Below are 72,089 nucleotides of genomic sequence, written 5' to 3' on the forward strand. Positions count from 1 at the left end.
ACAGTCTGAATTGCTTCCTTGATGACTTGTGGATTAATAATCGGTCGCGGTAGAGGAGCACCTTTGGCGTAACCTCCAGGCTGCCCCGGTCCTGGCTGGACGCGAGGAAAGTATTGTTAATGGCCTTGTGGAGGGTAAGCTTGAGGTGGACGTCTTAGATTCCCCTCGACTGATACTCGCGGAGGTGCTTCCGGTGGAAGGACAAAATTTCCGAAATTGATCGGGGGATCCTGCTGTGCAGGTCCGTACCATTGTTGTGCGGCTGGTCCAACAGAAGGAGATTTCTAGTATGCTGCTTGCCCCTTCGGGGGGAGGCTGCAAGGTCGGAGCTGGTCTATCCGATCCCCAAGCCACTGCTACAACCGACGGAGCTAATTTCCATGGACCAGGAGGAGCAGAAGCTGCCCTCCAAGGAAGATTCGGGGGTAGGGCAGATGCCCCCCAAGTCATCCCCGGAGCCAGAGGAGTGGCCGGAGGCATTGAGGCCATGGTCGTGCCCCCTAAGGGTCAGCCGTTTCTCCTCCGGCAGGGACATTTCCTTTACCGTTCACCCCCGCGGGCGATGTGGGCGCCCTCATGCCACCAAAAAGAGATTGTTTTGCCGTTGGGCGGCTGGTGGCATGTACCCGTTGTTCCCCGGATGTCCCTATTGTGACGGCGGCCTTAAGATGGCCTGCCCCGAGGACTGCCAAGGTCCTTTAGCCACTGTCTCATCCGGGGGATGTTTTTGTTTTCTTTGCTCAATATGGTTATGTTACTATACTGTAATATTTTCGGAGGGTGTCCGAATATGCCCCCCTGTGTTATCTTCGTCGGAGGTGCATTTTCGTCATCTCTGGGACCGACCGCCGGTGTTTTCCCTTTGCGCAGCTCCTCCTCTCTCGCCCATGCGATCTCATTTTGGATAGTTGGTTTGAGGACGTCTTCGAGATATTGAGAGAGGGTCAAGGCCGATTCATGGAAGGTTGTTTCAATTTCCTCGCTGATCTGAGTTTGGAGGGTGTTGGCCAAGATGGTGATCAAGCTGCCCGCGCCTCCTGGCGGTGCGGATGATTCATCATGGGTAACTTCTCCGGAGATGCCTGGGGCTGAAGTTTTACCGGCGATTTCTTTTTCCTTTGACATCTTGATTTTTTCCGGCGATGCTAGCTTGCGACTCCTTAATCACATAAAAGGTGGGAGACTCGTCGAAGTCCCATGGGCGTGCAAATATGTTTTCGCTGAAACTCATCAATGACTGACCAATAAAATTAGGCCTATCAAAGTCGACAAGAATCGGGTATCCTGGCCTACTCAAGAAAGTATCTGGGCTAAGTCTCGCGATCAAAATGAATCGATAGACAAATAATATAGGCATTGCTATGCTGAAGTATGAAGAAGACAAATAAGAAAAACCGTAGAAGAAAAAAAAATAATTAAGGAAGAACTTGAATTAAATTGGACAAATAAGGCTAACAAGAAAATAGGAAAATAATGCAGGAATAGAGAGTGCAAAGAGGGGAATTGTATTTTTTGTTGGTGTGTTGATCGGATGTATTGAGTTTTTTCTTTATCTCTCTTCCTTTTTGCCTTTATATAGGCATTTCCCAAGATTTTCTTTACCTTTCCTCATTTTCAGAAACAACTTCTTTCCCACTCCTCCACTTTCTTTTATCCATAGCTGCAAGACTCCTTCTCCGGGCTTGGTCTTACTAGAGTTATTGGATCTGTTTTAGGGCTTTTGGTTGGACCGAACAACTTGGTTTTTGGGCCTGTCTGCTTGGCCTGGCAATTGAGCTCTCATCCGGACTGAGTTGCTTATCTTCCGCACCGATTTTGTGGAGCTTTGGGCCTCTTTAAAAAATTGTTTATACATTTTTTAAAATTGTTCATCCAGATTGGACTTAAAATTGTTTGTGTAGGATAACAATTTATTATGAATTATATAAAATTGTAAAGGTAATGATGCATGTAATAATGCTATAACGGGTGTTAAACGAAGTAATTTGAATATTGACGTAGATATGATGTGAATGTGAGATAAAAAAAGATAACCCCGTAGAGACACCGACTATATACATCTTATAAATATAACATTATTATTAATAATCTATATTTATGAACATTTAATACAAAATTATTTTATTAATTGTAGTATACTTATGAAAAATGACAAATTTATAATACAAATTAATTTGTATTATTTTATTTATTAATTTGTATTATTTTATTAATACAAATTTATTATATTAAAAATAAAAAAATGACAAATTAATAATATTCATAACTTCTGTAAATTTTAAATTTTCATGAATATATATATTAGTTATGATTTTTTAGTTATTATATAAATTATAACTATATAATGTTAATTGTAATTTATTAACTATTAACTATAATAATTAATGTAATTATTTTAATTAAAAAAATAAGAAAAATAAGCAAAAAAATTGGTTATAGCTGAAATATATAATATAATATAATAATAATAATAATAATAATTCATCTTTATAGCAACCACTAGTTTTTTTTTATCTCTTCGGCAATCATATATATAGGGTATGGTTTCTTCATTATGTTAATGTGGAAAAGTAGTTTTATTTCTAATGAGAGAATATTTGTTTTCTCTATTTTTTTTCAATACTGCTTTTGTTCAAGACGATTTAAAACATTCATGGAGACTTGAAGTTTATCTAAACAAAAATGATTGGTTTTCTGGTAAGAGAAGAAGATCAACACATATGCACCTATACACTACATGTAGGTGGTATATCAAATTGAGTCATCAAACTCCGTTATTGAACACATCGGCCGGTTCACAGTTCAGTATGGAGGAGAGTTCGGGACGAACGATTGGTTCAAACTCCAACTATTCTCGTTGTCCCTCACAGGGCCGACATTTACGTGGTATGCATCTCTGCCACCAAATTTGTGTAACTCAGGGGCGGATCTCGAAAGGGCGTTTCAAAAACGCTTTTATAGCCCGCTGCCTGATGTGGCGGTCTCGGACCTCATCAAACTCCACCATTGAACACATCGGCCGATTCACAACTCAGTGTGGAGGAGAGTTTAGGATCAACGATAGGTTCAAACTCCAACTATTCTCGTTGTCCCTCACAAGGCCGGCATTAACGTGGTATGCATCTCTGCTGCCAAATTCGTGTAACCCGTGGGTGGATCTCAAAAGGGCGTTCCACAAACACTTTTATAGCCCGTTGCCGGATGTGGTGGTCTTGCCTTGACCAGCCTACGGAAAAAGCGCGATGAACCAGTGGAGCAGTTTTTGGAGAGGTTCCGCAGGGCCGAGCGGCGGTGACAGGTCTGAATACCTGAAAATCAAGTGGTTAATATGGCTATAAAAAATCTGACACACCAACTCAAGGAAAAACTAGTCCTGAAGGAATACAATGACCGCCAACAACTTGTGGGAAGAGTGGTTAAGACAGGACAACTCCTCCAAGCAGCTAGGCGAAAATTCAGAAGTGGGGCATATCTTGTCCAAGCCCAAGAGGACAACAGACTGTCCAAAGGAGCCAGAAGAGCCGTTTTTGACGGAATATTGCAAGGAAAGGCATATAGTTGTCCGGCGCTCAAAGTACCTCGACGGAAGGATGCCAATCCCAAGGTACAATATGCTTTCGATATATCTAACACCGAGCAAATATTCGAGTTTTTGTTGAAGGATAATCAGCTCCGGTTTAAAGAAGACCATAAAATATCGTTCGACGAGGAATTGGGTGGAAAAGCCTATTGCAAATGGCATGGATTGTTTGGACATCATGTAGGGAGTTGATCGCTTTCAGAAACGTGGTACAAAAGTCTATTAAAGAAGGCCACCTACGGTTGGCCGATAAGAAGGAGATGAAAGTTAACACAGAGCTGTTCCCGGCTCAAATAATGCCGTTGGTGTCTGACACAGTAGGAGGAACTAGTCAGCCTTGAGTAGCAGGCCAAATTACAGGTAAGTCGCACCAAGAAGAAACATATTTGAATGATTGGGGAGGTCTATAAAATCCCCACGGAGGAATTGGGTTTGGGATCATCTTTCACTGCATAATACCATTTCCGATGTTAGGTTCGAGAAAAACGATGAAGTGTGGCGGGTTACTTCAGTCGACCAAGTGGTGATAAATTCTCATGCTATGCGATTACCAGAAAAACCGACAAGCAATGAGAAGTGGATGGATAATTGACAAAGGGTCCCACCATTGACTAGGACCCAACAACGGAGATGGAAATGTCAAATCTTGACCACACACCTCGTTGAACAGGGACAACAACATGAGCAGCCCTCCAGAGAGCATGAGAAATTTATAGGGGCTGAGGAAACACCTCAAGCAGAGAAATTACCTCACCGGAGGAGGAGACTACGAGAATGGAGGTCGAAACAAATTATCCCGAAGGACTGCGCCCCATCAGAACAACAGGTTCATCTGAAGGAGCCGGCGGTATCTGTCCCGGAGGACAAACCAGTTATCGGGGCCTTGAAGGACGACAAGACGTCGATTGCGAGTTTGGACATCATCGAGAATGACCAAGATCTGGAACATGCACTGCGTTATGAGAATGACTTTTAGGTGAACACTATTGGTTTTTTGCCAAGGGAGTTCGTGGCTCCGGAACTTCAGCATTTTATTTCCAAGGGGATGTGTTAGTGGAGGAAACTGGTCTTTTGTCATGGGGCAGATCTGGAACAGAAGGTGCTGAAGGAGAAATCAGAGCTGTTCATTTTTCAGAAATTGGCCGAAGAACAGACACAACACCTTAAACCGTTGTTACTAATCATCTATCTTAGTGGTCAGACGATTAGCAAGGTTTTTGTCAATAGAGGGGCATCCGTCAACGTGATGGCCTTGTTTACACTCCACAAAATTGGAAAGAACCATGGGAATCTAATTGCTACTACCATGCGAACCACGAACTTTACGGGAAATGCACATTCGGCCACCGGTGTGTTAGTGGCTGATGTAATAAGGAGTCGCACTAATTGGATGGTCTTCTTTGTGATCAAAGGAAAACTGACGTACTCGGCCATCTTAGGCAGGACTGGATTCACACTACCCAGTGTGTGCCGTCCACCCTACACCAAAAGGTGGATTTTGGAATGGTAATGGCAAAGAATCGGTCGAAGCCGAAACCGATCCAGCCATGGAGTTTAACGCAGCTGAGGTGGTTTATTATTCACCTACTGTGTACCCACTTTCAATGATATTGAAGGATGTAGATACATGGACATAATGTAACCTCACGATGAAGGAATTTGAAATCCACACGGAGGCCGACACACGGCCCCTTTGCCAAAACGTTTGTAATGAATAATGACCATAAGGTGGTAAAGGACGTGGAAGGATGGATTGTCGAGACGTTTAATGGTACCTGGAGTACGTGATCCTTCCCAGTTCAGATTCTTGAAAGACAGACATATCCTCAAGATCCGCCTCTCCCGGAGTATCAGAACGAAGATGAATGTCCATCGCCTATCCAGAGGGCTACCCCATCCTTCGAAGCACAAGATCCTATTGAGGGAATCAATCTCAGGGACAACACAGTACCCCCGATGACCAGGATCAGCTCTCTACAGCCCCCGGACCGGAAACAATGGCTTATGGATTTAATACGAGAATACCGTGACTATTTCGCATGGGACTACCACGAGATGTTGGGTCTACCCAGAAACTTGGTAGAACATCGGTGATGACTCCAAATATGAGCATATTCTTAGCTTGACAAAACAGTGTATTACTTGAATTTTTGTATAAAAACCATCATAATAACTTGTTAATGGCATGCATTATTGATCTATATCGCTTGACATGTCAAGAGTTCGTGGTTGAGATTATTGACAATTTTTCCCCTTTTTAAGCGGTATTCTGGTGCCAGAAAAGCTAAGGCAGACGCCACAAACGGTAGCCACCTCCGCTCGCAAGCGACCCTGCAACACCTAAAAATGACTAAGGCAAGAGAGACAAGCGGTAGCTTCCACCGCTCGCAAGCGATAGTCTCTCCCGCTTGCAAGCGACGGCCCAGACGCCCACCACAGCAGAATGACAACAATTATTGACTAAGTGTTCCAACTGCAACGGTACAACTATTCCATTTCCAGCCAGCACAAGCAAGCCTAGCTGCGTTGATGCCCTCCAACCCTCTGGCAAGCGAGGAAGATCTGAGACCCTACTATCCTATGCAAGTGAAGCGGGCACCCTAGGAGTTATGGCCAGCAACTGCTTCAAAAGAATAACTGCCATCAACCGCCTAACTGCCAAGCGGTTGGAACTGCCTTGCAACTGCTTGCAACCGTTCCTTTTCACCTACTATAAATATGGCCAGATATCTCTATGCACATATACTTTGATCTGGAGTATTTTAGCAATTAATTTCTGTGCAATCTAGTTGTATTCCTGTTCTTCGAGAGCTCCAACCTTGTAAGGGAGTTCTCCACAGGAATGGCCAAAGAAGTAGGGATTTCCCTTCTCCCTTGGCCAAGACTTTACCGCTTTCTTAGAATAGCTTATTGCTTTCAATTACAACTTTGTAGTTTTAGCATTTTCAGCTTTATTAGTAAGTAATGAAATATCATTCAGTTCTCCATCTATATTTTTTCCACATTCTCTTCATACTTATAAAAACTTTGAATTGAAAGAATCTCATTTCACTGGTTTACCAAAAGCGTTTTCAAGGTAGTTCAATGTAGTTAAGTATGCGGGAGCCTTGTCGACCTGCTTTACTACTGTTCCGAATTCAATTTTGATTAAAAAGAAGTAAGAAAAGGGTAAAGTCACTAATGAGGTAGAATTTGGGATAATTCATAGGGCATAAACGGTGGTCTATTAGGTCACAGGAATTCGTAGTGACAGTAGGGTATCTTTCTTATAATATTCCAATTTTGGGTATCATTGAAGTCTTGTTGTAAATCCCTTAAGGTGAAATTCCAGTGTTAAGAATTCTTTACAATTCAGTTTATATATTTACATTATCCCCTTCCACCGATTTCGTATTATACATATACCTCCGTTAACACACTTACACCGCTCGCTCATTACATCCAGGAAAACCTATCCATTAAGTAACGCACAAGTCAGACACAACATCTCTCCCTCACTCTCCACCGCTTACATATATACATATATACACATTGTGCCATCTGCTCATGTCCCGTTCACTCGGTAATCGCCATCCGCTCATGTCCCATTCACTCAATAATCGCACCCGCTCATGTCCTGTTCACTCGGTTACCGCTAGCACTTCACCGCTCACCTCCGCCCTGCTCGCCTCCGCTCACTCTTTACCGCTTTCACTTATCGTTTTTCTTATACTAGAAATTTGGATCCGCTGCAGAGCGGGTCCTTTACTGCATTTTTCACCGCTTTTTAAAGATCTATACTTGTTTTCAAATTCATGACTTAAAATCCCTGTGTTCGACCTGAAAACTCACCAGTAAAAATAGTATAAATAATTGTGATAACTACTCAAAGTCTACAACCACAATTTTTACTATATCTGACCACCTTCTATAAACAGTCACTCATTGATTTTCGAATATAAATTCCCTGTGAAAATGTACAAATTACGTTTCAACAAATTTTAGTTATCAATCAGCTACCTACCAAGTCATCGTTCAAGCCCCACAAACAACCCTCACGGCGGTTCAACCCGGATTTAATGCTGAAGGTCAAAGATGAGGTGGAGAAGTTGCTTAAAGCCAATTTTATTCGTACTTGCCGATACCCGGAATGGATATCCAAATCATACCCATAATAAAGAAAATTGGGAAGATCCGAGTATGTATCAACTTTCACAACCTTAACTTGGCAATGCCCAAAGACGAGTACGTCATGCCGATCGCCAACATGCTTGTCGACTCAACGATGGGATACAAGATCTTGTCTTTTATGGATGGATACTTGGGGTACAATCATATTTACTTAGCCGACGAGGATACCACAAAACAACGTTTGGATGCCCGGAGGAGATTGTCATATTCAAGTGGATTGTAATGCCCTTCAGGTTGAAGAACGCCAGAGCAACGTATGAAAGGGCAATGAACACGATCTTCCACAATTTAATCAACGAATATATAGAGGTGTACGTTGACGATGTCGTTGTAAACTCCAGAGCATTCGACCACCATCTCAATGACCTCCTGAGGTCCTTCACCTGGATGAGGCAACACGACCTTAAAATGAACCGGCAAAGTGTGCATTCGGCGTCCAAGCAGGAAATTTTCTAGGCTTTCTCGTCCATCAGAGGAGGACCAAAATCGAAAAAAATAAGGTGAAGTGATCCAGGATTGGGACCCCCATGCAACCTTAAAGAATTGCAAAGCTTGATGGGCAAAATTAATTTTTTGCGACAATTCATCTCCAATACCGCCGGAAGAATGAAAGCATTCTTCCTATTGCTACGCGGGAGTTGAGAAATTTTTGAGTTGAGAGTAACACAACTGACGACTTTGGAGCAAATCAAGCATGCCCTTATATCGCCACTGGTGCTAATGCCACCAATCCCGGGGAAGGAGTTGATACTTTACATTTCAGCGACGAAGGACACTATCGGCTGCCTTCTTGCACAAGATGACGAATCAGGCCAATAAAAGGCTATTTATTACCTCAATAAGAATTTAAATGATGCGGATATTTGTTATGCATGTATCGAAAAGCTGTGTTTGTCTTTATATTATGCATGTATGAAGTTGGAGTATTATTTGATGCATGTCGAAACTATAATATTATGCAAAGTCGACTTGTTGAGATACTTACTGAGTAGGCCGGTCCTTCGAGGCCACCTAGTCAAATGGGAGATGAAACTAGCGTCATTCGCCTTAAGATATCAACCCCTAAAAGCGGTGAAGGGGCAGGCCATTGCCGATTTTTCGGCCGAACACCTTGGAATAATTGAGGCTGCCTCCACGGGATACATCGGACTGGAACCATAGTAAGTTACATTTGATGGTTCGAGATTTTCTGTGACAATAATTCAGCCGTTGAGTACCCCAATAACAATGGGAGCTCCTCCAGGTCAAAGAATATTGATATTAAGTTCCTAGTTGTGAAGGAGAGGGTGAAAGATCATCATATTTTGATCAAGCACTCAGGGGAAAAATCTATGTTGGTAGACCCCCTAACTAAAGGTGTAACACCCAAGGTCTTCCACGAGCATCCTATGTATATGGGTGTGCTACAAATCAGACAAGCTTCACTATAGCGGGAGTATGCATTTATGTTCTTTTTTCATTCACTCGATATTTGTTTTACACTATTTTGATCATTATTTCAGTTTATGATGTTTTGGATAGTATGTTTTAATATTTTACGATCTCATTCAGTTTGAACCAGTAGAAAAATTGACATGTTCATATCACACTTATATAATTTTCTCTCTGCACGTTCCATGATTGATCTGTGTAATTTGATTACAGTGATATCCGTGATTAATGTGAGTTTAGTTGTTGATATGGTAAATGCTTCTTTAGTCCTATATTATTGTGATTAATGGACCGGATTGCTGCAAGCCTTCTTATAATGATTGTAAATTGGGCTTATATGAAACAATATGTTCATTCGGATACATACTAGATCCAGTGGGAGATTGTTTGATTTTGGATAAAAATATGTGCATCGAATATATTATTAGAGTCATTATTTTATTCAATTCTATTATTTTAAGTGGACTAATTAATAATTGACTGATGAGCTTGATTGTTATGAAATGAAAGTATAGCTAACCGTATAATATTATTATTTTGGTGACGTGACACATTAATAATATTAATTAAAGGCATAATTATAATTACAATTATGTTTGACCTATTATAAATAGGCTAGGGTTAGGTCCCCGAGATAGAGCGTTGTATAGAGATTTGACTATCCCTGTAGTTTCTATTTAGTTTCTATTTCTCACCCGTCAAGGATAGAAAAGAAGCCGACGCTCTGATCTTGGAAGACCAATCCTTTAATCACCTAAGATTTGCATATGGCTTCATCTTCAGGTATGCTTCCACTTTAAGGATCGGGCATTAAAATTCTACATGTGCATGTACTAACTAATCACACCTACCGTGTAAGAAAGGTTAGCTCGCGTGAGATTTAAGTAGACTAAACTATCAATTAATTGCTTCAGGTACATAATTGCTTCTTCCAAGTCCTTTTATGCGTAAGCAGACAACTCTACATTTGGTTGTATAGGAATTGGAATTGGCTGGCAATTATACATCCTAAACTTTATCAGCAGGCTTTTGGAGTATTTTTGTTGATGAACAAGAGTTCCTTTTGAAGTATGATTGATTTTCAAACCAAGAGAGTGCTTGAGGTGGCCAAGTTCTTTCATATGCACTTAGTACATAAGTCCGTTACTTGAAAGATATCTTCCTCATAATCTCCTGTTAAGATTAGGTCATCTACATACACCAATAAAATGGCTGATTTTTCATCATTAGTTTTGACAAATAAACTTGAATCAAAATGCATCACAACATAACAATTATGGATCAAAATTTCAAAATTTTGACCATACGATGCCCGCGGTGCTTGCTTTAATTCATAAATCACTTTTCGAAACTTACACACATAGTCAGGATGATTTTGACTTTCAAACTCCATAGGTCAATTCATATAAATTTCCCGATCTAACCCTCCATATAGACATGCATTTTTCATGTCCAATTGCTACATATTACATTCCTTGGCAGTCGCAAGAGCAAGAAAGATTCAAAAAATGGTAAACTTGGCTACATACTAAACATCTCATCATAGTTTCCATATTGTTGAGAGAACCCTCGAGCAACTAAATGTGTCTTGTACCTTTCAATCGATCCATACGAACGACGATTCATCTTAAAAACCTATTTGCAAGAGATGGGTGTCACTTTCTTTGGTTTCGGCATGAGCTCCCATATTTGATTTTCTGACTTGTGCTGCAAGTTCTTCCTCCATTGCATTGATTCACTTTGGATTTTTAATTGCTTTTTCAAATGTATTCGGTTCTCTTTCGTCTTTATGAACTTCTAATATAACAGCATTTACATACTTAGAATTTGGCTTATGGCATCTCATCGATCTTCTAAAAGTATTATAAGTCCTTGGTTTGTCATCCTCGCTTGGCTGCATATACACAACTGTTTTCCATGGAGTTGGAGCTGCAAATTCTTCAGTCACTTCCACAATTTTCATCTCTAGATTTTTGAAAATCAAGTTGAACAGGGGATGATTGTGGTACATTTCTATGAATATCCTATTTTTAAGACCCATCATTGCTTGAGGACCACCATGAAGAGGTCTTATCAAATACTATGTTCCGAGAAGTCTAGCATTTCCTCACCTTCTATTCATTTTTTACACTCGTTTAGTTGAGTTCATTCCTTCGCATAAATTATCAATCTTTGTCTCTTTCAATCTATCGGTCCATGGATTCGACAATGGAGTGTAAGGACGAGCTTCTGTTTATTCCGAATTAAAATATTGACGAAGTAAAAGAAGTTTCAAATGAAACCGTGAAGCAGCCATCGGCGATTCTGAATTCAAATAGTAACAAGGAAAACGAAGCTGCGAATGAAGCCGAGAAGCAGCCATTGGCGTAAAATTCGTTTAGCGAATAGGAAAAGAAAGCTATGAAATCATTGGCGGAGTGGTTGAATCATTGAATTGAAAAATACAACCGTTCATGGTACCGTGTTTCTTTAGATAAGATGGTGCATTGTATTAGATTTCGAATCAAAGGCTTAATCGCAGCCACTACTTCCGCGGCCACGAAATTCCAACCAGCTCCGATCGCGTGGAGAAGATGGCAGTTTATATCAAAGAAAACCTACTTCTATACAAGGATAAGTTGATGTCTTATGATGAGATGATTGATGATATCGCCTTTAACAAAGTAGAGTACGACAAGAAGATGAAGTGGGCCACCAAGGTTGGTCAAGATATTTTTGAATTTAAATATCCTTTGCGTAATACAGTTGTGAAACTTACGAAATTAACCCTAGACACATGAAATCACACAAATACCTTAAAATTAAAGCTATTTAATGCTCCAGAATCGGATTATAAGAAAATATATATATATTTTTTAAAGTTTATTTTTTATAAAATGAGATGGATAATTTCTTTAATGTATATTCTCTTGTATATAGGATCATCTCGGTTAAAATCTTTTTCATAATACTTCATTGCATAATTTTAAGATCCAGAAAATGAATTTTAAGATTATGTTCTTAAATAGCGATTGATAAGCTAAGATATACAAGGAACAGTGTAAAAGATATGTATTTTGTAAATCTTGGCGTCCAAAAGTTTTGCTCACTTTTTTTTTTTTTCCAAGAGAAATAAAATTTATGTCTTAAAAGAAAATGTGAGCATGGAATATTGACCTATTTAAATAGTTGATTAATTACATCCCAACCTAAGATTTGACCCAATGATGAATGAACTCAATCCATTTTCACAATTTTATATATATATATAGAACAACAATGGCAATTACTAACTAGCAGCATTGATAAAAAGAAAGAGACAATCAAGGAGAAAGTGGAGAAGGATAACCCCCACCAAGAAGAGTCATCAGACAAAAAAAAGGCTATGATCCAATGCAAATAACTGTCAACTGAGTAGAACGCCGGCGGCACTGATGAAGACGGCCAAGGTTCCAGATCAAGAGAAAACACTTCCCGATGAGTCATCGTCGCCGGCCAGAGATGAAACTGATGTCGAAGCCAAAAAGAGAGAATAATAACATGGGGCTTTTTTATAACACAACTGATACTGACTTGAGATTCAACGGGCAGTTGTGGTTTTCATGCCGAGAAGTGAAGACTACTTGTGAGAATTATTTTACGGAAACTTAAAAATTGCATTACAATTCATAACGAAGATAGAAGCTTATAAATAGGCATGACATACAAAGTCGATAGACTCATATCAAAATAATTTAATCTATGGATAAAAGCAAACCTAAATCTAAACTGAATATCTAAAATATCTACATTCCCTCAAATTCAAATGGTATAACAAAAACCAACTTGAGTTTACAAAGAGATCAAAGATGATGCAGCCACAATCGTTCATCGTGTCAGAATCAAAAGCACTGCCCTCATTTGAGGTAGAGTAAAAAACGGACTCTTAACGTAGTAAAAAACATGACTCTCACTAGACTTGAAAATGATGGTAGTACTCTCCACAAAGTCAGAAACACGGAACACTCACCAGTGTCAAAAAATATGGAACTCTCATCGGAGCTGAAAAACAAAACAATTGGACTCTCAACGAAATTTGAAGCAGCGCTTTACACTTAACCATGACAAATGATCAAAGGCCGAACTCGGATGCAAAATTGAAAAAAAATTTGACGAACAATCAATTGCAGATGAATTTCAAAATCAGAAGACCTCCGTTGATGCCATAAAACAAACAAAAAAAAAAGTAATCTAAAATTTGGGAGACCTCCTTGAATGTATCTGGTGAAACATGCGTTAGTAGACGATATGAGAAAAGTAGGCTCTGATACCATGTGAGAATTATTTTATGGAAACAAAAAAAATTGCATTATAAGACAACGAAAATAGAAACCTACAAATAGAAATGACATAAAGATTCGATAGACTCAAATATAAATAATTGTGGATAAAACCAAATCTAAATCTAAATATATTAAATCTAAAATTGAATATCTAAAATATCTCAACACTGCTTTTGAAGATTTACTTACGGGTGTGGAGAGAATAACGAGTTTGTGAGCATACAAGTGGTTGATCTTCTGGGGAGAACATATGAGTCGACCATGAAAAAATATATATCGGAAGGGTGGTTTCGCTATGCCATAAGGAAGCCATGGTACTGAATTGTCGAACACAATGACTTTAGATCAAACATGTTGCTCAATATATGGGCTCATCGGGGACGACAAGCTTATCATCCGTCTCGAAAGAGGTAACAACGAGTAATATCGTCATCGTTGTCGAAATTAAAATGTGGAGTGCGTCTAGAAATTTAGCAGCTTTGTAGAACTCTTGAAATAATATTGCATGAATTCATGTCACTTTTTTTAGTCACTAATTGGAAGATAAACTCTTAATCTTGTTCTTGTTGTCGTCTTCATCCTATTAGTTGCATTATATATGGATCTTGTTCTTGTCACCGTCTTCTTCATGTTTGCATTACTATTATGTTCTTGATTCTGGATCTTGTTCTTGTTAGTTGTGTTAGATTTTTTTGGGGAAAATAATGAGATTGTCTTATTAATCATTACCATAGAGGGGCCTATATATAGACAATACAAAACGGATTCAAAAACTCAAATCTAAGTAATTAAATGAATAACACAAAATCTAAATATAAATGTAGTAAATCTAAAACTGAATAATTAAAATATCTCAACATTCCTCCTCAAACTCAAGTGGTATATCATAAACTAACTTGAGTTTGATAAGAAAGTTGAATATAAACGCAAAAAACGCAAATAAATATAACAGTTGACTCTCAACCGGAACCGAAAATAGTTGACTATCCACCGGAGCCGAAAATGATATGACTCTCCAGCGGAGTAAAAAACGACAAGACTCTCCACCCTTCAAACTCAAGTAGGTGCTTTAGAAACCAACTTGAGCTTGTCCAAGAGCAATCGGAAGCGGCTGGGAAGAAGAGATTTGGTGAAGACGTGTGTTGTCTGATCTGCGGAGGAGACCGAAACGAGATGGAAAACACCACCGATGACATGATGTCGAATGAAGTGACAGTCAAGCTCAATATGCTTGGTACACTCATAAAAGGTATCATTGGGGGCTATCTTTATAGCACTCAGACTGTCGTAATGAAGAGCCATAGAAGATGATTGAGGAACACCAAGATCAATGAGTAATTGACGAAGCTATAACAGTTCTGACGTAGAGTCAGCAAGGGCATGATACTTGGACTCGGAACTTGATTGAAAAACTAAATTCTATTTTTTGTTGCGCCAAGAGACGAGGGAATCACCCAGGATGAAGCAGAAACCAGTAGTTGAATGACGATCAGTAGGATTACCAGCCCAATCGGCCTCAAAGTAACTGTTGAGAGTCAAAGTCGAGTGAGAGAAAAATGTAAACCATGCACAAGACTACCTTTCACATAACGAAGAATATATATGACGGCAAAGTCGTGAGAGGTCCTCATAGCGGCCATGAACTGACTCACAATATGGACTGCATGAACGATATCTAGTCGAGTGACAGTCAAGTAGATCAAGCTCCCAACAAGTTGATGATAGAGGGTAGGGTCATCAAGAAGAGAGCCATCATGAGGAGTAAGTTGAACGTCGTAGGCAAGTGGTGTAGAGGCTACTAGACAGTCTATGAGACCAGCTCGAGGAAGAAGATCAGAGGCATACTTAGCCTGAGAGAGAAAGAAACCATCGGGAGAATCAAAGACTTCAAGCCCCAAAAAGTAACGAAGGGGACCCAAGCTTTTCATCTTAAACTATTGGGTAAGATATGCATGTAGATCATAAATACCAGACGCATCATCTCCGGTGATAATCATATCATCAATATAAAGCAAAAGTATAACTATCCCAGATGAACAACGACGAAGAAATAGGTTTGAGTTGTAAGTGCATGTGGTAAAACCAAACTCCAATAGTGCAATACTAAATGTGGCATACTAAGCCCGAGGGGCCTATTTCAACCCATATAAAACGCGACATAAGCAACAAACCTTTCCAAAAGACGAGAAACCTGGAGAGGGAGTCATATAAACTTCTTCAAAAAGTGTAAAAATGCATTTTTGACATCTAACTAAAGAAGAAACCACTGACGAGCAGCAGAAACGGCAAGAAGACAACGAACAGTAGTGAGACGAGCAACGGGAGCAAAAGTCTCCTCATAGTCAACTCCATATTCTTGGGAATAATCTTTGGCCACCAGACGAGCCTTGTACCAGTCAATGGAACTATCAGAATTAGTCTTGATTTTGAAAACCTACTTGCACCCAATAGCTGTCTTCGCAGAAGGCAAATCCAGTACATCCCAAGTGTGAGTCTTTGCCAAAGCCTCTAATTCCTCAGTCATAGTTTGTTGCCATAATGTATTAGCACTCACCTCACAAAATGACCTAGGCTCGTGATGAGATAATATGACAGAGTATCAATGATAATCACGCAAGTGAAAAGGAGGGTGACTCACTTTATGTGATCGACGAGGTATGACAGGTCCAGGGACCGTAGAAGGATCAGCATTTGGAAACAAGGTTGGAGGTGAATCAAAAGTCTCAACTGAAACAGGATCCGGAGGCGGTACTGGAGCCGTAGGATCAGGATCAGGAAACATGGGAGGAAATGCCGAAAAAAAGGAAGGTGAACCAACAATAGATGGGACATGAAATTTAGACATGGTGAAAAATATGATACTCTCCTAAAAGGTAGCATGATATACAACCGTTTAGAAACCAGATCCTGAAGCCTATAACCTTTATGCTCCAACCCATAACCAAAAAGACAACATACATGCACACGAGGTTCTAATTTGGAACGTTCATGTGGAGGGATAACGATAAAACCAACACAACAAAAGAGACGAAGGGTTATATAATCGGGTGGCTGACCATATAGACGCTCAAAAGGCATTCTATTATGGAGGACAAATGATGAAATACAATTTATAGTATAGACAACAGTGAGGGCGGCTTTTCCCCAGAACCTATCAGGACAAGAGGCAGACAAGAGGGATGCACGAACAATATCTACAATGAGACGATGTTTGCGCTCAACGCGACCATTCTGTTGAGATGTGTATGGAGAGGAACACTGAATCAATGTACCCTGAGCAGAAAGAAAACTTAATAAGGTAGAATCTACATACTCAAGAGCATTATTAGTATGGTGGGTTTGTATGGGATAAGAAAATTGAATTTGAACCATTTGAGGAAATTGAATGTATGTTTGAGGTATCCATGTAATACGAGAGTAATCATCCATGAAAATGGCATAATAACGACACCCACTCACAGAGGAAATAGAGGGAAGGACCCCAAATATCATAATGAACCAAGGAAAATGATTTACTTGCGACCGACATATTTTTTGAAAAAGATAAGGCTGGTTATTTTCCCAAATGATTGTGTAAGCAATCAAATGACTCAAAACGAGTAGGACCCAAATGACCCTTACTAAAGAGAGACTGAATTTTAGAGGAAGGCGCATGACCAAGACGAATATGCCATTGAAGACTAGGGAAAAAAAAGGTATTTAGAGGGGTATGAGTAGTAGCAGTAGAGAAATTACTTGGAGTAATTTTCAAAGATTGTAACTCAAATAGTTGACCCATTTTACGAGCTGTCCCAAGAATTTGACCCGTACGTGGATCCTGAATCTGCACACCAAAAGAAGAAAAGATAACAGTGGGTCCATGCTCAACTACTTAGCCAACTGATACAAGATTTAAAGTAAATTGAGGAATGCAGTAAGTATCATCAAGAAATATAAATGGTAGAGATACAGATCTGAAAGAGTGATATCAATGCAACTCTCATTAGAAGTATGTATAGACAATGAAGAAGACATATGATGCATATCAGTCAAGAGGCCAAGTGTAGGTGTCATATGATGGCAGCAACCAGAATAAAAATACCACGATTTTTTCATACCACAATAGGAATTGGAAGCAAGAACTTGATGCAAAAGAGTCACGAGATTCTGGACTGAGGAAGCCATGCCAATAACAACACAAAAATAATCAACTCCAATAACAAAACAACCACACCACGACGTAGGGAACCAAGACAGGAGGTGACGGCCGGAAAACCACAGCGGAGGACGGCCAGACGCACAACCACGATATGCGGCGGTGGCGTCGGAATGGTCGCGATGCTGCGATATGTGTCGGAAGCGCATGTGGGCTCTACGCGCTGCCTTTCGGGACGAAACTTTGGGGCTTGAGTCGCGGGATGATGATGGAGTTGATGGTGGTGGCGGTGTTGACTGGAAATCGACGGAGGACGGCAAACATTGGCGGCGGCGGCTATGGTTTCATATTTGGAAAATAAGCGGGGCCTCTACATAGGAAATAAAAAACGGACTCAATAGACTAAAATTTAAGTAGTCTAATTTATGGATAAGACAAATCTAAATATAAATCTACTAAATTTAAAATCGAATATCTAAAATATTTCAATAACTTGCTGACATCAGTTCTGCAAAATTAAATATTAATAACTCACTTAGAATAAAATAACCGTAATACAATGAGAGTAGGTCATCTCATTGGAAATTTAAAAAGTTCGATCTCTCAATGTTTATATATAAATTTAAAAGAGAGTTTGATTTAATAAATAAAAATAAATATAAGAGAATAAATAATTAAAAGACTAAAAACGAAAGTTTATTTTAATAATAAAAGGTTTTGAGTTTAAAAGGTTTTAGACTAGTTTGTTGGCTATTAGGTTCGATCGGGGTTTACCCAGAACGCACTTGAAAGGTAGCGCACTACAAAAAAAAATGGTATATTTGTAACGGAATTTCTTTCCTAAAGTTCACGTAGCTAACATAATTTCATTCCAAATTTCGTCTTTAATGACATTAGTAACGGAAAAAGTGGATTTAAAGACGAAAAAAATTATGTTCCAAGAATGATATTTTCTTGTAGTGGCGGTTGCAGGTTTCACGTTATAAAAAATATAAAAATAAAATAAATCTAAGGTTTAACTGCTTTCGTAACTGAATTTATTTTAGGAATAAAATTAAATTAATATTTAGCTCCGTTGTTTATAAATAAATTAGTTACATTTATTAATGACACCAAAGAACCAAACTTTTCTTAACTATTTGACAGTCAATGTTTTAAAAAGAGTTTATTTCAATTCAACAATCACACGTATAATTGTTTAAATTTGATTATGTGATTTCTTTGAGATTATTTATATTTTAGCAGTCACTTAAAACAAATTGAAATACAATACAATTTCAGTAGTCCAAGTTTAGTTTAACAATTGACTCTTAGTTTAATTGAAATATGTGGCCGCACTACCTAGCAAAATCAAATATCATAGATTCATATCAACTTGATATTATCAAGTCAGCTTCACTCATAAATTAGAAAAGAAAACTATTTGGTATCCATAGAATTAAAAGCAAATAGAATAAAAATAAACATAGCATGAGACTCGATCGAATCAACATAGGAAAGAACTTGAAATCTTTTCGAAACAATTCGTTTTTTCCTTGCCTCCTCTCTTGAAAAATGTCCACACCTTTATTTATATATATATATCAACTTTCCATAAGTCATAACAAAGATTTAATTACCATAATTAATACCCTTTTTTAATATTAGTGGTAAGAGGTTAAAAAAAGATTCAACAATAATTGTACTTTTCCAAGGATTGAATCACAAATTTTTTTAACTTTTGCAAAAGGTGTAATTGGCGCGGAAGAAACAATGTCACTTCCGTAACAATTGTAGATTAATGGCACGGTTTTGGTCCCCGCTTCCTTCGTTGTTGATTTATTGTTACTAGTTGATCGGTTGTAGCGATCGGCGTCAACGAAAATTGAAAGAAAAATATTTTGGCGATTAAGGCGGCACCACAATAAAAAATAATGGCGCCAACTTCAACGCCGCAAAAGAAAAAATATCTTTGGGGTGCCGAAACAAAAATTTAAAGGAAAAAATTTTGGTGCCAAAGTCTGCTCACAATATTAAATAACAATTTTGTAGCGTGAAAACAAAAATTTAAAGGAAAAATTTTTGCGCCAAAGGTCACGCACAATATTAAATAATAAATTTTTTTGGCACAAAATTCAACACCACAAAAACAAATATAATTGTTGAGTGTAGAAAATCGTGCCTAGGGTTTGGCTTCATGGCCCACTGAATCAGGGTGGGTCGTTATGGTTAGGTTAGGGGATTTGGGTTTGGCCAAATCAGTAAGAGGGTCCAATGGCCCGAAAGGTCGTTTGTGTTGTGTTGGGCCGAACGGTTGCAGAACAAAATCATGCCGAACGAGTGGAAGATTACCCGAAAACTGGAAGAGTGCATCATTTGATGGTAACCGACTCCTGTTATTGGAGGTTTATGAGGTAACCGTCAGGCAATTACCTTGGCAAATGAAGAATCAAATCCAACTGTCCAAAAAGGTTGCGAGTGATAGAATAAAAAGGGGAGCAGAGAAGAGGGGAAGTGGCATAAAAAAAAAAATCTTAATCTAGTTTCAAGCTTTAATTTCTTGTTCTTTGTTTATATTTCAGTTTCTTTTTAGGTTATGTGAGTACCTCTCACGCCAACCCATCAAATTTAAAACATTTGCTGATTTGAATTTTACTTTGTTTTGTTAGGATTCCATAGCTACTAATAATATTTTCTTGTGGCACCAAAAGAAAAAATAACTATAATTTTTATTACTGTGATTAAACAGTATTTTGATATATTTATTTTATTATAATTGTTGGGCTATACAATGCCACTGGATGTTTTTGCAGCTGTACTAAAATCATTATCCCCAAATTTTCCAAATACTCTTTTCCTCAACTGCTCACTCTGCGCGTCTCCGCGTGTTTGATTCAATCCCATACTTCAGTTTTAATGGACAGTGTTGAAGAAAAACAAGGTGTGAATGCAAAGGGACAGCCATCGGCACCTGCAGCATATTCTTTTAGCAAAGAAGAAGTGGAAGTTGTCAAACCCTTGGAGAAGATGGCCAATTTTATGAAAACAGATCTATTAATTGAGGCGATGACCATGTCCTCTACTGAGATGGTCGATTATAACATCCAAGAGAACAAGAAAAAGAGGAAGGCCGACCGCCAAGAACTCCAAGAATTAGCATCACATGATGCTGAGTAATCCGAACGCCAAGAAACGGCGCTGCGAACTGAGCCCATGGCCGTCGCTGGAGTTCGTTAGACCAAAAGAATCAGAGACGACGCCTCCACATCCGGAACAAAGCCGCACTTAATTGATAAAGTGACAAAGTTTTCTGGCGATGTTTCCGCCAAAGGTTTCCCGACCAAAAGACGAACACCTCGCTTCACTACAAAAAAAATGGCCATTTGTAGCGGTTTTAAAATCGCTACAAATGGCCATTTTTCGTTATAAAAAGCTATTTGTAACGATTTTGTACCGGATTTTGACCGGTGCATATACTCGAGCTACAAAAAGTCTCTGTACCGAATTTTTCCGTAACAAAAAATGGACGATCAACGCACTTATAAAACACGTGGAAAATTTTGTTGTAACGGTTTTTGTAATGCTAGCATTGTGTTTTTGATTTATTTGTAGCGAATATTTCTCGTAATAAAATATTTGTTACAATAAATGTTCATCCATTTGTAACGACTTTTGTTACGGTATAAATTTTGTTACAATTGTTGCTTGTCAGAAAACTATTTTAAATGACATTCATATTTTTTATATCGGTATTTGTAATGGCTACAATTTTGTAACAAATATAGTATTCTTTTTTTTTCAATAATAACAAAAAAATTAGTATCGAAACTGGAAAATTTGTACAATGCATGAAAATACTGCGAATGACCACAAAATATAAAAATATTACAGCAAATCTTAATCTTCGTCAATTGCATCAAGTACGCACTGTCTAGGAACATAACTATTTCCTAATACAGCCTAATATATACGGCAAAGCATAGCAATAAACATAGAAAATGCAAGTTCAACCAACGGAAAGGACTCAATCAGCACCAATCTACAAAATTTAATCATCATAATATCATGTGTCATGTTGCGACGCCCTATGGAGCGTCAAAGTGAACATACACGACAGTCAGGTCGTCTTCGTGTTGCAATAATGCTTGTCGTCATGGTACCTCGTATGCGTCCACTCATATGTGTCCCATTCTCGAGACCCTACACTCGTAATTCATATGGTCTCTAAATATGATAGTTTAGAGACATTTACAATTAAATATGTAAAACATAAATTTACCATTTTCATTCACTGATTTTCTAGAATCCGGCTGTGTTGTCTCATCTGGTGTTGGTAGTGCATAAGAAGTAAACCTATAGAGGGGCAAAGGTTAAAGTTGTGCCATTCAATCGGCTGAATTAGGTTTATTTTCTAGTAAAAGAGGTGTTGATTTCTAAGTCCTCTGTTCCTATATTATAATGAAAAAGAATTTGGACAAAAACTAAGCTCCTGCAAATATGAAAGAAAAAGAATATTCAACAGATGAAAAGGTACTGGAAAAATAGTAACAAATAGGAGACCGATTGTGCAACGATAAGATTCATACAAACACGTGCATAATCCATGACATGCTTTTTTATAGTGGTATAGATCTGTTATATATAGTGATCACAATATATTTTTACCAAGAACTATCACTTTATGATGAACCAGTGTCCAATCCAATTCAAAATTATAACTATAACTACTACACGAACTTAAGTTCATGTAGCGAAAGAATTGGGAAGAACAAAGGGCCAACCAAATTTAAAATGTAGATATGAAAAAAATATGATAACCACAATTTTTCACAAAAGGCAGCTCCTATTTATCGTGCAACTGTAAAAGCTAGTAAATTTGATAAAAATAAGTCTCCACGATAATAACACTTAAATATGCTCCCTCAACAACATTCACTTTTGAATTAGGAGGAAACATCAATTTATCTATTTACAGATGAAAAAAGATAAAGAGTTGAAGAAAACATATAAATATATCTTCATAAAAACAAGAAAGTTTTCTTGATTAGATGAGTAAATGTTTTAAGATCTCGAACAAAAACTCTAATGTAACAATCGCAGACCGTTCTCTACACAAGACTCCATTTGCTTCAATGATGAAAAAGACATCTGATATGATTAACTAGAGAATACATGTCGAATAACATATGGTCATTACAATTCAATTCAAGACAAATAAGATATATGTCAAATTATATGCTATTAATCACCATGCATCTACCAAACACAATTTAACAAAAGCGAAAAAAATAAAATAAAACCTGGATTCTGATACCTAATTAGCATGGCAATTATATACACCATCAATTACCATGCATCTCCCTAATAAAATCTAACACCAGTGAAAACTGGATTGTGATACATATTAGTATGCCAATTCGCGTACCATAAGTCCACTAGGACATTTCAAAGAGAAATCTGGAGCAAAATATTTGATGCAATCATTTTCTGAGATCTCTGCAAAAAGGAATCACCATATTTATCAAAAATAAATATCACTAAGCACATTATAGCACAAAATTTATACTGCAAGCAGACAGAATTCTCCAAGTGGACTCAATTTTGCAAGTCTAATAGAAATTTTTAGTGGGCCACTAATATTATAAAACAATACCATTAGAGAGATCCGCATCCAAAATGACACTCGTCTCCACAGTCCAACACCTAGCAACGTTTTCTTTAGCGTATCCGCCACCTCCAGTTACCTATATTAGTATATTGCTACTTTGCTAGGCAAAGATAAGATGTACATATAGAAGCACTGAACAGTGTGTTATACACCAAAAAAAAAAAAAAAAACCAACAAAGACAAATTGAATTGCTTGACAAAATTGACATATGCAGCATGCCTTGCAAGAATATATCCAATTCAACATAAATTACGATACTTTGAAATGTTACTGGTGACAAGTTCATTCAATCATCAATTAATCCATAATATTACGTGAAGACAAAAAACACTATATAAATTACAAGCATAACACCATCAATGGAAAGGTTATAGTATCTTAATCAGTCCCCAGAGGGTGAATCTGCTCCACATTGGAGGACAATAGCTCCTGGTGCATAGCACTCCACAACTTTCATAATGATCTGCATGAAACAAGACAACTGCAAAACTATCAACACCATCAGGATATGCAATCAATAAAATCCACTTTTACACATATATTAATCAAAATATGATTACACAAAGGGTATTTAGTTAAACCAACCTATTTCTTCCTCAAAATATTGAGGAATATACAACAGCTCGATCTCTACATATTTACATGATCCGATTCGTATGAAAAAAGGAAATACCTTTGTAAAACCTAGGCGATCGATATCAAAACTAGTAAAGCTAACTTTATAATCTTTTATGTCTATCTTGTTGGTTGATTCCTGGAGATGGAGAGCAAGAAAGAATGTGAGTTAATTTTTGTATGTGTTTGTGTTTGGACAAATTCACACGAAAAAAGCAATACCTAGCAACGGAAAATATACAAACAACTAAGTATGTGGAATATATTTTTTGTGAACATTAATCAAGAAGCCAATAATATGTCCCTCAATTGGCCTAAAAGTTTATATTTTAAACATTCTACCTAAATTTTCAAAGTATTATTCAAAAAATTTTCAAAGAGTGTATGTTTTAAAAATTATGCTCAAATTTGGTTTGCTAACTGTTTTAAAACAATAGTACAACTTTCGTTTAAGTCTTCTGGTCTATATTGCAGAAGTAGATTGACTGATATATTATCGTTCCAAAATTCCTTGTACGCGAGTTCGAAAAATTCAGCAACCATTAGATGCAGTCAAAAGTATTAGATTTCTTATTGGCATCCTTCCAAAATTTATATATGGAATAGCATCAAATCATTGTGCATATACTTTTTATTTTCATGGCAATGTCAATGAGACAATTCATTAAGAAGATAGGAGAAATCTATGATAAATGAACATGAATAGTTTGACCAACTGTAAAGCATTAGATAATTTTTTGTCTACCATAAGTGTGGTTGATCGATCACATAATGCAAACTAAATATTGTATAAATTATTGAAGTTAATAGATGAGAAAACGTCTCTAAATATTAAGTCAAATGCTTTCATCAAGTGACTACGTCTCCAACCAAAACACTGCCACTTATGCATACTCAATTAAGAAATTAATAAAATCACTTGAACTGCAATATTGCTGGCATCCACAGCATACACCTGTCTGGCTCCAAGCTGATTCTCCAATCCTAATTCTTCATATTCTAGAGCATATTACAATTAGGGTTTCAAATAGAAAGAATAGGCATTTATTGTAGAAAGCAGTTAGCAAACAACATATGTTTTAAAATTTGCCCTAAATTGAGCCCTAAAAATATTCAAGAGAAGTGTAAATCCCATTAACCTCCGTAAATCTATAAATATGAACAATATTTGGCAAAAAAAGCCTAACTAGTGAAAAAAAATATAAAAATAAATAAAAATAAGCAAATCCAAACGTACGGGAAAAACTAGGTTTGGAATTTGAGGACGTCGGCGGGCAGTGATGGTTACGGGTCAAGAAAGGAGCAGCGGAGCACGGTCAACGGCCGAGGAAGGTGGAGGCGGCGCGCGGTCCAGGGGTGCAGAACGGAGGAAAATGTGGAAGGTGAAGGAATACATACGAGAAGGAGAAGAAGAAAAAGAAAAAAGAAAGAAGAGAAAAGAACGAAGAAGGAGAAGATAAAGAAGAAGAACGACGAAGACGAAGAAGATCGAAGAAGACGAAGAAGAAAGAAGGAAGAAGAAACAGAGATGTCGGGGTAGAAGGCGCCGCATTACGGAATTATGTTTTAATTTGGTTTAAATTTTAATTTTAATTTTAATGTTTAATTGAATATTATAATTTTAAATTTAAATAAATAATTATTTTAATTTTAATTTTAATTTGTATCATTAATATATAAGTATTATATTTAGTTTAAAATTTAAAATTAAAATTACTATAGCTGTAACGAAAAAATATCGTAACAAAAGAAAAAAAGTTGACTAAACCGAAAAAACTATTTGTTACGAGAAAATTCGAAACAAAAAATAGCTTTTGTAACGAAAATATAGTAGCGAATAAGATTTCGCTACAAATGAGCATTTTTTTTTGTAGTGCTTTCCTGTCGATCCCATCGTATTGGTTGATAGACCTAATCCACCGCTAGCTCATGATCATGATTTTGGCGCCCTGGCGGCAAGGCCACAATTAGGCGAAATATCTCCTCCATGTGCAGCACCTGTCGAGGCTGGAATAGGCGGCGATGGCGATGGAAATGGCTAGACCTTATTACAATCAGTTGATACATTGCCACCCCCATTGCTGTCGACACCACCATTGCCTGCGGCAGCTCAAAATAATAACAACAACAATAATATTATTAATAATAATAAGGTCCTTATAATGAGGACGAGGCTGAGTAAAAGCAATGTGGAGGATAGAAAGAATGAACAGCTAGCAATGCCATGCGTGCAAGCCAATGCTAACTTCAAAGATTTTCTTACCCAAGAAGAAGTGGAAAAGCTGGCGCAAAACCACCATCTGAGGATCCAAGTGGTGGATCTTCACGTTGAGAACATACTAGTCATATTTGAAAATGAAGATGTCGAGAGGCAAGCCGCACAGTTACTTTATACGTAAGCCATGGCACCAAATTGCGAAAAAGAATGGGTTCATAAGTGGCATGGAGCTCAACATCTGGGCTCGTCAAAGAGACAACAATGCGATCATCATCCGTCTCTAAAGAGTTCCAGAGTGAGTACACATTGTGGTGTTGTAGTCGTCGTTGAATGTATAGTCTTATGAATATGACTCTCTTTTTTTTTTTCTTTCTTTCTTTATTTTATTTTTTTTAAAAAATTAATTTCATATTCCAACAGTTAAAAAACAACGAAAGACATTCTTACATCAAAATCGAATATTTTAGACACAAAATCACAAATATACTAAAATCAACAACAAGAATAAAATTCCAAAGAATACATAACGGTCCCACAAAGATGTGTTTCTCCAATTTGAAAATCAAATATGAATACAAATGATATGTGCAACAGAAACAAATGGAAATTGTCAAAATTTGTTGTGTTCAGATATTCCCTTCGGCTAGTTTGTATAATGAACATATCACATAAAGGTTTGTGCAGAATGAAACAAAACAAAAAGTACATCGGCGTTTGTTGACCCAGTTCGGCTCTCAATCGGCCTACGTCTGGGGTACCAACCCAGGACAGTTCCGCTATGAGTAAGGTAGGAACAAGATTAAAAAATTCCTCACACAAACTCCACAAAATCTCTAGCCATAAACCCTCAACTAAATGGTTCACATGCCAGTGCGCTTTCCTTTGTAAAGGCAAGTGTGTAAAGCTGCAACCTCCGATAGCTTGTGCTTTGAAATGGGACGAGGGTATAGACAACTTCACTTTCTTCTCCTTCAATATGTTTTGTTCGCAATGACAACATACTTCCTAGCAAGCATTACTGCTAACTTGCTGTCATTATACTTCAGTAGCTTCAACCCATTATAGAAGATGGAGAATATGTTTTAATTAACTATAATCCATAAACATTTCAAGGTTAACGACAAATTGTATTCATCGAGCTTCTTCATTCCATAATGTAATTTTTTCAAATATTAAATTGGATCCTGAGTAAAATCAATTTTTATACATGATTAATTGACACAATTTTACTGAATTTCGACGTAGCTCGATCCAATTGCTAGCTAGTATAATTTCACCGTATAGGCTGCCTATGTTGTAACTTGGTTAATTAGGTTAAAAATAAGATTGTTTTATTACCACTTCTTATTTATCAGCAGTTTGACATACGCTGCCAGAGGGATGCCCACACATGGCACATTGTAAATAGAGGCCCATTGTACCTATTCTTTTTTTCACTAATATAGATACATGTGTATTGATATGAAATTTTTATAATTATAATTATTTTATAAAGAAGATAATTCTAAATTTACAGAAGAAGCTTTTTTTATAATATGTAATAATTAAATAAATATTTTTAAACATAATTTTTATTATAAACTATTAAAATCATAAAAATTAAAGACTAATTATGATGAAGAAGTAAAGATAAATCACTTCCTTTTTTAATTTGTATATTATTATTATTATTATTATAATTATAATTCTTCTTCTTCTTCTTTAGTGTTCGCTATTGGATTTGTATGGAATTGCTGTCAAGCACCCTGCGGTAGGGGCTTTTATTTTTGTTTCATATTTGACCCACTGTAGAAACCATCCTCGATGGTTTAAGCCGCAACCGTGCTGATTCAATTAATTTTCGTTATCTATAATATACATTAGTCATCATGAAAATTAAAATATTGAAAGTTTCGAAATTTTTTAAAAATAATAAAATAATTGAGTATTTACCCTAATACTCTCCCTGTCCCATATTTATTTATCTGTTTGCTTTTTCACGGAATTTAGTATTATACTGTGATATAATAGAAATAAATATACAAAAACTAAACTAAACTTTTATTAGTATTGTATGATAAAAAAATAATGACATTTGTGTAATATATTGTAAATTGGAAGGATATTTGAATACTTTATTATCGGACATATCAAAATAGAAAAATTGATAGATTGTTAAGTGACGGAAGGAGTATATTATGAGAAAAAATAATTTATTTTAATGTAATTTTGTTATTAAAAATTACTATTACAAATAATATCAAAACTCACAAAGTATTTATATTATTATCACTATTATTGTTATTATTAGTTTAGACCTAAATTTATAGTTATGTATCTATTTATTTTATATTAATACAATTTTATTATTTTTTCTTAAAAAATTTTCACGGTCTACGGTCTAGTAAACCCCAATTTGGTGGGAGGGAATTAAAAATTACTTAACAATCCAACTTACAGAGCCATTAATTTTCAATCATGTTAGAAACTTACTAAAACCGTTTATAAGAAAATAGCTAATAAATTGAAAATAAAAATTACCTTAAATTATATTTGATTGTTTTTAAGCTCTATCAATAAATTAACTGGAAATTACATGTAATAATATTAACTCAGATGCCACGCCCCTCAGGTGCAAGTGGAGGATGAGGACTGTCTCTGATACCATGTCGAATGCAAATGATCATTTCAATTAAAAGTTTGAACTGTTAGAGAAACGCAGTCATTAATTTATATATCTGCAACCGAGAGTTCCCAACACTGATCCACAATATAATTAGTTGATACACCGACAAGGGTTAGTGCCAATTTTTTCACCAAATGTTTCCCGACCAAAAGACAAACACCTCAGATCCTTGTTAATAGGTCTAATTTGCTAATTCATGATGATGATTTTGGCGAGGCCACAATTAGGTGAACTTCAAGAATTAACATCACAACCCGTCCGCCAAGAATGAAAAGAATCATAAACACCTCACCATTAGTTGATACATTGCAGTCGCCACTGTTGAAATCTGGTTTTATCCACTAGACACCAAAATGTACTGGATTGAAAAAATCTTTATCGATGCTCTGTTTGTTTTTTTTTACAAACTCTATTTTTTTTCATTCCATCGTCAAGGCATCATAATAATAGGAGATTAAAACAAGAACTTAAAAAATATAAATACAACTTAATTGCTAGTCTATAGGAATTTCAAACAACTAGTAACGTCAACACAACTAACCCCACAACCATTAATTAAATTTATTCTCAACACCCCCTCTTAAATTTAATTTCTTTGAATCCTTCATCCCGATCCCGATCATCGTTTCACACTTTTTGAACATCTCTGCGGGCAGCAGTTTGGTGAAAATGTCCGCTGCTTGGTCACAACTTGCAACATGCTCCAGTTTAACAGCTCCATCCTTAATCTTGTCTCGGATGAAATAAAATCGTATGTCTATATGCTTGCTTCGTTCATGGTTCACCGGATTCTTTGCAAGCGCAATAGCCGATTTGTTATCAATGCGAATTTCAGTTGGTTCGCACTGCTCTTGCCCTAAATCTCCCAGCAGATTACTACTCACCCAAATTGCATGACAGACACACCACAATGCTGCCACATATTCGCCTTCAAATAGGGAGAATGCAACAATTGGTTCTTTCTTTGATTTCCATGCGAAAGCTATTTTTCCCATAAAAAATACAAGCCCGTTGTGCTTTTCCGTTCGTCAACATCTCCACCCCAATCGCTATCCGAATATCCCAACATCTTAAATTCTTCCGTCTTGAAATACACCAATCCGAGTGATTCTGTTCCATGAATATATCGTAGAATCCTGTTTAATGCCTTCCAATGCGAGTATATCGGTTCCTCCATGAACCTACTCACAATTCCAACACTCATCTCCAAATAGGGCCTCGTGTAAGTGAGATAACAAAGACTTCCCACCAAACTTCGATACAAGCTTTCGTCGATTTGGTCTTCATCTACCTACGTAGAAAGCTTTGTGCCCGGTTCCATCGGCATTAACATTGGACTGTTGTTTGCCATATTGCTCCTTTTCAAAATTTCTTTAGCATATGCTTCTTGCGACATAAAAATACCCATTCCACTTTTTTGTATCTCTAACCCAAGAAACTATTTCATCTTTCCGAGATCTGTCATCTCAAATTCACGATTCATTACTTTCTTGAACTCCTCTATCATCTTGGCATTGTTTTCCATGAAAATGAGATTGTCCACATAAAGAGCGACGAACAACAAGCCCCCTTGGTGCTTCTTCACGTAGAGTGCATGATTGAATGGACATTGATGGAACCTATCCTCCTTGAAATAGGTGTCGGTACGAGGATTCCATGCCCGTGGTGCTTGCTTGAGCCCGTAAAGTATCTTTTTTAGTTTCAGTACCTTGTGCTTGCTGCCAAATTCAATCTACCCGGGAGGTTGTTTAAGGTGGTACACATCTTCTTTAAGCACACCATTTAAAAATGCGGATTTGACGTCCATTTGAAATATTGGTCATTCGAATTGGGCAGCATGCGCAATTAACAAGCAAATTGTTTCCATCCTTGCAACTGTGGCGAACACTTCATTATAATCAATTCCCGCCTTTTTTTTATATCCTTTAGCCATGAGCCGTGCCTTGTGTCTTTCGATCTCACCATTCGCATTCAATTTTTTCTTGAAAATCCATTTTACTCCGATAGGCTGTCCACCTTTCGGCAATTCCATCAGCTCCCAGATTTTATTGCGTTCAATGACATGAATTTCCTCGTCCATGCTTGTTCGCCACTTCTCATCCTTCCACTACAAAAAAGTATCTAATTAGCTACAATATTTTTAACAAAAATATTTTATAGTTAAAACATGTCACTTAGCTGCAAAATTAATTTCATAGCTGAAAATATTATGTATTACAAAATAATTCCGTCGCTAAAATTTTTTTGCTAGAAAATTCTATCTTCATAGCAAAAAGGTTTTACCTACAAAATTATTTTTCATAGCTAAAATCATTTGGCTAAAAAAATCATACATATTTTGTTGCTAAAACTTTTGTTATGAATTTTAATTTTATAACATAAGGGCTTTAGCTACGAAATCATATTTTCATAGCTATATCTTTTTTCTTAACTTTCATTGCAAAAAACTTGTTTTTTGTTACAAAAGCTATATTTGTTGCCAAAGAGATTTACTAACGCGGTATACATCATAAAATGAGTTTCGTCGCAAAAATATTTTTGCTATGAATTATTACCTTTTGCTATGAAATTTTTTTGTAACTAAATTTCAACTTTTTTGTAGTGTTCACAACCTCTTCAAAACTAATGTTCTCAGCATCAACCAATAGACAAGAAATATATACCTCATTTGACGAGTCATACAAATCCTGCAACGACCTCCACCTTGGATGCCTTGGTTCATCCTTATCATAAATACTTTCTGGAGCTGAAATATTTTTCGGGATTTCTATTTGACGGACATTTTGTGTCTCTTCCTTTACATTGCTCCAATCCCACTAAGCTCCTTCATCAAATTTTACATCTCGACTCACTATAATTTTCTCATTTGTCGGATCAAGATCTTGTAGTCTTTTGTTTCCTCAACATAACTAATGAAAACATATTTCTTGCTCTTATCTTCCAGCTTTGTTCTCCGCTGATCTGGAATGTGTGCATACGCAATACAACTAAACACTTTGAAGTGTGAAACCCTCTTTACCACTCCACGCCTCTTGGGGTGTTGAATTTTCTAGCTTTGAGTGAGAACAACAGTTCTGCACATATACAACACACTGCCCAGCCTCTGCCCAGAGTTTCTTCACCAAATTCTTGCTTTTCAACATTGATCGAACCATGTTGAGTATTGTTCAGTTTTTCCTTCCCGTGATGCCATTTTGTTGAGGAGAGTAGGGTGCAGTTAGGAATCTTCGTATCCCATATTCATCACAGGAGTTTCTAAACTCCCTTGAATTTTACTCGTCTCCTCTATCGGACCTTAGTGACTTGATACATTTTCCGGTTCATTTCTCCACCGAAGCTTTGAACTTCACAAACACTCCAAAAGTTTCAGTCTTATCCTTCAGAAAGTAAACCCAAGTTCTTCATGAGAAATCATCGATGAATGAGATAAGTACCTTTTACCACCGCATGAATTTGGAGTAATTGGCCTGTAAATGCCGGTTTGAATTAGTTCAAGAATTTTCTTAGTTTGGTATGCAACCTTATTTGGAAATGAGGTTCCTGAATGTTTACCCATCACACACACTTCACATAATTCATTGTTGTAATCAATATCTGGCTGCCCTTGTACTTTGTTTTTTCTTTGCCAAGGTTTTCAATCCTCCATAATGTAAATGGCTGAATCTGAAATGCCACAAAGTTGTTTTCTTATTAACATCTACATTCAAGCATTTTCCTTGTGCCACCTGCAAGTTAAATTTGTACATCCGGTTTTTACCCATTTCAACACGAGCCACTTTTTGTCCTTGCTTGTCATTGAGATGCAACATTTGCCCCTTCTTAAACGCTAAACAACCTTTCTCCAGAAGTTGACCCACACTCAAAATGTTACTCTTTAAATCCGGCACATAATAAACATCTTCAATTGTTCATACCAAATCATCGTTTTGCATGAAACAAATTGTACCTTGCCCTTCGACTCGAATTTTCGATGCATCTTCGAAAGATACTTAGCCACCTTTAGCCTCTCTTAAATCTTTAAATAGGTGTTTAAGGTCACACATGTGATTGCTTGCACCCGTGTCCAGATACAAATGTCACGCCATTGTTGTCGTTGGAATTATTTTACAGGATCATGAGGATTCCTTTATTCTCCTTGTTCTCATCTTCAATTGTAAGATTTGTGTTCTCTTCCACCTTTTTGTTGCTCCAACAGTCTCTCGCATAGTGCCCAACTTTCCTACAGTTATGGCACTTATTGGGATGCAATTTCTCGCAAAATGGCCATGCTTTCCGCATTTATGGGATTCGACTATCTTGTATTATCTACCACGTCCCCGACCTCTCCAGTTTTATGAGTTTGGATTGTTCATTTTCGTTTTGATATCTTCCTAGACCACGCCTCTAGTGCTGTGACCACCCCGACCACGCCCTTGACCACGAGAATGAGAAGACAACAATGTCTTATCATCTTAACAAGATGCCTTTGTTTTGAGGGCTTTCTCTAGTGTCTCATCATTTTTTTTAATTTTTCCACTTCTCATGAGATTCAAGAAACCCATAAAGCTCATCTAATGTCAAGATTGCAATTTCCTTTGACTCTTGAATTGCACACACAATGTTGTCAAATTTATCCGTGAGGGATTGTAGTATTTTCTCCACCGATCGAGTATCATCTAGCGTTTCGCCATTTCTCCTGAGCTAATTTGCCACAGTTTGCACCCGGGTTATGTATTCGGACGCACTTTCCAATTCCTTCATTTTCATGCTTCCGGACTCACTGCGAAGGCTTTGGAGACGCACTTGTTTCACCCTATCGGCTCCTTTAAAACATTTTTCCAGCTTGCCCCATGCTTCTTTCGAGGATTTCGCATTAGAGATCTTTTCAAAGTCAGATTCATCGAGAGCTTGAAATACAAAATGGATAGCAGTCTTGTCCTTCATACGTGTTTCTCTGAATACCTTCAGTTGATTTTCTGTTAACCCATCAACTCTTTCTGGTTCTTCATAACCAGATTCGACCACTTCCCGCGCATCTGGATACTCCAATTCTCATAATTTGATTTTGTTAGCTGTGGAATCATCATATTTATCGTACTGTTGGAACTCATATTGGCTCTGATACCAATTTTTTAAAATCTGGTTTTTTCCACAAGACACAAGCATGCAGTGGATTGAAAAAATCTTTATCGATGCTATGCTTTTTTCTCAAACTCTGTTTTTTTTTATTCTATCATCAAGGCATCCTAATAATAGGAGATTAAAAGCAAGAAATTACAAAATATAATACAACTTAATTGCTAGTTCATAGGAATTTCAAACAACTAGTAACTTTAACACCACTAACCCCACAATCATTAATTAAATTTATTCTCAACAGCCACCACCACCTTCTCCGGCAGCTCAAAATAATAATAATAATAATAATAATAATGAGGAGGTGGAGGAGGAGGTTTTTATAATGAGGAGGAAGCTAAGTAAAAGTGAGGTGAAAAAATAGTTATCATTGCTAAGAGGGCAAGCTGATGCTAATTTCAAATATTTCCTTGCGGAGTTAAGAAGAGGTGCAAGTGCTGGCACGTGGGCAGCATCAACTGAGGATCGAAGTGGTGGATCATTCCGGGAGAACATACAACTCAATTTTGAGAATATCAATATACAATGACAAGGCGCACAGCTACAATATAAGGAAGCTATGACACAGAGTTGTGATCAGTAGTGGCATGGAGCTCAACATCTTGGCTTGTCGGAGAGACTTTATACGATCATATCATCATACGTCTCGAAAGAGCTGCTGAGTGATCAGTGTGAGCACACGTCGTGTTCTTGTTGGTGTCATTCGATCATCGAAATGTAGAGCCTTACAAATATGTCTCTTCTTTTCGAATTCTTGATCGGTTTCATTTTAGTACGTGTATGATTTTTGTGATGGAATCTGCCTTTGCTTAGCTTGCTTGAGTTCAATAGATAACCTGAAGGATCTAATGTAATGAGTACATATTTTGCTGGGAAAATAAAGATGCATTATTCTTTATAAACTTGCCAAAATGGTTCAAACCTCCGATTACGGTTACAAATCGCCGATTACGGTTTGTCAAAATACCAAATCGAAAATGAACATTTCGAATGACGATTTCAGTTACAGTTTGACGGTTTCAGTTAAGCTTTATAAACCGACGGCTTCGGTTCCGATTACGGTTTGAACCGTCAGTTTATAAATATCCATTTTTTATATTTTTCTTTTTTATTTTCTTTTTTTGGATATTTACACTTTCTTTAAAAATAGTTAAATGCAATTTTTTTTATTTAGATATATTTATTATTTATTTATTATGTAAAAATCATATATAAATAATTAATTAGATTATTATAATATAAAAATGAATAAAATCTATTTAGTTAATAATTAATAAATTTGAAATTTAAAAAATAAATAAAAATAAATTAAAAAATATTAATGTAATAGATAGTAAAATAATTTAAATTAAATATAATTACATAATAAAAAATTATAAAATTTAAAATATAAATAAAAAATAATATTATCATTTTTCTATATCATTAATAATTATTTATATTTATTAATATTAGTATTTATTTTATTTTTATAAAAATTTAATATTATATATAAAAAACGTTAATTATAAATATATTATTATTATTATTATTATTATTGTTATTATTATTACACAATACACACAATTTTACATTTTACCTTAATCAAACATTTAGACATCCCCCCTACAGCCTAGCCGGTTCTACTCTTTCTTTCCTTCTCTCCTCCTCTTCTACGCTCTGCTGCGCCTGCGCACGGCCTACCGGCCCAGTGAAAGATTTTTCTCTTTTTTTTGAGAAAAAAAAAGCCAAACGGCCGGTTCACAGTGAACCGGCCGTTTGAACCGGCGGTTCACGGTTTACATACCGAAACCGAACAATCGGAACGACGGTTTCAGTTAGGTTTATGCGTCGGTTTTAACTGGAACCGCCGGTTCAAAAACGGGCGAACCGGCGGTTTGAACCAACTGTTCGAAACTGAATGGGCAAAGTCTTGTTAGAATATGAAAGTGAAATTCTCTATTTTAATCATAATAATACGTACATAATTATAGTGATATATAAATCGTCTACATAAGACAAGAATCTCACGAATCTCTTAAATAAGATAACTACCATAAATATAATATAACTACTAAATATATTCTAACACCCCTCCTCAAACTTAAGATATGATGGAGTTTGTTCAGAAGTGACCAAAAAAGATATAGCCGAGATCTTCCACGTACGAATTTGAATTTGCCAAGATTGACTGCAAGTGGTGTAGTTGTCTACTAGATCAGAGTCAGAAGCAGAACTCTCAACACCGTTAGAGTTGGAAACAAGACTCACTCGTTCACAACGGAACTAAAGCCGAAATCAAGACTCGTTCACTCTATAGAGCAAGAGTCGGAAATAGGACTCGCTCACTCACAACAGAGCTAGAGTCAGAAACAGAACTCCCTCGCTCTCAATAGAGTTAAAGTAAAAAATAGGACTCTCAACGGTGTTAGAGTCGAAAGTAGATTTTGTCAGTGGAGTAGTAGAGACGGAGACGACATGAAAATAACAACATGATCGTGGATAGAAGCAAATACATTAATAAAATATAAAAATATATACGGGATATAATGGGTTATGGAGGTACCCAGAGAGAATTTGGCTCTGATACCATGTTGGAATAAACGGAATAACTTGATTTTTTGACTAAAATTAGGGTTATATCGTCAAATATATACATATTGATATATTACCATAAATATAGATATATATTACAATATATACCAACATCCCCCCTCAAACTCAAGGTGGGAGTGTGGAAACCAGCTTGAGTTTGCTCACGAATGACTGAAAGCGGCTGGGTAAATGAGGCTTGGTGAAGCCATCAGCAATTTGATCAGCAAAACAAGTGGAGGACAAGAAGACGTTGCTGTAGCGACGTGATGACGGATAAGATGACAGTCAATCTCAATGTGTTCCGTATGCTCGTGAAAAGCATCATTCGTCGAAATCTTCATGGCACTAAGACTGTCAGAATGAATAGTTGTAGCAGAGGACTGAGACACACCGAGATCAACCAGTAGCCATCGAAGCCATAGAAGCTCGGCAGTGGTATCGGCAAGAGCTCGATAGTCGGACTCCGCACTAGACTGAGAAACGACTGTTTGTTTCTTGTTGCGCCAAGAAATAAGTGAATCACCTAGAAAGAAACAAAAGCCAGTAGTCGAGCGATGATCGGTGGGATCTCCCGCCGAATCAGCATCAGCAGAGTAATGAGTCGTCTGAGGAGCGGACATGAACTGACTGACGATATGAATAGCATAGACAATGTCAGGTCGAGTAACAGCCAGGTATATCACGCTTCCCACCAGCTGACGATATAAGGTAGGATCGTCAAGAGGGGCACCATCCATCGGAGTAAGATGACAATCGGACTCAAGAGGCATAGGCGCGGTCTTAGAGTCAGTGAGACCTGCTCTAGACAGAAGGTCAGAGGCATACTTAGCTTGAGAAAGATAGTACCCGTCGGAGGTGTCAAAGATCTCAAGACCGAAAAAGTACCGAAGAAGCCCCAAACTCTTCATTTCAAAGTGGCTGTGAAGATGATTCTGTAGTTCAAAGATGCCGGACTGATCATCTCTTATGATGATCATGTCATCCACATAAAGTAACAGAATAGTAAAACCAGCGGACCCGCGTCGAGTGAATAAAGCAGAGTCATGATAGTTGGAAGTAAATCCAAGCTAGAGTAGAGCAGAGCTAAATTTCGAAAACCAAGCTCGGAGTGCCTATTTCAAACCATATAGAGGATGACAAAGTTCGCATACCTTGGATGACGTGGGAAAACCAGGAGGATGAGACATGTAGATGTCCTCAGATAGATCACCATGCAGAAATTCATTCTTGACATCAAGCTGATGTAGGGGCCACTGACGAGCGGCAACGATAGCTATAAGACAACAAACGGAGGTGAGACGAGCAACGGGGGCAAAGGTCTCCTCATAGTCGATACGATACTCCTGGGTGTAGCCTTTAGCTACCAAACTAGCCTTGTAGTGTTCTATGGATACATCAGAGTATGTTTTGATCCGGAATATCCACTTACAGCCGATAGGTTTCTTGCCTCGAGAAAGATCAACCATATCCCACGTATGGGTTTTCTCCAAAGCCTATAACTCCTCAGATATAGCCTGCCGCCATAACGGGTCCGCATATGACTCACAAAGAGACCTGGGCTCATAGTGGGACAAGGTGGCAGAGAAGCAGTGTAAGTGAGTAGGGAGATGACTAGCCCGAGTGGAACGGCGAGGGCCAGGATCAGGGTCCGAGGTTGAAGTAGTGTCAGGATCTGGTGGTAGTGACGGATCAGAGTCGGGAGTAGTGGTGGGCTCGGGGTTCGGCGTCGGCTTAGAAGTCGCAACCGGGACAGCATCAGGAGCAGATGACGGAGCCGCATCGTCGGAAAGAAATAAAGGTAGAGAGGGGACAAGGTAAAGAACGGAGATGAACGATCAAAAGGAACTCGAAAGTGGGACAAGGTATTGAACTTGGTATTCTCCCAAAATGTGACATGCCGAGAAATAAGTAACCTATTGGACATAGGATCCCAACAACGATAACCTTTATGCTCTACCCTGTATCCTGGAAGCAACACAGATGCGCGCGAGTATCTAACTTAGTGCGCTCATGAGGAGGGAGGAGGACGAAGCTGACACAACCAAAGGGACGGAGAATGCTATAATCGGGGGCTTGATTAAATAGTCTTTCAAATGGATTGACATTACCCATGACAGAGGAAGGGAAACGATTTATAGTGTAGACGGCAGTAAGTGTGGCTTCCTCTAAAAAACGATCTGGACAAGAGGCAGATAAGAGAAGGGTGCGGACGGTATCAAGGATATGACGGTGTTTACGTTCGCGTGACCGTTTGGTGGAGAGGTGTACGGACATGAGCGCTGGACAACAGTACCCTGATCAGATAGGAAACGGAGGAATGAAGAATCTGTATACTCAAGAGCATTGTCTGTGCGGAGAGTTTTTATGGTGGAGGAAAATTGGGTATGTATTATTTTAGTAAAGTCTATATAAATAGAGGAGAGTTTAGAACGGTGTCGCATAAAGTAAATCAACGTAAAGCGAGAGTGGTCATCGATAAAAAACACAAAATAACAAGAACTATTCATAGAGACAGCGGGTGAAGGTCCCTAAATATCAGAGTGAACTAATGAAAACGGAGTATCCACAAAATAAGTACTATAAGGGAATGATAAAGCAGGTTGTTTCCCCAACGAACAATCCACACAATTAAAAGACTCAAAACCGACAGAACCAAAAAGACCCTGACTAATCAAAGACCTGAGTTTATTTGAGGACGCATGACTGAGACCATGATGCCACTGAAGGCATGATGGTGTAGAGGTGGTGGCAGCAGAAATAGAGGGACGAGGGAGCTGAAGTGACTCAAGTTCAAATAAGCGGCTCGTCTTCCGGCCCTTCCCGAGCGTCCTCCCGGTTTGCTCATCCTGAACCTGCACACCAGAAGAAGAGAAAATCATTGTGAGGCTTTGATCAACTAATTGACCAACTAAGATCAGATTCAAGATTTTGGGGAATACAGTAGGTGTCAGGGAGAGATAAGAATGAGGTGGATGTGTGTCCAATATGGGTGATGTGCATATGGGTACCATTTGCTGTAAGGATAGGGGGTAGAGATGATGCGGTGGATGTAGAGGTCATAAGGCGTATATCAGAGGTCATATGATTACTACAGGCATAATCAAAATACCAAGGAGAGGTACCTGATGTGGTAGACATGGCGGTATTGGAAGATAGAACCTGTTTAAGAAGAGCCTCCAAGTCCTAAATCGTAGGAGGCGCAGGAGTAGGTGTGGCAGAGGCTGTGAAAAATGAGGTACTAGACTGAGGAGGTCCACGAACATGCCGAGGCTTGGAATTACTGCTTCCAAAGCGGGACGGCCTGATAGGGCAATACTGTATAGTATGACCTAAAACATGACGGTAATGGCACTCTACCTTGAGGAAGTGACCGAAGTCGTGATCAGAGGAGTGACATCATTTGCAGCGGAGTTGATGACTCTGAGTAGGAGTTCGGGCGGTGACTGCAAGAGCAGAGTCAGGCGGAAGAGCCTTGACTAAGTGAAGATGAGTTTCTTAAAAAAGAATCTCCTAAATAGCCGCATCCAGTGTAGGACGGTGCTGATGTAACAAGGAGGCACGAACTGCCTCATACTCTGGACGCAAAGCCATCAAAACCTGAATAAGACGGAGATGATCAGGACTGATCTCAACCTGATCCAACCGATGCTAAATGGGTTGCACCTGAGCAATAAAGTCGTTGAAGACTGTCCTAGTTCCTGTTTTAGACCATGTAGTGTGCTCTAAAGTTGGTAATAATGTGTCAAACCAAGTAGTATGGAAGCGGACTGCCAAGAAATCCCAAGCTGCCCTAGCAGTTTCAAATTGGGCAAGTTGAACATGTATCATCGGAGTAGATGTATTACGCAGCCATGTAAGGATTTAATGATTCTTACACTCCCAATTCTCCAATTTCTCAATATTTGATTCGACAGCTTTAGTTGTAGGCGCAGCTTTTACAATATAAATAGGATTAACGGGAGCAACTATATTCCCACTAACAATCCGCCACTATTTCGTGGCTATCATATATTTTTCATTGACTGCGCCCACAAACTATAATTATCCCCGGACAGAATAATATTTATCGGAACATGAATATCCATCTTTTTCATACAAAAAAAAGGCAATATCTCAAACCGAAAATCAGATCAACATAAACAGAAGACAGAATCGAACCCAGAACAAGAAAAATCAGACGATTATGAAAAACTACTCAAGGCAAAAATCTGAAAATACCATCGGAAAGGAAATTAAAAACCGAACACGACGGTCCGAAAAACACCGGCAGCCGCCGCCACACGCGCATCCATGCGCCGGCGAGGCGTTCGCCGGAAACTTTCATCAGGCACGTGAGTCCTCCACGCGCCGCCGATCGCCGAGATTTTCCAGGTGCTGGCCGGTCTCGCCACGACGCTTTTGATGGTGGTGGCCGTGACGATCAATGGTGGCCGGAAGGTGGAGGAACAGATGGGCAGTGGTTTTGTATTATTTTGGGAAAAAATCGGGGCTTTGATACCATGTGAGAATGAAACTGAAATTCTTTATTTCAATAAGAAGAATACGTACATATTTATAGAGATATATAAATCGTTTACATAAAACATAAATCTCATGAATCTATTAAATAAGATAATTACCATAAAAATAATATATTATTTCTAAATATATTTTAACAAGTCTAATTCCATACGATGATACGAAGAATTAGTTAATATACTTTTGTTTATGAATATGATTAAATTATAATTAATAATGACCAATATATAAAATACTACAAAATCATGACTATTATAATAATGATTAAAAAAGAGAAATAAATCATATTCATTTCAAAGACTTGCTAAATCTATAAACATGAATGCTGCTGTGATGATGATGATTACGATGATGAATTACTTAGCCATTATATTATATTTAGTTAATAATAATATCAATTATTGTTGATATCCCTTCGTTGCTTTCTCACTTATTTATGCAAAAGTTTATTTTTTTCTTGTTGAATTTTGGTGATCATTTTCGGTTTGTTTGTTTGTGAAATGTTTTGAGGGGATTTTTATTTTTTATTTTATTATATATACGTATAGAAAATTATGTAAACAATATTAAAATAACGAGAGTGTGCAATATATTATTTTATTTATTATTATTATTATTATTATTTCTTTTTTGTGTATATGTGGAAATCTGTGCTTTAATCTGATATTTTTAAAACCAAACAGGCTTAAAATATCCTTTGGGTTCTAATATTTATACTTTACATTATATACTTTCTTAAATATATTATATTTATTTTTACTATAAAATATAGTCCATTTTTTGGGCACAAAAATAAGTTTACTTGTATAATTTAATAATTAATTAAACAAACATTTTAAGTATTTACTTTTTGTGTTTATATTTATTTTTAGTTTAAATAATGATTGATGTAATATTTTATAAAAAATAATAAAATATTTATAATGAATATTAAAAATTGCAATAGTAAAAGTATTGATACAAACATAAAAGTAAATAAAGTAAAGGCTCTGTTGACATGAATTGATTTTTTATGTGTGCTACGGAGAATTATTTAAATTGAATATTCGCAATTCAAAAAATCTTTGGAACAGACCTATTTTTTAAATACTATAATTTGAATGTTGATGTTTTTTTAATGAAAACTTGTTCAGTGTAATACTCCCTCCGTCTAAGATATTTTGGGCTTATTACGGTAGATACTAAGTATAATTAATAGGTAATTAAGAAGTATATTAATAAAAATAATTATTATTTAGTAAAAATAATTATAGATTAATATTAAAATAATTAAATAGTTTAATTAAAATTAAAAAAATTATAAATTTTAAAATTTAAAATGTGATTAAAGTGTATAATTATATTTTCAAAAATAGGAAGTACAAGTTATGTGAGATGGATGAAAATAGAACAGTATGACTTATATTGAATGAAGTAGATGAAGTAGAACAATAATAGATTGGACAGTAGAATAATGTAAAAAATTCAATGTAAAATTACTTTGAAAAAATATAATTCAATAATTACAGTATGACTTATATTGAATGAAAAATGAATTAAATAGTTGAATGAATAGCCAATGAAATAATTGGATGGTAAACCTTTGAGGGTTTACAGATTTGTATTTTATTGTAAGTAATACTTTATATTTGTTGGGATATGAAGTCTGATTATATTTTAAAATATAGGGATATGATTTAGATATTATATTATAGATTATAGATTTATGATTTGAATATTATTGGTATAGGCTTAGCCTATAAGTATCAATGTATTCTCACTTTAACATGTGTCTGCGTACTTTATAGTAAAATTACTGGCTTGGCAGCGGCCCAGACGTAGATCATTCTGATCGAACTGGGTGATCAAATTATTTTATTCTTGTGTCCTTATTTGTCTCTTCTTAATTTCCTGGAATTTCCGTAACAAGTGGTATCAGAGCCTGATTCGTTGGTAAGGTGGACTGGAAGGCATCGAATATTGATTGTGGTTGTGGGAATCCCTTGTGACCTGCGGAGGTGGTTTGTATTGAAAGTCTCCTAGCGGTATTGGGTCGGTCCCGATAGTTCTTGTAGGTCAGGCAGCAAGTCTCTTTGTGATAGGCGATGCGAGGTGGGCAGGGTAGGATAAGGGTTTTGGCAAACGCAGCGGAGGAGATATCCGATTTACTCTCATATCAAGTGAACCTTAGGTTTGTTTGTAGGAATCGAGATGGGTGAGCGTCGTGCTGTCAAGGTACTCGATGGAATGAACTTCGGTTTCTGAAAGATGCAGATAGAAAATTACCTATATGGTAAAGATCTAGAGGCGGCGTTGAAGAAGAAACCCGAAGACACGGATGAAGCCGAGTACAAGAAGATCGACAGGAAGACGATAAGTGTGGTTCGACTAACCCTTTGGGAGAATGTCTCAACTGAAAGGGTGAAGATCAAGAATGGTCAAAGCTGAAACCGAAGAACAAGGACAAGGAAGATGCAAGTCAAGTGGTATGTTGGAACTGCAAGGGGCACTTGAAACGAGAGTGCAGGGTGCCAAAAAGGATCGGGGTTCGGAAAACACAACGGAGGAGATATCCTATGTGCTGATTCTGAGCGTCAGCAGTCCAATAGAGTCATAGATCGTGGTCTCAGGAGCGTCATTTCACTCATGCAATGATTTGGAAATCATGAAATCCTATACCACAGGTAATTTTGTTGTTGTCTATCTTGCAGATGATGAAACACTGAAAATTGTAGGTAAAGGTATGGTTCGAATCAGAACACAAATGGTGGGGAGTGGAGACTGAATGACGTAGGCCATGTCCCGGGTCTGAAACGGAATCTTATTTTCGTGGGACAATTGGATGAGGTAGGTTACTCGACAGTTTTTTAAACTAAGTCGTGGAAGGTAACCCAAGGATCCATTGTGGTGGCCCAAGGGAGAAGAGATGGAACTCTCTACATGATGAAAAGCATGCAAGATGGATCAATTTCGCGGCCATAAATAACGACACAAATTTATGGCATTCTCGTCTCGGACCCGTGAGCGAGAACGGGTAAGGGAGCTTGTTTCAAAGGGAAGATTGTCAGGTCTCAAGTCCGTCGATATTGGAGTATGCGAGGACTGTATCTTTGGGAAGCAGCGAAAGGTGGCGTTCTCAAAAGGTGAGGGAGACCTGGAAAAGGAAAAGTTGGAATTGGTCAAAACGGACTTGTGGGAGCAACTTATCGACCCTTGGAGGCTCATAGTACTACACCGCGGTCATTGACGACATTACAAGAGAGGTATGAGTATATTTCCTTAAGTGTAAATATGATGCTTTTGATACCTTCAGGAGGTGGAAAGCACGTGTAGTAGTGAGCTGATTTATGAGCAATCCTGAAAGACAGTCTAAGGTGGTGATCTTAGATGAATTGAGGTTGTGTTCAACCTCAAGTGGCCTCGATGAGTGAAGGAGGAGGTTTGGCGTTGTCGTTGTCGATGAAGTAAAATTTTGAAGTGAAAGATGAAATCAGTCTTAAGTAGGAGATTGTTGGGATATGAAACTGATTATATCCTAAAATCTAGGGATATGATTCAGATAATATATTCTAGATTTTAGATATTGATTTGAATATTATTGGTATAGGCTTAGCCTACAAATATCCATGTATTCTCACTTTAACATGTGTTGTGTACTTTATAGTAAAATTCCTAGCTTGGCAGCGGCCCCGAATGTAGAACATGGTGATCGAAATGGGTTATCAAATTATTTTGTTCTTGTATCCTTGTTTGTCTCTTCTTGATTTCATGAAATTTCCGTAACAATATTTTATTTATTACGTGATTTTTTTTATTATATTAAATTATACACAAAATACTTTATTGGTCCAAAATCGACTTTAGTTGTAAAAACTAGTTTAAATATGCAAATATCATATAAATAAATACAGTAAAATGTCTTAAGTATAGATCTTTTGAATAAAATAAATAAATAAAAATAAAAATAATAAACTATTTGTAAAAATTAAGTCATGGTTTGTCTTTATTTTTCTTATCTTACAAATAGTGAAATATAGAATGAATCAAATTTGTATTTATTTATTTAATTTTTCTTATCATACAAATAGTGAAATATATAATAGATCAAATATTTATTTATTTAATTCAAATAATAATAATACTACTATTTAAGATATTTTACTATCTTTATTTGTATAATACTTATTTACTGCACAATAAATAAATAAAAATAATTAGCTAGAGTATTTTATTTATTAATTAATAAAATTTAATGTAGGGTGTGTTATTTTAATATTCAAGAATTTTTTATTTTGAATTATTGGAAATTTGTAAAATTTATTAAAATAAGTATTTTTATTATTAACAAGCAGATTTATTGAAACTATATGCCTCCCCTGAATATATATGAACAAACAATTAGATAAGGAGTTAAATGTAAAATTAGTTAAAAATTGACAATAATGGCGAAGGTGTTCAGGTGAGCTAGATTAGCCGATGAACTTTATTTAGGATTTGTTAAAAACCGGAAATAATCACTACAAAAAAAATGTCTTTTTGTAACGTTCAAATATTTGTAATTAAAACCCATTTTTCGTGCAAAATAGCTTTTTGTATCGATTTTATTACGAATTTTGACCGCCACGAAAAATCGCAGTACAAAAAATCCGTGTTGCAACAAAATCCGTAACAAATATTTGGTGGTCAACTCTCAAAATAAGCACGTGTTAATTATAATTGTTACGTTTTTTGGTATGTAACAAAAACATCAATCATGTTTTTGAATTGACAAATATCCGACACAAATAATGCGGAACAAAAGTTGAATAATTTTAGAGAAATATTTGTTACGACATATGTCCGAAGCAACAAATGCATTACAAATGTCTAATCTTGTCGGAAAACTTCTTGTTACAAGATTTGTCCATAACAACAATACATTACAAAAGGATTGCCCCCTAACAAATAAGTTGTTTGTAAAAAAAAAAAAAAAAAAAAAAACAAATAAGTTGTTTGTTACAAAATTAGTCCACAACAAAAAGTCATGACAAAAGTCAGGCAACCATACATTACCATTTGTACCGGCCACTGTCTGTAACTAAAAATACGCTACCAAGGACGTCCCTGTGTGGCATATTAGTTTTGTCGCCATAAATAAATTACATTTGTCTGTATTATTAATCTGTGAGACAAATAATTTAAAACTTAATCTTATCATAATTGTTTCCAAATCCATGGTAATACTACACATGGTCATCAATACAACAATGTTCATAGTCCAACCAAAAATAAAATATTAGTCGTCAACGGTGCTAACAAAACATCCCAAGAAAACACCAATCCGTACACAAACATAACAACCTACTAAATAACGATATGCAAAACCAAAAAGTAATATGTAAATTGATAAATCTGATATCATACGGAAGTACGATCTTAAGGGCAACTCATAAATACGACTATGAATGACCCAGCTCGTCGAGTGCAGAATCATGGAGGATGCAAACAAGGGCCGCGAACCAACGGCAACGTGTTTTTAATAATATATAAGCATTTAATACAAAAATTTAAGTAATTTAATTTCTTAAGGAATAAAGTAAATAAAAAAAATGCGTACATCCTCGTAAATCTACTCGATATTATCTCTGTCGAATACATCACCGAGAACTTTCCCTCAAGAATTAGTTGGAAGGATAAGTGCGGTCTCCGGGACTATTACAACTGTAACATACACCTTAACAATGGCTAGGGTATCACCTATATAAATAGGGTAAACAAGCGCTAGTTACGAGGAAGGTCTGTGACGTAACCCGCGTGGGTTCGTATATTTTTCCCAGGTTGAACAAGAATAACCTCAATAGATAAGAAATTCAAGAAAGAAAATAGATAAGATAGGGCTGAAATTTGATACCCAACCTAGTTGATTAAGAATCTCAAGAATTCAATCTTACACCCAAAATCCTAACTATGGAAAAGGAACAAATCGATAGGCTTAATTCCTCTACAAGAATTTAGAAGACACGAACCAATAGATAATTCCAAAGACCCGATTTGAAAACAATGTGCAAGGAATCACTCACTCACACTTTGAAAGTAAACACAATGACAAACACAAGTTTTCAAAGGAAGAGAAATATATTATATCCAATGTTTTTATGAAAATGGATACAAGAACCAATATATAGGCCAGGGGGGGGGGGGGGGCAAAGCACTTAATGCACTTAATTACAATTAAATTGGCAACACATTCCCATAGAAAACATATCCCAATATACATAATTGTTACATGTTCCCAAAAGCCTATTACCAATATCACAATAATGACAACACATTCCCAAAAGAATATATTTCCAAGATTGTAATTAATGGTAGTACATTCCCAAAAAGTGATGTAAGCAATGATGTCAATGCTATGATGTAAGCAATGACATCATCACATGTCTTAAATTATTTTGATTTGTATAACCGTTAAGCTCGGGCCGATAGGTCTCGATGCTTCATCTTTGTTTATATTCTTCATCTCGAGCTCTCGTATTAATCCGAAAAATTGATCTTGAAGTTTACGAGATTGGCTTCGGGTAATTGGTCCAAGTGCTTCGGAAGGCTTTTGGACGTTCACGTCATCCCCCCCTTTTTGAAGAGGTTTGTTGTTCTCTAGAATAACATCATCGTCTCCTACATCATACAAAGTCAAATCAGCAACATTAAAGGTACCATGGACTTGGTACTCACCTGGGAGTTCGATGTGGTAAGCATTGTCATTCACTTTCTCCAAAACACGGAATGTGCAATCACCACGTGGTGTTAACTTCGACTTTCTTATATCGGGAAAGCGTTCCTTATGCAAGTGCAACCAAACCCAATCACCTGGCTGGAGTTGAATTATCTTACGACCTTTGTTTGCTTGCTTGATGTATTGCTCAGCCATCCTTTGGAGTCTTGTACGGACATTATCATGCAATTGCCGCACAAATTCCGCTTTCTTCCTACCATTAAGTTTGATTTGCTCATTGCGAGGCAATGGCATAAGATCAAGAGGTGTCAGTGGGTTAAAGCCATACACAATTTCAAATGGTGAATAATTTGTAGCCCTATGAATGGTACGATTGTAAGCAAACTCAACATGTGGTAAGCATTTTTCCCAAGATTTCATGTGTTCTTGAACTAAGGTACGCAGTAAACTACCTACAGTTCTATTCACGGATTCAGTTTGCCCATCCGTTTGTGGGTGATGTGAAGTTGAAAATAGCAATTTTATGCCTAATTTAGCCGATAAGGTTTTCCAAAAGTAACTTAGAAATCTAGAGTCACGATCAGAAACAATGGTTTTCAGAATACCATGCAATCTAAGAACTTCTTTGAAAAACAAATTTGCTACATGTGAGGCATCAATGGTTTTAGTGCATGGTATAAAATGAGCCATCTTTGAAAATCGATCAACAACCACAAAAATCTAGTCTTTTCCACCCCTACTTCTAGGCAATCCTAAGATGAAATCCATAAAAATATCAACTCAATGGGATTCAGGAATTGGGAGGGGTGTATACAAACCATAAGGTTGAGAAGTTGACTTGGAAGATAAACAAATGGTGCATTTTCGAATAGCCATCTCTACATCAACTTTCATTTTTGGCCAAAAAAAGTGTTCTTTTAACAAGTTCAAGGTCTTTGAAATCCGAAAATGACCCATTAATCCTCCCGAATGTGCCTCAGAAATCAATAAATGCCTTAGTGAACATCTTGGAATGCACAAACGATTTTCACACATTACGTACACATTATGCAAATGATACTTATCGTAAGCATGCTTAAGACACCAGCAAAAATTTCAGAAAAATCCAAATCATTTGCATATAAATCTTTCAAGTAAGAAAATCCTAACAATTTAGATTCAAGGGTAGCAACTAGAGTGTACCTTCGGGAGAGTGCATCGGCTACCACATTATCTTTACCTTTCTTGTACTTGACAATGTACGGGAAGGTATCGATGAAAGAGATCCACCGGATGTGTCTTGGACTCAACTTTTTGTGGGATTTGGTGTGCTTCAAGGACTCGTGGTTGGTATGGACGACAAACTCACGTGGGTGCAAGTAATGTTGCCATGTTTGGAGAGCACGGACCAAGGAATAGAGTTCCTTGTCGTATGTGGAGTAGTTGAGGGCTGCACCATGTAACTTCTCACTAAAGTAGGCCATGGGTCTTTTATCTTGAGTTAGAACAGCTCCAACCCGTACACAAGAAGCATCACATTCAACTTCAAAGAATTTTGAAAAATCGGGTAAAACAAGGATAGGTGCTTGTGTGAGCTTTTGTTTCAATGTATCAAAAGCATCTTGTTGAATACTTCCCATTCAAAATTATCATCCTTTCTCGTGATGGCGGTTAGTGGAGCGGAAATGGTGCTGAAGTTTCACACAAATCGTCGGCAGAAGCTTGCAAGGCCATGGAAGCTCCGAACATCCTTCACGCTCGTCGGTGCCTTTACTTTGCTTTCATCCACACTAATCCCATCTTTTCCTACAATAAAACCAAGGAAGTTGCACTTGTCGACACAAAAATTGCACTTCATGCGGTTAGCAAACAACTTCCCATTTCGAAGAACATCAAGTACATCATTAACATGTTTTGTGTGTGCATCAATAGATTGACTATTAATTAGTATAACATCAAAATACACAACAACAAATTTGTTAATGGAATTCCTCAAAATATGGTTCATCAACCTCATAAAAGTGCTCGGTGCATTTGTGAGTCCAAATGGCATAACAAGCCATTCATATAAACCAAAAGTGGTTTTGAAGGCTGTTTTCCATTCGTCACCTTGATTCATACGAATTTGCTGATATCTACTTTTCAAATCAATTTGGAAAAGATTGTTGAACCACTCAAATTATCTAACATATCATCTAATCGAGGAATTGGGTAACGATATTTTACCGTAATTGCATTGACAACACGACAATCAACGCACATCCTCCATCTTTCTTTGACACCAAAAGTACGGGCACTGCACAAGGACTGAGGCTCTCAAGAACCCATCCTTTGCTCAACAACTCATCAACTTGCTTATTGATTTCCTTTATCTCATCCGGATTGGCTCTATATGCTGGCCGGTTCGGAAGAGCAGATCCCGGGATAAAGTCAATTTGATGCTCAATCCCTTGAATTTGAGGCAACCAACAAGGTACTTCTTCGGGAAACACATCATCAAAATCCTGCAACAAGTTAGCAATGCTAGAGGGAAGAACATTAGTATCTTGATGAGACAAATATAAAGGTTTAGTGAATATTAACAAACAATGTACTCCCTTTTCCAGTTGGTTGATCTCCTTCCTACTAACAAATAAGTTAGTCATCACACTCTCGTGTATAGAAGATCTGTCGGCATTTCCCTTACTCACACCACTCGTGTTTTTGGAATTTGAGTGTTTGGATTTTGAAGAAGAGGGATTGGAAGAGTTTTTGAATAGAAAGCTGCTGAAAAATTTTATGTGGGTCAAAGGTGTTTGAAATGCACTTACTTTTCTTATCATCTTTGCTTACAAGGACTTTCTTACCATTCTTTTGAGCTTTTTCTCGCTTTGTTCCGCACCATATTGTTTGTATAAATACTTTTGATCCTCGTTGACCTCTCTCGGACTCAATGGCTTCAAAGTAATAGGTTTCCCAAGATGGGAGAAAGTGTACCTATTACGATATCCATCATGAAGTACCTTCTTGTCAAATTGCCAAGGACGTCCTAGTAACACATGACAAGCTTGCATCGGGGCTACGTCACACCTCACTTTGTCTTTGTAGCCTTGAATCTCAAACTCCAAATCCACTTTTTTGAGAACGTTGATCTTGCCACAGTTGTTCAATCATTGTAACTTATACGGCTTCGGATGGACAAGGGCTTTCAAAACCAACTTCTTTACTGCAAGGTCACTCATAACATTAGTGCAACTACCTCCATCAATGATCAAGCTACATACCTTTTTTCCCACCTTGCATCTCCCATGGAATAAGTTATCCCGTTGCTCCGTGTCCTCGACACCTTTGGCCAAAGTACTAAGAGGTCGCAAGGTCACCAACGTCAATCCACTATTGGTTATGGATTCATCTTCCTCTGGATTGATCTCTTCGGTCTCCTCCATGTCCTCCTCGAATTCGGATACATAATCTCTGGTGGACGTGATGATCATGGTCCTCTTGTTAGGACATTGATTGGCAAAATGTCCTTGTCCTTGACACTTAAAACAAAATAACTCATGAGTGCGAGTAGTGGATCCATTATTTGGAGAGGATGTCGTACCCTTTGATTGTGACGATGCAGCAACGGCGGATTCCTTCCCTTTGCTTGCTGTTGAGGGAGGTTGCGGCTTTGACATGTTTGTCGGCTGCGGCGTCCTTTGATGTATGTGCACCTTAGTCTTTTTCTTCAATTGTCTCTCCAATTTGATGGCTTGGTGTACCATATTCTCAAAATCCACGTAATGATACATCTCCAAACTATCAGCAATTTCTTGATTAAGCCCATTGAAAAAACGGGCCATAATACGTTCAGGATCGTCGTCAACATCAGCTTGCTTCAGCAACATCTCTAACTCCTTGTGGTATTCATCCACCGTTCTTGATCCTTGCTTCAAACCTTCCAACTTCCGTAGTACCTCATGGTGATGATGTGGCGGCACGAACTTTCTCTGCATGAGTCCTCGCAACTTATTCCAAGTGCCCACGAGAGGCTCTCTCTGTCTACGTCGTGAGAGGTTGGTCTGGTCCCACCATGATAAAGCATAGTCAGAGAACTCCATGACAGCAACACGTAACTTTTGTTGCTCTAAAATTTGTTGCACGGAAAAAATCAACTCCATCTTACGCTCTCATTCTAGAAACGCGTCGGGATAATATTTTCCATTGAATGGCGGAACTTGGAACTTAACAGGTGGTGCAACCTCATCATCATACCTCCTTCGGGGGTTATGCAGTCTCCGTCATGGGAGTTCATCATTGAACTCTTCTTCTTCCTCCTCATAGTCACGCTCGTACCGCCTTGGTTCACGGAGGTTACGTCGGGGAGCTGGTACTTCTCTTCGAAGGGCGTTATTTCTAACTCCCCCATCACGAACACCTTCCTCGTCAATGGCTTCAGAACCATGTGGAGTTCCTTGCCGCTGTTGGTTAAACTCCAACTTATTCATGCGATCATTAAGCACCTCGAGTGTAGAATGGTGTAACTCCTTCACTTGGTTCATCACCAAATTCAAGAGGTTTTGAACATTTACATTTTGAATCCGTGTGTCCTCCTCTTCTGCCATTAGGAAAATTAATATGGAAATATATGTATAGATTAGTTAGAAAATAAGCCCTCACAACTCTCGTGTTTCACTCCTCATGTATTGTACCTCTCCGTCTTGCACAAAGCACAAATTAGATCGGTGTAGTGTTTCCAAAGATGTGACAAAAAAAATCAAGAGAGTGAAAGCAACTACGAAGAACTCGAATGAAATTGAGAAATAAAAAAAGAAAAAAATACTTATGACGGAAAATGCGGAAGCTATAATAGAACAAACAAACAAGTGTGATGCTTTTTTATTAGCACAAGCTTTTGTAATAATTTTTTTTTCGTTTTCCCTTTTTTTTTTTGAAAAGAAGAAAGAATAACACTCGACTGTAGAAACTCGAGCTAACTAGCTCTTATACAAAAATGACGTAACCCGCGTGGGTTTGTATATTTTTCCCAGGTTGAACAAGAATAACCTTAATAGATAACAAATTCAAGAAAGAAAATAGATAAGATAGGGCAGAAATTTGATACCCAACCTAGTAGATTAAGAACCTCAAGAATTTAATCTTAGACCCAAAATCCTAACTATGGAAAAGGAACAAATCGATAGGCTTAATTCCTCCGCAAGAATTTAAAAGACACGAACCAATGGATAATTCCAAAGACCCTATTTGAAAACAATGTGCAAGGAATCACTCACTCACACTTTGAAAGTAAACACAATGAAAAACACAAGTCTTCAAAGGAAGAGAAATATATTATAACCAAAGTTTTTATGAAAATGGATACAAGAACCTATATATAGGCCAAGGAGGGAGGGCAAAGCACTTAATTACAATTAAATTGGCAACACATTCCCATAGAAAACATATCCCAATATACATAATTGCTACATGTTTCCAAAAGCATATTACCAATATCACAATAATGGCAACACAATCCCGAAAGAATATATTTCCAAGATTGTAATTAATGGTAGTACATTCCTAAAAAGTGATGTAAGCAATGATGTCAATGCTATGATATAAGCAATGACACCATCACATGTCTTAAATTATTTTGATTTGTATAACCGTTAAGCTCGGGCCGATAGGTCTCCATGCTTAATCTTTGTTTATATTCTTCATCTCGAGCTCTCGTATTAATCCGGAAAATTGATCTTGAAGTTTACGAGCTCGGCTTCGGGTAATTGGTCCAAGTGCTTCGGAAGGCTTTTGGACGTTCACGTCAGTCTGCCTCTATAAACATTATGGATGAATATAATAAAATAAAACTTACACTTTAGCTTGATCAAGGGACCCCATCTTAAATACAAGTATGGTAACAAATAAACTCGAAAAGCACTAATAAAATAGGCTGACCCCTGAACATTATGAAAATAAAAAAAACACATGGACCATAGGGGCCAACTCCCCTTACACATATACTAATATTTATAAATCACCACGATCATAGATGGAGAATCCTTCAGTAAAAAAAAAAAAAAAAGAGAGAATATAGCTCTCCAATAGCAACAAATTAACCACCAATCAAGCCCTACAAATAACGTTTGACCATACAACTACCTTAAACCCAAATAGACATGTCCTACAACAATATAACCAGATGCTAGATAGAAAAATCTTACATAGGATCCATTTTATGTCCATTTCATGTTGTACAACTACACAAGCAATAGACAACTTATCAAGTGCAAACGAACCTGGTGTAGGGAGCCTTAGCATCACTCATTCGCCAACCACACATTTCTCCAATACTCAGGTGAGCAAACGAACACGTGTCACAATGAGTTTGAAGACAAATGTAATAACATTACGTGAGGGTGAAAACACAAAAAATTGTGTTGCTCTTAACAAATAGGTGTTGTTACCAAAATATCCTTAGTCTCTTCATTATCCGCGTGTTGTCCCTTGGTGTGGGATGCCATCCATATTTCCAGACTATCGGGTTCTTTGCCTTTGGCCTTTATCTGCAAGTACATTTATCTCGGCCTTACTAAAAAAGGTCATCCAAAAAAAAAAAAGAAACGAAAAGCAACAGCATATACATGCAACAAGATTTGTAATGATAAGTTGGAAAATAAAGCAGAGACAGACTCCCTTATAAGGGCAATCTAGTCAACTAGCAGCAAAAGATAGCAATGAATCTATACTACAACAATATATAAACTAGACCTGCATTGAACCAAGTATACACGAAATCAAGCTCAAAACTAGGCCAATTTAATTGCACTACTAGAAAAAGATTGATCTGGCGCGGAAGAAATGGTACAAAAAAACCGCAACTATTATGCCAATTTGGCGTGGCTTGTGTCGCAGTTTCTATCCGGTACAGAATCTCGGTTCCAATGTTCTTAGTAGCGGATGTCCAGACCAAAAATAAAAATTCTTGGCACCACTATTGGAGCCATAAATAAGAAAACCAAAAAAAAAAAAAAAAAAAAAGAGAGAGAGAGAAGAAAGTTGAGGTGCCGAAGGTAGTGCCATAATCTATACCAAAAAATATATATTTTCTTTTTAAAAAAACTTATTGGTGCCGAAAGCAGCACCAAAAAAATAATTAAAAATAATTTTGGCATTAAAAAAAATGGGGAGCTAAGCCTGCTGACTCTAGCAATACATTTGATGCACCCCAGATTGTGTATGCTTGCCACTCTGAGTCTGAAAAAAAAAATCAAATAAGCTCACATATGATAATTAATATATATATATATATGTTTGTGTGTGACCTTGCCATAGAACCATACTTCTATTAAAAATCCACTACAATAAATCCATAAGCAGACAGAGATGATCATAACTATCCATACGCAACGACGGAGCTGTTGAATCGAACTAGACAGTTTTCAATCAAAGGTACACCTATTAGCTCGAATACGCTACTTTGCAACACATTAATCAAAATGAGTGATAAAAAAAATGCTTCACTTGCTACAACAATGTTGTATCTCAAAAAACATCAGTGCAGTTTGATATCTTCATTTTTTCACACATAGTCAAACAAATGGAGAACCTCGATTGTTATATAATACCATCAAACAGATCCTCTAGATTCTCAACATCATTCAGAGCTAAAAGCTACTCAGAAATTCATCATCAGCAATAGAAATAATTTTCAGGTTGTTCCAAGGATAAATTATCCGACCAAAGGAATAATGATTTGAAAATGATAAAATCACAAAACACGCTTCCATAAGTGTGGACATGACTCCCACCTTCTACTCAATGCTGATGAGAATCTCTGATTCATTAGAACTTCACAATGAAGTGAAAACCTACTAGTAAATAACAATTATATTAAACATCGACTGAAATTGAATCCAAGCTTAATTAACAAGTTCTACACCTAAACAACTAAATAAACACAAAACTAACTATAGATTTACAACCATACTAATCTAAATTAATTAATGGAGCAGCCCATCTTAGCCAAGGAAATCCAAGAAACAGAACAACATAAATTATCCTACTGCAACAACAAGGTTAAGGAACTAGACAGAAATTAAACAACCTAAACCAATCTAATCTATCCTACAACAATCAAGACATATATAAACAATCAAGAAGCAAACTTATATATTATCTACATTCAAAGCCAAGAAAAACTTCCCTGATTGCAGAATTTTTCATGGTACAGAATTTTGGAGGGGGCTGAGGGGAGGGGCTGATCTACTAAATCCTCATACTTGCATACCTTTTTGCCTTCGAACAATTGCGGTTGACACTGAGGAGGAGCTACAATTAACAGAGAGAAAAAAAAATCAGCCATAAGGCTATTTAACAGAGAGAAAAAAAAATCAGCACAGGGCTAGACCTAAAGCTAATTGCAACATCAACCAAAGCAAGACACATTTAATTTGTTAGGGCTAGCACAATCTACTCTTAATTGCCAATATATAGTTCAAAGGCATATCAAAAAAATAAATTTATCAACCATTGCAAATTTTCAGCCGCTTTAACTCAGATGCAGCTCCTATCACAATAATGTCATCTAAACCGAAATTTAGGCAAGCTGATGATCATAGAAAGCATGACAAAAAATAGTCATATCAATCAAATTTGATGTAAAGAACCGAATTAATCATAAAATAGTTACATTCAGAATCCAACTACGAGCATCATGCTAAATATATATATATAACTAGAGATCAAACAAGCATATAAGAAATTCAAGAATACAAAGAAAATATACAACACATTTCATACTTCAAGGTGAGACAGGGTGAGATCGGCACAACTCCAATGACTCTTTTATTCCATACATTTACATACACGAATCAATCGCAGAAAATTATAATGTAAGTATATGTTACTTACAGGACCAACTACATTTATGCAGTGTTTAATATTATTCTCCTAGAAGTGACTCAAATGTTAATGCTTAGATTGTCATACACAATCCTCGTCTTAGAGTTTTCTCCACAAATATCCCACATCACACAACCATATAAGTGTGATTGGATCTTGGAATTCAGCTCAACTAACATAATTTTTTCAATTTCCAATTTTAACCTATAACATATTTTTTGCACAAAATCAGAATAACCAAAAGTAGCAATACAACATATAATTAAATAATTTTCAAAACAAGAGATTTGTAACTAGATATCAACAAAGCATTTGTTGCTACTCCAAGGAAGCATAACACAAAAGGAAACAAAATCAAGAACAGGGTAAGAACAACTTATCCTTCTTTCTTTTGCCGGAAAGCTCCTATCGGTGACAATGGTGTCTTCGGTTTTCATCTCCGACATCAATCGGCGACCACGAACGGAACATGCATACAACGGCTGCTCTAGAGAAGAAGAAAAATGAAACAAAGAAGAAGAAGTAAACGAAGAAAGAAAGGAAATGAGGAAGAAGAGGCATAAGAAGAAAACAAAGAAGAGGAGGAGGAAGAAGAACCAATACAAAACGGAAACGAAGAAGAAAAAGTAAGAGGAAGAAGAAGGCGAGCGGCGGCTAGGGTTTGATGTTTATATTAGGTTTGGTTTTATTTTATTTTTATCTTTAATTTAAATTATTATATATTAATAGAAAAATAATCAATAATTAGAAGAAATTGAAGATATTTTAATTATTTCTATGAATTAATTAATAATTTGCAATGAAAATATAAATCATAATAAATTAATTAGTTTCCGTTATAAAATTAAATTTTGTAGTTAAATAATAAATTTAAAATAATTGTATATAATTATTTTTTATAATTATAATATTAAAATTTTTGTTACCAATTGAATTTGCAAAAAAATATATATATATTACAACATTTTACCTTATATGTAATTGCTACTGATATATTATCAAAATAAATAATTTTTTTAATTTGAAAATAATTTTTTATTGATTTTTTTTATTTAAATTGAAAATTTTAATATTAACTTATTTGTTATGGCTTGAAATACATAACAAATAGGTATATGATAACATCTCGTCCAAAATGTGTAATTGTTACGAATAAATTACCGAAATAAATAAGTTTTTTTTAAAATTTTAAAATAATTCTATACAGATGTTATATATATACAAAAATTTTCAACACTTAAATATTTGTTACGGTTTGAATTGCGTAATAAATTTATATATGACGAAATCCCGTCGAAAATGTATTTATTACGGATAAATTATCGAAAAAAATACAAAGAAAAGGTTGACCAACCATTAAACTTTTTATTCCGATAAATTTCATAACAAAAGCAACTTTTTGTAGCTGACTTATTTTGACGGAAAAAATACTCGCTACAAAAAGTCAATTTTTTGGTAGTGAATCATGCATGTATAAGATAAAGAAAATAGTATCCACTTTCTTTATTCTTAATAATCCGAAACAGCTAACAGTTAAAATTATTCGAATTAGATAAACTCTTGATTATTAGCAATAGATTCAAACAGTTAGCTATATGTTGGATAAATAATTTGGATTGAAAGAAAATACGAAGAAATCAAATTTCGCAGGGTATACACGATCTTGGATATACTTTAGTCGCGTAGATTTGAGTTCCTTATATGATATTCCGACCCTATTAACGCCTCGGGTTACACGAAATTCGTACGATGATAAAACAAAGCCAACACTCGAATTTTAGGCAAAAAATCGAGCAAGTAAAAGGTTGGGAGATTATTTGTGCACACAGATTAATTCTACACACAAGAATCTGCATAATCTTTTATTCTGTCAGATGATAAGTTTTATATAATAAATATTGAAGTGTAAAGATGCACCTTTCAGTTTAAATGCCAAAAGTTGCCAATTGAAAAATTGCAGCTTTTAATTTCAAATCTAAGAGATTAATTTAATCTGAATCATGAGAGTTTTATTCAGAAATTAATTTAATTTAATTCCTACTTTTGAAGATAATAATTTTCAAAATATATCACAATATTTAGAAAATACGTGATTTTTCATACTACAGTATATAACCCTCTTTTAGTCGTGGGCGTGACTAAACCATCAATCCACATACAAAAATATATAATTATTAAACACTTCGTTCAATGTTGTATAGGCATTTTCGAGCGCGCACCCCACGCGACCCTTCCCAAGAATAGCTATATACGACATTCCTTATCTTCGAATAAGTCCAATAACAACAAAATAACCAACAATCCTCCCCCATTTTGTCGTTATCCATGATTTATTCTCAAACTTTTCAACATACATAACAAGCTAATGCATAAATGAAAATATAATAACGATTGAATTTTCATCTTAGTACATTACACATTTCAAGTATTCAAGAATCTAGGTGTCCCAAGGATTGAACCTATCAACTCATACTGAATACATGAAGATAATGTACACAAAAGCTTCATTTTCCCAACAATCTACACTTGACACTTTGCAAGCCATGTGTCCCAATCCATTCACGAACATATCAAAAGCCAAGTCCGTAGCATTTCTTGAAGCGGCAAAACTTCATGTTCGTATAGGTAATTCCTTTAGTCTCGCCCTTGCACGACAAATTTCAAAGAAATTATTAAGAGGCTAAACCTCAACCTAACTTTCTTGCATGTCCGAACACACTCTTTGGGATGAATAAATCACGTGTGTTCCAATCCTCTAAACGTGAGCTTTCCACGTTGAATTAAGCTCCCAGCATCACTAGGAGGGAATTGAGTGTCTCATGCTAAGACAATTTAATGGACTTTAACCATCCCGATAACATATTGTATGTCAGTTTCTTGGCCAATGGATATGAGTAATTCCACTCTATACAATTCGACATACAAAGCTTCGGCTTCATGATAACTCAAACATCGCTAACATTATACAAATGATAAACAACAGTCTCACGCCTAATCGCGATTTGCCATCCTCATGCGCCATCAAAATATTACTTTCAATTTTGTGCACAAATAATAATCCCAATCATTATTATTATTGTCAAAGCATTTGACGTATACCACATTTAATTGTAGTAAAGATATATTTGATGATTCTTAAAGTGTGCCCAAGTGATTATCAAATAATCACTAATGTCCAATTCTCGTAAAAGAATTGCGAACCAACCTTTCACAAATTAATTTATACAAAATTAATTTTAACGACACCATAATTGTCATACCATATCTTTTGCAAACACATCAATTAATTTAGTCAAATAATTACATAACAATTTAGTAAAACAACTATAGGTTTAATTTATAATATTCATACATACATCTATATATATGTATAATATTGAACCGTTGGAATTTTAATTCCATAGTCGAAGGATATTGCATCCTTTTGCCAATATTGATCAATAATTCTCATGTAAATTTTAATTGGAGAATTATATCCATCTTCCCGTATCCTTCATACAGAAACTTGGAAGAAATAAGCCTTTTAATCATGTTCCCTTCCATGGTGTTTTTGTTTTTTTTTTTTACAAACCGCCACAATCAAATACAACGCAGTCTCCCAATTCCATACAGGAATTTCTGGATTACGATGCTCTATGCCGCTGTTTTATTGCTTCCAATCAGCCCCGCCATGGGCTGCACCAAATTTTCGATGATTCGAAAATCGTTTTACAATGCAGACATGCTGGAATGCCAACTGCCCTGCCCCAACCGAATAAAAAGATTGTCTGCATTCTTTTCGGCATGCAAATTTTTATTTTCTTAATAGAAATTTTGAGTGCAGACGAATTTATTCTCAAAATCAATTCTAACAAATTGGTCGCTGAAATAATAAATTCCAATATCCTCAAATTTGGACATCTTTCCAAATTTAATTTTTATACCTGCCAAAGTATCGCATCCAAGATTTTTTGAAAATATCATATAAGATTGTTGGATAAATAATCTGGATTGAAAGAAAAAACGAAGAAATCGAATTTCGCAGGGTATACACGATCTTGAATATACTTTGAGTCGTGTCGGTTCCCTTTCCTTATACGATATTTCGACCCTATTAACGCCTCGGGTTACATGAAATTCATACGAGGATAAAAAAAACCAACACTCATTTTAGGCGAAAAATCGAGCAAGTAAAAGGTTGGGAGATTATTTGTGCACGCAAATTAATTCTACAGATAAGTTTTATTTAATAAATATTGAGTGTGTATTCAAAGAAAAGATGCACCTTTCAGTTTAAATGCCAAAAGTTGCCAATTGAAAAATTGCAACTTTTAATTTCAAATATAAGAGATTAATTTAATCTGAATCACGAGAGTTTTATTCAGAAATTAATTTAATTTAATTCCTACTTTTTAAAATAATAATTTTCAAAATATATCACAGTATTTAGAAAATAAGTTATTTTTCATACTATATATAACTCTCGTATAGTCGTGGGCATGACTAAACCATCAATCCACATAAAAAACATATAATTATTTAACACTTCGTTGAATGTCGTATAGGCATTTTAGAGCGCGCATCCACGCGACCCTTCCCGAGAATAGCTGGATACGACATTCCTTATCTTCGAATAAATCCAATAATAACAAAATAATCAACACTATATCATATCCGAATCCAATTACACTTATGGAATTGGTTAGCTGTTAAAATTCAAACCCTAATTCTGAGCGCGCCATGTCTATAAATACTCGTAATTCCCAAACCCGGATTCTTATTCTTTCATTCTTCATTCGGTAATTCTTTCACAGCTTTCAGTTTTAGTTTCTGCATTCATTCTTTGTTTCTTTCTATCAATCCATCGACTCGATCATGGATAGTGTTGAAGAAATTAAAGAAGCTGTGAATGGAGCCAGACAGCCATCGGCACCTGCAGCAGATTCTTTTAGCAAAGAAGAATTGGAAGTTGTTGAATGCTTGGAGAAATGGCCAACTATATCATTAAGGCAATGATGTCCTCCACTGAGATGGTCGATTATGCCCCCAATAACATCGACAAGAACAAGAAGAAGAGGAAGCTTAGTAATAGGAATTATCATGAGGTTTTGATTATGAGGAGAGAGCTGAGCGAAACCGACTTGGAGAAACACCAACAACGGCTGTCGATGCCATGTAGAGAGGTCAATGCTGGTTTCGAAGAATTCCTAAGCACTGAGGAGAGGCGGATGCTGGCGAATAATGAGCTTTTGAGGATCCAAGTGGTGGATCTTGAGGGGAGAAGATACGAGACGAGCATGAACAAGACAAAGTCGGGAGCCAACACTTACACCATAGGGAAGCCATGGTACCAAATTTCCCAAGACAATGGCGTCAAAAGCAACATGATTCTTGAGTTCTTGGCTAGGAGTGGAGACGGCAATCGCCTCGCCGTCCGTCTCCAAAGAGTTGCTCATTAACATCGTCGTCGTTTTTGTCGCCATCAGAATGTAGAGTCTTACAAAGTTAGTAGTTTGTAGTTTGCAAGGGTGGGAATTCATCGTGTCTCTTTTTTTGTTGGAAATTGAGGGGCCAATCGAATAAGAAGTCGCACGCTCCGAGTCATTTGCACAGAGGAACGGTAAAACATTCGACGTAAACACAACTTTACAACGTAGTTTTCTCACGATTATAACGACAGTGTATGTACGTGCCCAAATCGATGACTGAATAAGTACAGAAATATCAACAACATACAAAGTTTATTTTACCAGTTTGGTTTTCCATCCTACGTCTAGGGATTCCAATTAAGGAGTCTTAACTAAACCAAATACTTGATTTACACCATATAAGATTCCATACAAAACTATCCAACCTATATTCTACTAAAACTTCATTTAGTTTTAACGAACTCTCGTGGACTGACTATTACTAAGCCGTATCAACTTCATCAAACCAGCGGTCAAGCTAAGAATAAGGTTGCATACAAGATGGTTATCTCATTCGGCTTCGACTCCAAGAATCCTTTTCTCAACTCTTCAATCCTTCGTGGATAAGTCTCTCAACACTCTAACAGGTGGAGAAGATGACACACTCAGAGTTCTGGTCATACATCGAAAACATACATACATGCATACAAAAACACATACACTCCACAATAGGACAAAGTTGACTATTGCAATTTTATGACATTTGATATAAGGTAATAAATGCCATGACGAATGTTTCCACTGTCATGTCCTGCGTCTTTCTTCATGAGACAATGTCATTTGTCTCAAGGAATTGAATACTCGACAGGTTTGACTCTTTCAAACTTGCTTCCTCGGCCATGGCATAAGACTGCCAAATCTGTGTTATAGATTATCTGCCATAGGTAGTAAAATGCTTGTTTATTGTCAAAAATAGCAAAAAGAATTTTAAGATTTTTGCTTGTACCAACATTTTTAAATTATGATTTGATTTCTTAGATTACATTTACTCTATCCGGCTTTCTATCCTCACAAAATTTATTTAGTTGAACTATTAAAATTATATTTTAGGTATTTCTGGGGATTTATTAATCAATTTTAGTTCTATTCGATTATTTTGTTTGAATAAATGCACCATAGATTTTTGTAATCAACATATTAAATTATATATTTATTTTGATTTTATTATATATTAATCACTCGAAAATTAAGATTTATTATCGATCTTTATTGAATTTCATGTAATTATAATGTTTTGGGCTTCTTCCCTTATAAGAATAACATTAAAAGAAGGCCAATCTGACCACCAAGAAGCATCAGCAACATTATCCATATATCAAGTCATCCATACATTGAGTCCTTTCAGCTATAATGTTTCCTTATAGGCCTCAATACTACCGATTTATATATTCAAGTTCAGACAATGCAACAATATATAATTTCCAACTAATGAATGAACCATAAATAAATATTACTATCATAATTATATTTTTGATTTGTAAAAAAAAAAAAAAAATTTAAAAAGGAAAGACAACTATACTACTCATGAATTGACCCATTTTACTCTTTTCTTAACGGGCTGATAAAGTAGAGGCCAATCCCAGGTTCAACTCAATCCATCTTCACAATTCTATATATACAACAACAATGACAACTAGCAGCATGAATGATACAAACAATTAGCACAACGGAAACCAGCAGATTTGTTTAATTGAACAGCATGAATGGCAACTAGCAGCATGAATGATACAAAAAGAAAAAGACAATCAAGAAAAAAATGAAGAAGGATAACGGTCATCAAGAAGAGTCATCTGACGGAAAGGCTATCAAACGCAAGCAGAACGCCGGCTGCGATGAAGACGGCCATGGTTTCCGGACCAAGCGACTTACACAGAATATTCCCCAATCATATTCTGATCCCTCAATTGGTCCCGCCGGAGATGTAAGTACTTATGTTCAAGCCATAAGAGAAAACAACCCGACCTTGATGATGAATAATGATAATAATAACAGGGGTTTTTTCATGAAGAAGAGGAAGCTGGCCAATACCGACTTGAAATGCCAACGGCTGACACTGCCGTTCCAAAAAGTGAATGATGGTTTCGAGAATTTCGGATGACAAGTTTGCGAACATACAAGTGGTTGATCTTCAGGGGAGAACTATGATATGAGTCGACCATGAGTAAGATTTATTCGGGATAGGAAAAACCTTTTGCCTATGCCATAAGGAAGCCATGGTACGAAATTGCCCAAAACAATGGCTTCACAGCCGAGATGACGCTCATCATCAATCTTGAAAGAGGTGACGACAAGTAACATTGTCGCTGTTTAAAGTTTGAGTCTTAGAAATGAATCTGGAAATTTAGCAGCTGTACGCGGACAAGTCTTGAAATATTGCATGAATTCGATCATGTCTCTGTTTTTTTGAATCACTAATTAATTGGAAATAAATTCTAGATCCTGTTCTTGTCGTCGTCTTCATCCTGTTAGTTGCATTAGTATTCTGCTCTTGGTATATCTTTTTGTAATTTTTCATATGTGTTATTTTACACACACTCCACAGGAATTCAATCGCAGCATGTCAGTGACTTATAAAAAGTGAGTTTCTTCTGATTTGTCAATACAAGAGTTAGTTTGCATCTTAACATATATATAAGGAAAAAAATTTGCTGGAGTTAATTTGCATCTTAACATATTGTTACGTATGAAATTTAGAAGTAGGTTAAAAAGCCCAAGGTAAAAGAAAAATGGGCCTGGCAATAGAGTTGATTGAACTGGCTGAGGGACACCGTGAGGAAATCAAGGAAAATAGGTTTATTTCTAAGGAAAATACAGGATGGAAAGACCTCAGGTCGGAAAGTCCGCAGGTCGGGAGGTCCTCAAGACGGAAAGTCCTCAGGACGGAAAGACCTTAGGTCGGAAGGTCCGCAGGTCGGGAGGTCCTCAAGACGGAAAGTCCTCAGGATGGAAAGACCTCAGGTCGGAAGGTCCGCAGGTCGGGAGGTCCTCAAGACGGAAAGTCCTCAGGACGGAAAGACCTCAGGTCGGAAGGTCCGCAGGTCGGGAGGTCCTCAAGACGGAAAGTCCTCAGGACGGAAAGACCTCAGGTCGGAAGGTCCGCAGGTCGGGAGGTCCTCAAGACGGAAAGTCCTCAGGACGGAAAGACATTAGGTCGGAAGGTCCGCAGGTCGGGAGGTCCTCAAGACGGAAAGACCTCAGGTCGGAAGGTCTTCAGGTCGGGAGGTCCTCAAGACAGAAATTCCTCAGGACGGAAAGACATCAGGTCGGAAGGTCCTTAGGTCGGGAGGTCCTCAAGACGGAAAGTCATCGGGACGGGAAGTCCGCAAGTCGGAAAGTCCTCAGGTCGGACAGGTTGGGAGGTTCTCAGGTCGGGACTCTGCGGCAGGACCAACAAGTCGGATGGTCTGTTAGTCAGGAGGTCTGTAGCTGAACCAAACAAGTCAGATGGTTTGCAAGTCGGGAGGATTGGCAGTCGGGCCAAAAGGGCGGAAGGTATGTGGTCGGCTCAAAGAGTGAAATATAGTGACAATTTTGGTCCGCTGAGGACACGTGTCAGCAGGATAAGGGTTGGAAGACGGTTGGAAATGAGACGTTGTAACCGTTCGGGTGACGGTTTTCAGTACAGTTTCCCAAAGAATATTTAAGGATTTGGATCATCATTTGGCAAGGGATCTTCAATCAACTTCAACAAAGCAAAGTCAGATTTGGGGATCACCACTTTAAATTTCAGTCTTTTATTTTCCAGTTTATTTTCTGTACCATACAGTGTTTAGAGATTCCTAATCTCAGGCACTAATTAATCAAGTTTAAGGATATTTTCTATATCTTTGAATTTTACTTTATTTTTGTTGAAAAAATACATCAACAAATTGGCGACCACAGTGGGAGCAAGACAAAATTGCTCAGTCCAATTCCGGCGATAATTTCATACGTCTTAGATCCGGCCGTATCATCGGAAGGGTCCATATGGCAGGTTCACAACCTCAATCATCTTCGGCACCGGCGGGAGAATCTGTTCCACCACCTATTGTGCCAAATGCCGGGGAAATCCCACAACCACCAACTGATTGGAGGTCTTATGTTCAACAAATGAACAACCAGCAAACTTTGGTTATGCAGAATATGTTGCGTGAGCAACAAACGAACATGTTACGTGAACAACAAAATCTAATACAGAACATGTTGGATCAAGCACTGTCAAGGGTTAGTCTTCAACCCACCCAAACTCCACCAGGAGTATCACCATCCAGACTACAGGCAAATTTCGCAGGGCCATCCTTCGTGGATAGTGCATTTCCAAGTGCCACAAATCCCAACCGAACGGATAGGGGAAAATCTCCTCTGACTTTTCCTAACACTGTTCCGCTGGGACCAAGGGCTTCCAGTCCGCAGCCGAACAATACAAGGGAGGACAGGCCTGGAGGATATATACATGATCCTATTCATATTCCTGTGCAGGATCCTTTCCATGTTCCTGATCATCAACGCTTTCATGTAGATCCTGATGAGATCGCACATATATTAAGGGATCAGTTTGGGCTAACTCCTCAGATGGCTAACCGCCCTGCATATCAGAGACCTTTCCCAGAAAGGATCATTAATGAACACCCCCTCCCAAGGAATTATCGACCACCCGATTTTCATGCGTTCTCAGGGGAGGACGGATCTTCAACCATAGAACATGTTGGTCGGTTCACAGCACAATTGGGAGAAGTTGGTAATAACCCTTTTTATAAGTTGCAACTGTTTGGTTTATCTCTTACTAGAACAGCGTTTTCGTGGTTTGCAAGTCTGCCTCCTGGACAAATTCAGACATGGGAAGGACTGGAGATGGCATTCCATGCCAGATTCTTCAATCCTTTACCAGTTGTTTCTTTAACTGATTTACTAGAATTGAGACAGTATCCTGAAGAATCCGCTTCACAGTTTATAGAAAGGGTGCGATTGATGAAAGGGCGATGTCCTACGGTAATCAGTGAGAAAGAGATGACCAATTTAGTGGTCCGGAATATGCATACTCGCTTAAGAAAGGCACTCACTGCCCTGGACGTTAAGGATTTGGCAAGTCTTGCATCTAAGGCTGGACGTTTAGAGTCTTTGTTCAGAGAAGAAGATCAGAGTAACAGGCATAATAGAGGCCAACATATGGCGAGTATGGGAACAGAAACATGTGACTTTGATTTTAATCAGTCAGAAGAAATGGCAGCTGAAATCCTTTCTGGAAAACCTTATGTATGCCCTAAATTGAAGCCAGTACCAGGGTCTGAAGGAAAGGATCAACCGACGTTTGATAGTTCGAAAGCTGACGAAATCTTTGATATCCTGTTGACTGATGGCCAGATCCGTATTCCAAAGGGGCAAAGACTGGCCACTAAAGAAGAAATCAAAGGGAGACCATACTGCAAGTGGCATAATTCTTTCACACACAACACAAGTCAGTGTACTCATTTCAGGAAGGAAATTCAAAAGGCCATCAAGACAGGTCGGCTCAAGTACATCACTTTAGGTGTAGACCAGCAACCGTTTCCGAAAGTAACAACAGCAATGGTTGACATCCAACCAAGTTCGGAAACAGGAAAACATTCGGCCAATAGTGGACAAACAGGGGAACGAACTCAGGCAAGCCTTGGAATAAAAAGAGGAAGTCAGCCAAACAGTGGCCGACCGGAAGAAAGACTCAAAGTTTGTGAAAAGCCAGTCGCTGAAAAATGGGACCATCCAGACGGTTCTTTTAATGTGGAGGTGAAAGAAAAGGCTTTAGTGCGTGACCACCCGACCAGAAAAACAGGGTCGGTCGGAAACAATTGGGCTCGAAATAAAAAGCCTTTACCAGTTGATATAGATCCTCGTTTCCCAGGTATGAATCGTACACAGATTCGCAATGCCAAACGCAGGTATGCTGCGAAGTATGGGAAACGAGTTCCTTCAGCAAAACAACTAACCGACGAACAAAAAGCAGCCGACCACTTGGCAGGAGATCAGTCCATTAGAGTCTTTACAGAACAAACAAACAACGAGCAGGGAGCAGCCATTCAATCTCCAAAAAGTCGGTCCAGTCGGGTTTGTTCAAGAAAGCAACCGAACGACGGATTAGGCGCTTCAGATTATACCAAAGGAAGTTTGTCGGGACAGGGGAAAGGTAAAGGAATATCAGATGAAATAATTAGAGGTTTTAGATGCCAACATTGTGAACGGATCAACATCAATCCATCTCCTGAAGAATTCCGTATAGAATCTTTGACGGTTCAACCTCGGAATAAGACAAAGGAAGAAGTTGTAACTACAGAGGAAAATTCGAGATCTGTTAAATCTTGTCTGGGGCCACGAATCCCTTGTCGAATGACAGAGATTAATCAGATGAGAGATGAACCGATGTGGGCGAGTCTGGTAGATGATACTATGGACGAACCTTTATGGGCATTCTTGGCAGATGATGAATTGGAGGAAACAGAGTGGGCAAAGACTTCAGATTCCGAGTCTCAGTCGGAGACACCTTCGATAGTGTTTCCTCCTATTCCAGAGGGTGCGATCTCCCATTTGAAACCTCTGTATGTTAATGCTCACATTTGCGGGAAACCAATCACAAAGGTTTTTGTGGATAATGGAGCAGTCTTTAATGTTATGCCATTGAAAACTCTCAAGAAGCTAGGGAAAGGAATTCATGATCTGTCTCCTGTGGAATTCGAAATGACAAGCTTTACAGGGCAGCCGACCAAGCCTGAAGGTATGCTGGTTGCCACAATTGAAGTCGGACCAAAAAAGATCTCCACTGTTTTCTTTATTGTGGAGGCAGATACTACATACTCTCTCTTGCTGGGAAGAGACTGGATTCATGCCTCTCAATGTGTGCCATCAACATTGCACCAACAATTAATGTTCTGGGAAGGAAATCAGGTCTTCAAAATGGAAGCAAATGACAACCCATTCGATGTGTCAGAACAAGTTGAAGAGTCAGTTTTTTATTCCAGTCATTTGGCTCCGATGTCTCAGTTATATATGGCCAGGGACTACCCAAACAAGGGTTATAAAGTCACTGGCCAGAACTCGATGTTCTATTAAAAGAACAACTTTATTGTATGGCTCATGATAAAGCCACACCTATTCCCGTATAATTTGTTTGTTATGGATGATACAAGTTTAGAAGTATGTAGTTCTCTTATTAATAAGTTCTATTTAAAGCAGCGATTACATAAAGCAGAAAATAGTAAAGAGATTCTTGATGTTCACCTCCAAGAAGATGAACAATTTCGTTGGCCTGATTTATTAGAAAAAACAGAACCAACAGCTTCATCACAAGACCCATTATTGGAGTTTAATTTAGGAACCGAATTGGTTCCAAAAGTGATCAGGCTAAGTGGTTATTTGTCTAAAGAGCAACAGACAATGATGCTCGAAGTTATTAGAAACAACATTGATTGTTTAGCATGGGATTATTCAGAAATGCCTGGTTTGAAAAGAAGTCTAATAGAGCATCGATTGCCTATCAAGGAAGGTTGCAAACCTTACAAACAACCCCCAAGGCGAATGAGCCCGGATCTGATGCCTCAAATCAAGGAAGAAATCCAAAAACTTCTCAAAGTGGGTTTCATTCAGCCTTGCCGTTATGCGGAGTGGCTGGCTAACATTGTACCAGTGGTCAAGAAAAATGGTAAGATAAGGATATGCATCGATTTCAGGGATTTGAATCTAGCTACCCCTAAGGACGAATATGTGATGCCTATGGCCGACATGTTGATCGATGCAGCAGCAGGGCATAAAGTCCTTAGTTTGATGGATGGTTATGCAGGTTATAACCAAATATTTCTGGCAGAAGAAGACATTCCTAAGACAGCATTCAGGTGCCCTGGGGCTTTAGGTATTTATGAATGGACAGTCATGCCATTCGGGTTGAAGAATGCAGGGGCAACTTACCAAAGAGCCATGAATTCAATCTTTCATGATTTAATTGGCAAATCTATGGAAGTTTATATTGATGATGTTATTGTTAAATCCTCTAGTTTTAACGAACATTTGAGAAATCTTGAAGAGGCATTCGAAAGAATGAAAAAGTACAAGTTGAAGATGAATCCAACCAAGTGTGCTTTTGGAATATCAGCTGGGAGCTTTTTAGGATTTTTAGTTCATGAGAGAGGAATTGAAATCGATGCTAATAAGGCTAAAGCCATTCTTGACAGTCGGCCACCCAAGACGGTTAAAGAAATCCAAAGTCTTTTGGGTAAGGTGAACTATTTGAGGCGTTTCATCTCTAATGCTGCTGGCAAGGTCAGACCAATTACTAAATTGTTAAAAGCTGGAAAAAATGCTTTTGAATGGGGTCCAGAGCAACAGACGGCTTTAGATGCTATCAAGCAGGCATTGGTTCACCCTCCAGTCTTAATGCCTCCTAAACAAGGTCGGCCGCTCAAACTTTATTTGGCAAATACACATGAAGTGGTTAGCTGTTTATTGGCACAGGATGGTGATGACGGGAAGGAAAGGGCAATTTACTATCTCAGTAAAACCCTTACAGGACCAGAACTGAATTATACTATGCCAGAAAAAATGTGTTATTCATTGGTCTTCGCTTGTACTAAACTCGAGCATTATTTGCTGCCCAGAAGAATTGAGGTCATATCAAAGGTGGATCTCATCAAATTGATTTTACAGAGACCTACTATGAAGGGCAGACTCATGAAGTGGGCCATCAAATTGGCTCCTTTTGATCTCCAACATTCCCCTTTGAAGGCAATCAAGGGACAAGCAGTGGCCGACTTCTTAGCAGAATTCTCACAAGTCGGATACTCCTTTTGTGATAGTGTCCGACTACTCAGTTGTTCGTCATATCTGAATAATCTACAGGTCGGATGTGTGCCTTATATAAGTACCAGAACATGGTTGATGTTCTTTGATGGTTCCACCTCTGGAAACAAATCAGGAGCAGGGGTCTTTTTGCAAGGACCTGACGGTCAAAAGATCAACTTACAACTACGATTGGAAGCCATGACCCATAATTCGGCAGAATATGAAGCCTTAATTTTGGGTTTGGAGGCTTTAATAGCTAGGAAGGTCCAGTCTGTAATCATAAGAGGGGATTCTCAACTAGTAATCAACCAGGTAAACAATCAATATGTTTGCAATTACCCTCATCTTCGCAGATACAGGGACATTGTGGGTCGGTTACTGACAAAAATCTCAGAAGTAATAATTGCGTTCATTCCAAGGAAAGAAAACCAACGTGCTGATGAGTTGGCTCAAAGGGCCTGTAAAGGAATTCTGGAGGATATGTGTTCGGAGGTCAAGTCGGACGTAGAAGGAAAGACAGACCAAATATGTGATCGAATGGTCGGACAAGAGACTGTCGGACAGGAGCCCGACTGCGTAGTCACTGTCGGACAGGAGCCCGACTGCGTAGTCACTGTCGGACAGGAGCCCGATTGCGTAGTTACTGTCGGACAGGAGCCCGACGGCGTAGTTACAGTCGGACACAAAGATACCAGTGAAACAGCGACCGATTGGAGAACAGAACTTATCATGTATTTACAAAATCCAGGTGCGAATGTTTCAATTGCGATACGATTGAAGGCTTTACGTTTTCAATTGATAAATGGAATTTTGTATAAGAGATCATTTGAAGGTTTACTTTTAAAATGTTTGGGGTCTAAAGAAGCTCTAGAGGTAATGACAGAAGTACATAGTGGGATATGTGGAGCTCATCGGGCAGGTCTGAATATGAGATGGGCCATTCATCGTTTGGGTTTTTTCTGGCCAAAGATTTTTGAAGATTGCATACAATTTGCCAAAGGCTGCCAGGAATGTCAGAGACATGGAAATTTAAACCATTTGCCAGTAACCGAATTGCAATCTTTGGTAAAACCATGGCCTTTTAAATCATGGGCTATGGATATCATTGGTAAGATACATCCTGCTTCATCGAAACACCATTGTTTCATATTGGTCGCGACTGACTACTTTACCAAATGGGTGGAAGCAGTTGCTTTGAAAAATGTGGATCAGAAAGAAGTGATAGACTTCGTTTTGAACCAAATTATTTACAGATATGGTATTCCTCAGTCTATAACAACCGACCAGGGCTTGGTTTTCACAGGGGAAAAGTTCTCTAGTTTCTTGGCAGAATTTGGTGTCCGATTACACCATTCGTCA

General features: G+C 37.3%; 1 protein-coding gene and 1 long non-coding RNA gene across 3 annotated transcripts; both read right to left on the reverse strand.

The window, feature by feature from the left end:
* Positions 1 to 23,422: 23,422 nt before the first annotated feature.
* On the reverse strand, positions 23,423 to 25,416 carry LOC127239379 (uncharacterized). 2 transcript variants are annotated; one of them, XR_007836116.1, is made up of 3 exons: positions 25,118 to 25,416; positions 23,939 to 24,019; positions 23,423 to 23,728 (listed from the first exon to the last, which is right to left on the reverse strand). It is a non-coding gene; the product is annotated as an uncharacterized LOC127239379 (long non-coding RNA). The 2 variants fall into 2 exon arrangements; XR_007836117.1 differs by having other exon boundaries at positions 23,423 to 23,746.
* A 23,923-nt stretch (positions 25,417 to 49,339) lies between these two features.
* On the reverse strand, positions 49,340 to 51,782 carry LOC127239159 (uncharacterized). Its single transcript, XM_051257192.1, has 5 exons — positions 50,904 to 51,782; positions 50,710 to 50,771; positions 50,487 to 50,616; positions 49,867 to 50,144; positions 49,340 to 49,577 (listed from the first exon to the last, which is right to left on the reverse strand). Exons 1-5 carry the CDS (start codon positions 51,780 to 51,782, stop codon positions 49,340 to 49,342), a joined length of 1,587 nt encoding a protein of 528 aa, XP_051113149.1.
* Between the last annotated feature and the right edge of the window lie 20,307 nt (positions 51,783 to 72,089).

This window comes from Andrographis paniculata, unplaced genomic scaffold, assembly GCF_009805555.1.
Source record: "Andrographis paniculata isolate CXL003 unplaced genomic scaffold, ASM980555v1 Contig77END, whole genome shotgun sequence".
NCBI lineage: Eukaryota > Viridiplantae > Streptophyta > Magnoliopsida > Lamiales > Acanthaceae > Andrographis > Andrographis paniculata.

Coding starts and splice junctions, on each gene's coding strand:
- LOC127239159 (XM_051257192.1), bottom strand. CDS start 51,782: ATGGAGTTGATTTTTTCCGTGCAACAAATTTTAGAGCAACAAAAGTTA. Junction 50,145..50,486: donor AGAAAAAGCTCAAAAGAATG/GTAAGAAAGTCC, acceptor AACTTGTTGCAG/GATTTTGATGATGTGTTTCC. Junction 49,578..49,866: donor GTGTTGTCAATGCAATTACG/GTAAAATATCGT, acceptor ACTAATTAATAG/TCAATCTATTGATGCACACA.